At 35.0% G+C, this 72,089-nt stretch overlaps 6 protein-coding genes across 9 annotated transcripts in view; 3 read left to right on the forward strand and 3 right to left on the reverse strand.

Moving 5' to 3' along the window:
* The window catches only part of LOC115992501 (NADH-quinone oxidoreductase subunit B-like), a 5,516-nt gene extending 3,833 nt beyond the window's left edge, over nucleotides 1-1,683 (reverse strand). Inside the window, exon 1 of the mRNA XM_031116708.1 lies at nucleotides 1,196-1,683. Within this exon, the coding sequence (XP_030972568.1) occupies nucleotides 1,196-1,605 (410 nt within the window). The 5' untranslated portion in view covers nucleotides 1,606-1,683. The remainder of the gene's footprint in view (nucleotides 1-1,195) is intronic.
* A 9,233-nt stretch (nucleotides 1,684-10,916) lies between these two features.
* Nucleotides 10,917-34,040, reverse strand: LOC115989561 (serine/threonine protein phosphatase 2A 55 kDa regulatory subunit B beta isoform-like). 3 transcript variants are annotated; one of them, XM_031113323.1, is made up of 14 exons: nucleotides 33,651-34,040; nucleotides 30,052-30,155; nucleotides 29,843-29,941; nucleotides 29,598-29,717; nucleotides 28,507-28,713; nucleotides 27,677-27,768; nucleotides 25,112-25,230; nucleotides 22,096-22,219; nucleotides 21,651-21,774; nucleotides 12,329-12,397; nucleotides 12,148-12,239; nucleotides 11,979-12,056; nucleotides 11,822-11,892; nucleotides 10,917-11,675 (listed from the first exon to the last, which is right to left on the reverse strand). In XM_031113323.1, exons 1-14 carry the CDS (start codon nucleotides 33,760-33,762, stop codon nucleotides 11,539-11,541), a joined length of 1,548 nt encoding a protein of 515 aa, XP_030969183.1. In that variant the 5' UTR covers nucleotides 33,763-34,040; the 3' UTR covers nucleotides 10,917-11,538. The 3 variants fall into 3 exon arrangements, with proteins under 3 accessions (XP_030969183.1, XP_030969182.1, XP_030969181.1); XM_031113322.1 differs by having other exon boundaries at nucleotides 28,504-28,713; XM_031113321.1 differs by having other exon boundaries at nucleotides 28,501-28,713.
* Nucleotides 34,041-45,906: 11,866 nt separating this feature from the next.
* LOC115990039 lies at nucleotides 45,907-47,259 on the forward strand. Its single transcript, XM_031113899.1, has one exon. It carries the CDS (start codon nucleotides 45,907-45,909, stop codon nucleotides 47,257-47,259), a length of 1,353 nt encoding a protein of 450 aa, XP_030969759.1.
* A 6,040-nt stretch (nucleotides 47,260-53,299) lies between these two features.
* LOC115990040 (putative F-box/FBD/LRR-repeat protein At3g59240) lies at nucleotides 53,300-54,050 on the reverse strand. Its single transcript, XM_031113900.1, has 2 exons — nucleotides 53,664-54,050; nucleotides 53,300-53,581 (listed from the first exon to the last, which is right to left on the reverse strand). Exons 1-2 carry the CDS (start codon nucleotides 54,048-54,050, stop codon nucleotides 53,300-53,302), a joined length of 669 nt encoding a protein of 222 aa, XP_030969760.1.
* Nucleotides 54,051-63,099: 9,049 nt separating this feature from the next.
* Nucleotides 63,100-66,141, forward strand: LOC115990041. Its single transcript, XM_031113901.1, has 3 exons — nucleotides 63,100-63,351; nucleotides 64,478-66,086; nucleotides 66,134-66,141. The coding sequence occupies exons 1-3, from the start codon at nucleotides 63,100-63,102 to the stop codon at nucleotides 66,139-66,141; spliced, it is 1,869 nt and encodes a 622-aa protein (XP_030969761.1).
* A 17-nt stretch (nucleotides 66,142-66,158) lies between these two features.
* On the forward strand, nucleotides 66,159-68,093 carry LOC115992890. 2 transcript variants are annotated; one of them, XM_031117133.1, is made up of 5 exons: nucleotides 66,159-66,568; nucleotides 66,780-66,908; nucleotides 67,007-67,198; nucleotides 67,317-67,360; nucleotides 67,525-68,093. In XM_031117133.1, exons 1-5 carry the CDS (start codon nucleotides 66,167-66,169, stop codon nucleotides 67,748-67,750), a joined length of 993 nt encoding a protein of 330 aa, XP_030972993.1. In that variant the 5' UTR covers nucleotides 66,159-66,166; the 3' UTR covers nucleotides 67,751-68,093. The 2 variants fall into 2 exon arrangements, with proteins under 2 accessions (XP_030972993.1, XP_030972994.1); XM_031117134.1 differs by having other exon boundaries at nucleotides 67,007-67,183.
* Nucleotides 68,094-72,089: the final 3,996 nt, after the last annotated feature.

The raw sequence follows: 72,089 nt of genomic DNA on the forward strand, positions 1-72,089 counted from the left end.
ACTATTACAGTATGCAATTGCTATTCTTGTGAGATTTAAAAGTTAAGATGGTAAAAAGTTAAAAAGGTAAACAAAAGGTTTTAAAAAAACCATTTTAACTAGTATTCGACTTTATGGGTTGACATTAACCCGACATATTTATTAAATAGATTAAGATTCATCAACCTTAACATGTTATTAAACGAGTTAATCGTGTTGACCAGTTTATTTTTTTATTTTTTAAAGAAAAAAAATACAAATTTCAGTACTAATTCAATTGATTTGAATTATGAAAAAAAAAAATAGATTTTTTTAATATATAATTCAAAACTAATAGAGTAATTGCATCATAAATAAATATTCAAAAGTAAAACATATCTCAATATCACAAATAATCAATTATAATATGTTAAACAAAATAAACCACAACAGCTAATTTTAGATCCCAGCAATCAATTTCAAGAAAATAGATAAAAAGATAAAGGTACAAGTAAAGGATGACAATGACCTGAATTTCAAGTGATAGAGAGAAATGAAGGACGAGGGCAACGGCAAATTGGCACCGCAATGACAGATGTGTGACAGTGACTAAGAAAATAAGGTGAGATTGAGGTTGGAGAGTGATAGGTGGTCATGTGGCTTGGAGAAATGCAACTAGGAAAGAAAATAAGTTTATACACCTAAGGTTTTAAATGCTATATTGGTAAAATGATATTTAGTTAAACGAGTCAAATAGATTCCATAAGTTGGACACAAACCCTACACGCTAATTAAACGGGCTAGTTATGACAACATAAATAAGACACAAACCCATTAATCCTCAAAGCATAACCTATTAAGTTTGTGTTGTGCTATATCATGTTCGTAGATCATTTTGAATTTTGTCACTCCTACTTGGCAATAGTTTTGGCAACTAAGAGCATTTGCATTAACTCGTGTGAAAATTGTTGTCTATTTTAGTATAAGAACATAATTTTCCTATTTTACTTACTTTTCAAAACACATCACATTATATTATATATTTTACATTATATTTCATTAAAATATTAATACCTTAACATTGGACAATCATATTTTAAAATTTTTAATTTTTGTAAAATATTTAAAATTTAAAAAACCAAAAAATTCAATTTTTAAATCGAAGGATAAAACATATACAATTAAAAAAAAAAAAAAAAGAGCTGATAACAAAATAATCAATATCATCAAAACTTACTTCCGAAGTGCAGGAGCCATCTTATTGGTAAGAGTGCCAGCCACAACCATCAAATCGGCTTGTCGTGGAGAGGGCCTGAAGAAGGTGCCCATGCGGTCCATATCATACCTGGCGGCGCTGGCGTGCATCATCTCAACAGCGCAGCAGGCCAGCCCTAAAGTCACGGGCCATATGGACGCTGATTGGGCCCAGTTCGCGAGAGCATCCACCTTTAATACTAAGTACTCTCCCGTCTTGCTCAAGCCTGCAGTAGGGGATTTGGATGGAAGGGTAGTTCGTGGGCCATTTTGAGTAGCAGGAAAGTGAGAGGAGGACATGAGTGATGAAGGGGTTGTGTGGAGCAAGGTGGACCTTTGGGATGAGAGCAAGGCTAGCTTTGTAGCTGTATGTCTTGGTATAAGAGCAGCCATTTGATCACACCAATATGAGAGTTTGTAGTTTTTTTTTTTATCAGAGAAAGAGCTTGAAGCTTTGAGAAAGAGAGTTTTTTAGATACTTATATTTGAGAGAAAAAGAGAGAACTCAACTTTTATTTTTGTGTACGTGTGTGTGTGTGTGTGAGAGAGAGAGAGAGAGAGAGAGAGAGGGAGAGGGAGTCAAAGTTCTAACTTTGAGAGGGAGATTAAAGAAAAGCTTGTTTTAGAGAGAATATATTGTCAAAAGAAATGAATAAATCTATAAAATAGGAGCAAAAAGCTCGTTACGTTACAAATGAGACTCCCCTTATAACCAAAAAGGCTAGATCTAGATTAGCTACATAACTTTCTCTTCCCCTAACTAACAAGATTTTATATTTGAGAAAGAGAAGGAGAGGTTGACAACTCATTTTTGAAGCCGGAAAAAGTGCCCAAATGCATCTAATTGACCTCCTACATTTGAGGAGTTTCTTGGCCATGTGTGAACCAAGTGTGTGATTTATGTCCTACACTAGAGTGACAACTCCATTTATTGTCTTTATATTTAAGTAAAGTCTCTACTAACCATTGAGTTTTTTAGGTGTAACTAGTCACTTATGTGTAATCCATTTTATACATATTTAACTAAGGATTACGCTAAGGGTTCCTAAGAATGTCTCGAACAAAAGACATGGAGTCGAAAGTTTTATTATGTGTTGGGAATGTATTAGACACCCCACAATGCCAGATTGTACCTTGTTTTGGTTTAATCATAATTTCTATCATTTGAAATGTTTGGCATTTGGCTTTCAAGGACACCCATGGGGATGCATCTATATGTGAGTATATATGCATGGACATGTGAGCATCTAAAGATGTGTGTGCATGTGAGAATGCATGTCATGTTAAATACTATGTACTAAAATGCAATTTGTGCACAAAGGAGGCTACTTTTATATATATATATATAGAGAGAGAGAGAGAGAGAGAAAGAGAGAGAGAGAGAGAGAGAGAGAGAGAGAGAGAGAGAGTTTTAACCTGTAACGTCCACTTCTGATGATTGTACTTTTTATCATTAAATCAAGACACCAATCAATTTTGGTGTAGACAATAATTGAACTCTAGAAATTTCAACTAAATATATGGCCCACCTATACAGAAATATCTAGAATCCTATTTTTTTTTTTTTTTCCTTTTCTTTTTTTAGACAGAATTAGATTTATTACATGTAATTTATTTTTTAAATTTTAGAATTTTAAACATGCTTCATTTAAATCTTAAATTTTGAAAATGTTTTATTTAAATTTGAGGCTTATAAAAATGTTTCAGTTATTGTTGTTTATTCAATTATTGTTAAACCTTATATAGTCTGAGATGGTTTTATTTTAAACTTTAGTGTTTATGTTTCAATATAATCTCAAATTTTGAAATAAATTTCATTTAAATTAGTTAGTCATGTGATGTTAAACGGTGTTCACAGAAAACATGTGATAGAGATTTCATATAAAATATGTGCTTAATTTAACTAGATGAAACATTTTGAAAGTTAAAGATTTAATAAAAATGTACCCAAATTCAAAGGTTTAAGAAGTAACCTATTCATTGATTCTTAGTACAAAACATGTGAACGTTTGTTAATTCGAGACTGAATTTTTATTGGGCTAAAACTGCATATTGCTATACCTATACACTTTTTTTTCTTTTCTAATAATGAAATTTTAGTGTAATTTATGTCATTCAATATATTTTAAAAAAATTTAAAAATTTTATTGTAATTTAAAAAAGATATTTCATTGAATAATAAAACAAATTTTTAGCTTCAAATTGTGTGGAAAAAGGTAAAACTTATAAGATTAAATTTTTACTAAAACAAAAAATTATAATATATTTTTATGCAATGTAATAATGAAACATCTATATATATATATATATATATATATATTTATTTAGGAGTATGGTTTTATAGAGCCCAAATAATATCAAGCCATGGGCAAACATAAGCCCAATATCAACAAGTCCACTCTAAATATGGGCCTTCCCTGAAAGAACCAAATCTCGGATCACAAATCAAATAGTTCGTCATCTCAATTCCGAGGATCATTTAATCCAAGAATCCCATCCAAGAACAAGATCCACACAGAATTGGTAGAAGTTAAATATCTGTCGAGCTCCCGAGGAAGAATTCTAGAACACATGAGTTCATCTAAGGAAGTTTTTTGAAGCTTCCTAATGATTCTACAATAACCTCCACATTAATGAGAGTCACCTGCCCAGCACCACCACATGTAATGCAGAATGACAAGCTAGAATAGTATAAAAAGCCCCAAAAGTCTCATTTCATGATAAAAAAGTGAGAAAAGAAAAGCCCGATAGGACATGAAATTATCTAGCTAGATAAGGACAGCACACACTGAAGAAAGAGATAGGGCAAATATAAGGGCAAAGAAAAGAGACACAGAATACATGTGAGAAAGATAGAGATTTTCTAGAAGAATAGAGAATCTTTGTTCTTGAGAAAAACCCTTGTAACACAATCCAAGATATAAAATAATGAAATTTAGTTCTATATGATTAGGATGTAGTTGTTTCTTGTTCTTATTCAAATCTCTCACTGTGAATTAATATTAGCCCATAGCACAAATTAATTGCAATCCTAATCTTGCTCAATTAACGCCATAGCTAGAGTTGAGTTTTTGGGTTGCACTATATATATATAATAATTTGGATTTAGTTTTAACATGAGTAATCTTTAAAAAATTTTAATTATAATAATGGAGTTTTTCTTATTGTTAACTGCACTAGTAATTTTAATTTACCTACAATGGGTCATATGACGAAATTATGTCGCATAATAAATAATATTTACATTGAGCTACATAATGTAAGTTCAACTTGTAATATCTAACTTCTATTATTAAAATAGACAATTATGATAGATTATTAAAGAAAATAAAAATAAAAATTCTAGACAAAATTAATAGAAAATTGGAATCCTTGGAAAATATGGACAGATCTGCTATATATACTAAAGTTGAAAAGAAAAATGATAGTTTTTTGGACCTCTATGAAAGAATGAAAGCTTTAAATTCACATTTTAAAAAAGAAATAGAATTTGGACCCCATCAAAGATCATCTTTTACAAAAACCATGATAGATAATTGGTGTATAAATAATAGTTTAAAAGAAGATATAAATAAGAATTTATAGATGTTAAAAGCAACTGACAGAAGAGTTGATGAAAAAACTGACCCAATTAAGGAAAGAGTAACACATATAGAAGATAAAATAAAAGATCTCACAAAAGAAAGAAGTACTATAGAAAATGACAGACTAAAAGAAATGGTGGAAAAGCAAAATAATAGAAAAGTTTCTAGTTCAGTACAAATTATATGTAAAAAGCTAGACACAGATAGACAAAAGAGCCTAATAGAGACAAGCAAGAAAGAATCTCTACATGAGAAGTTAATAGATAATAATAAAGAAATAATAAAAAAAAGGAATGGTAAAAGACATGAAAGAAATGTATGAAAGAATAGAAAGTCAACAAACCAATTCAAAGGATGAAACTCTACATAAAGGATTAGATATAGGAAAAGACATAGTAAAACAAAGAAACATGACAAAGAAAGAGACAAAAGATGATAGTCCTAGAAATAATGATGATGGTTTGAAAGAATTGTATGAAAGACAAAAGACTGAAATAATACGTAGGAAGTTAGATACAAAAGAGATAGAAAAAGATAGTGTAGTAAAAGCAAAAGAGGAAATAGTGAAAGAAGAAGTCAATAGAAAAGACAAAAAGTGTAATAGTTTAAGGGAAAAAATTGAAGAAAGACTAGAATTAATTGAAAGATCTATAATAGATACCCAAAATGATAGTTTGACAGAATTAACTAGAAAAATGAAAATTCTAAATTTACCTTTAGAAATAGACAGAGAAAGAGACATAACAGTTTTAAATACTATTGAGATATCAGATAATGAGAAAACTGACAGACATGTTAACAATACTATTTGTCATAAATGCAAAAGATATGGACATACTAAAAAACAATGTGACAGACATAATAAAATTGTTAAACAAATTAGTAAATTAGAATTTGAGAAAGACATAACAAATGAATTAATGAAAATATTTAATGTTAGTCAAAAAGAAATAGATCAAGTAAAGAAAGAGTTAAAATCAACCAACCCACTTAAGATTAATATAAAAGGAAAAGAAAACAAAAAGACATAATAATAAAACTGATAGAAGAACTACCAGATCACCATACAGACAGAAAAGAATATTTATTAAAATTGAAAGAATCTATAGAAATACCTATTGCTTGTATTAGGTGTAGGAAATATGGACACCATGTTACAGAATGCCGAAAGAAAGAGAAAGAAAAAGACAAGAAAGAAAAAGTAAAAATGAAAATAAAACAAGATGGTGTAGAGATAAAACCAGTAGCTCCACAAGACTTAATGACAGAAGCAAAAATGGTAAAAAAGAAAATTAAAGAATTTTCTAACCCCACAAACAGAAAATTTGATGATGATGATAATGATGGCAATAGACAGAATTTCTTAAGTTTAATTGACAGAGTAATTGTCCAAAAATGGCATACAGAAATTAATTTTGTAATTAATAAAGAATTTTCTTTGACAGAAATCACTTTAGGAGTTGATATGAATTGTATACAAGAAAGATTAATACCCTTAAAGTATTATGATAAGTCATCTAAAAGATTAATTCAAGCCAATGGAGAAAAACTAATAATTAATTATAAAGTACCTATTGTTCATATATGCCATGATGGAATATATTTTGAGGCAGGCGTTGTTTTAATTAAAGATCTTCCTTCTAAAATTATTTTAGGAATTCCTTTTATGATTTTAATTTATCCCTTTTTAGTGACAGATAAAGGAATTAAAACTAATGTATTGAATGAAAAACGCTCTTCCAAAAAGGTTACTATTTTAACAGATATCAACGAAAGAGGAATCTATAGAACTGAAAGAAGTTTGTCATCTTCAAAGACAGAAATATTACTTGTTAATCAATTGACAGAAAATGACAAAAAGAAAGATAAACAAGACAAAGAGACAGAGATATGTTCTTGTTCTTATTCTCCTATTGCTTTTTTACATAAAGTCCAATCTACAGAAGAACTCAGTAGAAAAGGCATAAAAGACGGAAATATAGATACAATCTTTTGTAATCAATATGCATGGACTAATAGTATATGGACTGACAGATGGCAACTTGAGACTATTGCCCCCACACCAAATATAGAAAACAGTGAAACAGACTTCATAGCCCAAAATATAGATGGTATAGTTATTATTTCTTTTAATAATAATGACAGACATACTAATAGACTGATAGAAGTACTAAATGACATATTTACACCCTTTATAGTATTTTTAAATAGTCATATTACAGATATTTTAATAAAAGAAGCCTTGACAGATTCTCCTTTATTAATCATTAAAGAAAACATTAATTGTGGTAATTTCTTGAATAATGACAGATTTAATTTCCCAACAGGTAGAATTAATTATAATCCCATGAATTGTCCTATTAATGAAAGAATTTACGAAGATAGAATCATACTAGATTTAAGAAATATTCTGAATCTCACTTACCTTGACAGATTCCATCATGACTGTTCTAATACTCTTGCTACTCAGCAAGAGCACAAAAGTGTACAAAGAAAAGTTTGTTTTATAAATGTTGTTTGTTTTATAAATGCTTTTCTTGTTTTTCTTATAAAATATTTCAAAAGAATTTCACAGAAAGACATTGCCGAAAAAATTTCAAAAGAAGTTTTGCAAAATATTTGCTCCAAACATAACCCTCTTCCCAAAACCCAATTGCAGACTATGAGTAAAAGATTCTCTCAGAAAGATAAGGGCAAGGCACCAGCGGTGCAACCCAGAGGTATTCGAAAGCCTTCAGTAAAAATTTCGGATATGCATGAAGGCGTCTCGATAGAGACAATATCCCTTCAAGATACGTTGCTAGCAGAGGCAATGTATTCATGTGGTGATAAAAGTGTAATTCTGCAAAAAGTGCTCGACAGTGATCTTATGTTTCAAGACGAAGAAATTACAGACCTTCCTCTTCATATTAAACTACTTCTTGATAATTTACAAGCAGCATTCACCCTCAGACAGAAACCCTTATTCCAAATGACCCTTCAGGCTTTGGAATTACATCTTGTTAGCACCAGGGCATTTATTGAAGCACTCGGTTGTCAACTCCCTGGCAAGGAGGATGGAGATTCAAGCTCCACAAAGACAGAACTACAGTCTCTAAAAAGCTATCTTATGGGAATAAGCTTTTCAAAGCTCCGCCCTAAGATTCAGCAAAAAACGAGACTTGCTATTAGAACCTTACCCCCCGAAATCCAACAGAATATATTAACTCATAAAGCTATAACAAGTTCTTATGATAGATGGATGTATCTTTTTAAACTGATAGTCTCTACAGCATTTATCAGGACAGAAGACATGACAGGTAATATATGGTTATCTCATAAAGCTAAATGGTATGAGAGCTTTGGAAATTCAGACAGAGTTTATGAAAGAACAGGAGATATATTTAATCCTTACCCGGGATTACTTATCAACACAGAGACAAAGGATCCAGTAATCTGCGATCCCTTATGGTTATCTGAAATGCTAGAAGCAGAGTTTATCAGCAAATTAACCATTACTTCTGCAAATCAGATTAGTTTATTTCCCAGAGTCATCCAAGAAGCAACAGCACAGATTGGAGGACTTAATTATATGAAGATGGAAATCTGGAGTACTCTTCCAGTTTGGGACAGTAGCTATTATATGGAAGCTCAACCAGCACATATTTTAGTCCTTATCCATGATTGGTGTGGTATCCCTGAATATATAACTGGTATACAGGAGATACTTATTTATCACTTGATGATCCAGGTGCTCTGGCTCAAGAATGGTCTAATTTCATGAGTAATAAAATTTATGAAGTACAAAAAGAATTAGACAGAGGTTTCCATTTATATGGCTACACTGACAGGATAGCTGTGTATAGCCCAAGACCTTCAACAGGAAGGCTCATTGGGAAAAGAAGGATTGTTAAAGATCCCAGATTGATGACAGCCAAGGATCATGTTCCTGTTTTCGTTCCTATTTTATACTGTGCCCTATGTAATGATTATGGAGTGCTCCATGAGCATGAGCAGTATGAGGACAACTCTGATCCGCTAGATTATGATAACTATGCGGATACAGATTGATAGACAGATAGACAGAAGGCACAAACAGACAGAATACTCTTCCGAACAGACAACGGCGACAGATCACTATTCACTGATGACAGATCACGATTCACTGGAGACAGATCACTATTCACCGACATGCATGAATAGCTTCCAGACAGATCCATTATATTCCAGACAAATACAGACAGAACCAGAAAGATATTTTGAAAGATATTTTGACAGAATATTATTCACATGCAGATAGACTATTACTGTTCAAGATAGACTTTTACTGTTCAAGATTCTACCAACAGATTAACTTGAGTTCACTTTACTTAACTCAGGTTACTTTTGAAGACTTACCATGGTTCACTTTATCTATAAATAGACAGACCCCAAAGACAGAAGACAGGTCCAGAATTGAGATCCAGATTTTAGGTCCAGTTCTAAGGTCTAAGTTTCCATTTCAATTCCAAGGTCCAATAGATCCAAGATAGCTCTCTCCCTCAGAAAGACTTTGTAATAGCTTTCCCTTTCCCTCTCCGAAAGACTTTTGTACTCTACTTTCTTTTTGTAATCTTGTAACCTTCCCTTCAAACAGATAATCCTGTAACCCTTTACAGATTTTATTTTGTAATCTTGTAACTCTTCAGATAGTGTTTATTTTCAAAGCTTGTAAGAAAGACAGAAGTTTTCAGTTTTAATCAAAGACAGAAGTATTTTCAAGTAAGATTTTATTTGTTTCAGTTTTCATATTTCATACTCTGTTTTAATCTATTTTGCTATTTTCTTTTTTATCAACTTTTTTATCATTGTTTATGCTTCTATATTACTGTTGTGCTCTCTCCTGGGTAGTCAATGACCTGGGTAGTCAATGGGTAGTCAATGACCTGGGTAGTCAATGGTAGTCAATAGAAACTCTTGTTAATATAATTTCAATTGAAGTTGTGTTTTCTAAACTTATCGAAATTTTAGCTATAGGAACTTACTTAGAAAAATTATACCAATTACTTCAATGTAATTATAGTATATCACATGACATGAGAAGTAAAATGAAAATTGAAAAATAAAAATGAGAGGGCATCCATATGACCAAACATAATGTATAGGAAATAATTTTTATTATATGGTATATGATATGATATGATATGATATAATTTACACATAAATGTGCTAGGAACAATAGAGACATGATTTATTATTAATTTCATAACCCTCATATAGTACACTAGAGGTCTTATAATTTTATTTTAAATGATTATTTGTGTTTTTTTTTTTTTTAGAATGGATTATTTGTGTTTAGTTTAGTTATAAGTTATGTGAATTTTTTTTTATATTAATAATGAATCATTGAAGGCATGATTTAAACTGATTTTAATAGCTTCATGATTTTGATTCAAACATTTTATAATTTATAATTTAATTTGAAACCATCCAAAAATACAGAGAAATTATGTAATTTATTCAAATCTTAATAAAAAGTAACGCGATGCAAGAAGAATACAAGTACAACCATTTGTAAAGTAAAGAAGTTGGCCACTAAATACATCCACAACTTCTTGTACTCAACTTTTATTTTATATTATAGCATTTGATTTAGCCATTCAATGTATTAAACATCTTTTATATCCAAGATATTTTAGTAAAAATTATAAATCAGTATTTATTTTTAGTAGAAAACAAACATGTTATTCTTAATCCAATATAAATAACGATATAGATTATTTCTTCATTGATTTAGGCCAAATTTAAAAATACATTTTTCATTTGTTTTGAATAGTTTAGATATATGATTAATGTGATTATCATATACACACACAAGAAGGAAAAAAAAGAAAAGAAAAGGAAAGAGTTTGATACAATAGAAACCACAATATCATAGTTTGCCCCTTTTGTTTTAATCCACCTTTGAGTTTGGTTAAAGGTTCAGATTTATTTTTCATTTTCTCTTTTATTTTTCCCTTTTCGGGCACCCACCGGGGGAAGGGGGACATTGATTCAGAGAATTGAATTAGCTTCATAAGGAACTTTTAGCTGAAGTTCACAGCCTTGTCACCAAAATCTGGAGAGAAAAAAAAAAGACTCCAAAATACATTTGTATCAAAATCTAACACCATTATTGCTTTTTCTTTACTGATACTGAAATTGAAAGCTACAAATAAGTACTAGACTTAAACAGCCTCAATGAAATTTAAACCACGACAAAGAATCAATAAAAAAATTGACGCACTGCAAGTTTCAACATCTCCATCCCAGCAAGATTTCTGAGTAAAAGCTACATTTTTATCTTAAACCTAGTGGCAAATATTGAACATCCTTTAGTGTTTGTTGTAGGAGAGCTACAATCACATTTTTCTTTCTTGACTTCAACCCAACGCAAATTTAGAACATAACTGCATCTTCCCTTTCAGAAGAAGATACGGAAAAAAAGAAAAAGAAAAAAGATGGTGATAAAAGAAAAACAAAGAAATTTTGGAGGTTGGGAGGAGGAAGTAAAAAGAAACACTGCCCACCCGGGAACAAAATCAGGTTGCTTCCTCATGGATTCTGGCAGCCACTTCTGAACTTCGATGTTTAAAGCACATGCTACAGATTTTACGGGGCACTTGAATTTGTGAGAATTTGATGTAGCCTCCAACGGACTGGTCGTGGGAAAGGCGAGGAGCCTTCTCCAACAGCAACCAAAAAGCAGTTAATCAAGCAAATTACATTTCTTCTTGGACCATTTTTATGCATAGTACATGTACAAGCTGTTGGCAGCAGCACAGGCAATTGATTTTTCACTTGGGTGCCATGCTAGGTGCAGCAACTTAGTTGTAAAATCAAATGAATTTCCATTTGCATCAACCCCAGGGCTTTCTGCTCCTGTTATGGATATCCCATCATGGAAAATGACAAATTTTAAGTAAAATAACAATTAACTCAATGTTAAGAGGACGGGAAAAACTGCTCAGAAATAAATAGTCATAAACCAAGAAGGATGAGAAATAAACAAAAAAAGGATTGATGACCTCGTCTGACAACTCTTGTTAAACTACTGCTCAAGGATCTGGAAGGCCTTGAAGGGGTCTGAACTTGTCGCCTAAAAGGGCACATCAAATTTTTTATTATTAGACACATGAATGATTGCTAAAGCCATGCTTGTCAATATTTTCCGCTAAAATTTACCTCATAGGATTTTTGCTGGCTTCCAAAGTTGTTGCCTCAGTACTTCCAGGGGAGGAACCAAACACACGGAATAAATTGCTGGGAAAATCAACATAAACATGAGATGCACTCCAGAGATTCTGAATAATAATGAGACTACAAACAGAGATATGTGCATAAAAACACAGACCTGTAAGAACCTGTAGCTACTCGTAATCCATCGCCGCTCAGACAACACTCGAATTTATCAAAGATTGAATCATTTTCATATAAATCACACAGCTGGATTCATTCAATAATAGTGTGATCAGCATAGACCTAACATGGCAACACAAATCTTACATTAAGCATTGACAAAGTAGGAACCTCACCTTTGGTCTTAAATATTCATGAACCTGGAAGGTCGAAACTGGACCTGAATCCATATTAATGTCCCATAACTATACAAACAATTAATGCAGACTCAAGTTAGAGACCAGGAAGAAATACAAGCATAAAACAAAAACATCAAATATTATTATGTTTTTTTTTTTTAAATAAATCGGTAAGGTACACAAGCAACTGCTTGGTCTAAAACCCACGACCTTACCCTCCACCTTACTCTTACAAGGGAAGGAGCAAAGAAATTCCATTTGATCTAGAGCTCATTGCCAAAATCATATTCTAGAGCTCAATTAAAGGCAATAATTCATCAAAACATTAAATAAATAATATATAAAAAAAAAAAAAAAAAAAAAAAAAAAAGAGCAACAGCAGGACATTCACAAAAATCAACATTAAAAAAATATCATTAAAAAAAAAGGTGCAGAGATCAAAATACAGATGAGCAAATAGCAATCAAAAGTAGCTATTTTTAATTTTGAATTGTAGCAAGAGAGAGAGAGAGTCCTTTATGTTCATTAAGTCCAAAACTTCCCGTAAAATTGAAGCCTTCAACGACTTGAATAGCAATAGAAGGTATAGGAGAGTAATGTTAGCACTTTAAGAATTGTCTGTAAGATGGGGCTGCCAAGAGGAGAGGCTCAGAATGATGTAGCTAGAATATCCGACTGATCATCCCAAGCATAGGAGGCTCGGCTAACTCAAATTAGCCAGAAAATTTTGTTCTCTTCTTTCGTTTCTCTGATTAGTATGGGTGGTTCTCGAAGTTTTTTTATTGAATCAAAGCTTTTTCAGTTGGTGGTCGAGGAAGGGGGAAATTTTTTCTCTCTAAGGATTTTTGAAAGGGGTAAATATTTCATGCAATCCGTTTTTATGAGCAAGAATGCGGCACAATGGCTTATGAATAATATTGAACACTGTGATCAGAGTCAATCCCAAGCAGTTTTTTACACTCAGGGAAGGTAATACTGCTTACACGTTGCAATGTGGTTCCAACACCTATGGTCAATTCTTAGCAGTGACAGAACTCAAAGTAGGCGGGCAAAGGAGAGCTATCATTATCCCTGCAGGCAAAGCTCAACAAGGTTGGAGGGTTTCTGGGCTTGAATTAAGAAGGATGTTGGCACCCACACAATATGCTTCGGGTGGTTTGAAATTTATAGCTCAGCCACATAAACGAAATTCAGAGATTCAATCCTCTTGGTCTTTTGTAGAAGCAGTGAAAGGTCATGCGCCGGCGAGGGATATGAAGCAGATACAGCACCCTGTTACCAGTGATCATGAGAAGCCTTGAATAGTGGAGAAGATAGCGGAAACTCCGAGATTCGATCATACTAAGTCGTTAGCAATAGAATATCCGGTTGGCAAACCATGTGATCAGGTGGTGGAAGATGATTTTCAGGTCGGTAAAGCTTGGCCGACAGTCGTGGGTGCTGCGAAAGGGAGGTTTCGGAGCATTAATGTGGGGAAGAAATTAGAGGAGAAAATTCCAGCAATGAATAAAAGCAGATTTCCTTTAAGATTTAATTTGAATTCAAATGACATTAATGCTGGGAAGGGGCGAGAAATCAGGAACTCACGCTGGACAGGGGAAGGATTGGTTGTGGAATTGAAGGAGAATGGAAGAAGGCGTGTTTCATGGGATTGTGCCAGGGGCGGATTTCATAGCTTTAAATGGGTAGCACGGGGAATTAAAGCTCCATCTCCTGAGTATGTGAGTTTGGGCCAAAAGGATTTGGAAGCCCAAAACACCTTAGTTGGTAAGACTAAAGACTCTTTGGGCCCATGTGAGACTAGCCCGTTAGTGTTTGAAATCAGTGAATGCTCTGAGCCTGGTTTCAGCCAAAATCCTTCAAGCCCGAAAGTGATTGAGGCTGAAAATATATTGTGTCCTTCAGCCCCAAAGCCAGACATACCTGGAAAGTCTTTTACGGAACATGAGAGCTCTGTTTTTGGGTCAACGGCAACTGAAATGTCTACAACGGTAGCAGAGATGTCCATATCGGTGCCAGCGGAACTCAACAATAGCGACGGTGATGCTCAGGAGATGTCGATCAGCCAGGCCCAGCTTCCTGTTTTGCCGGTCTTGACAGTGGTGGAGTCCCGGTCTTCTCCGGTTGAGTCACAAGTGGGGTGTGAAGAAAAGGTGGCTTCGGAAATTGTTGAAATTGAGTCTCCAAAAGTCTTCTCCGAGGAGGGGACCCATAATTCTCGTCCTACGATTAGGGAGTTGGTTGGAGATTTGGATAAGTCATGGGGTAATTCTAAAGATTGGATGTTGGAATTGAGTGATGGTAGGCAGATAGTGATTCCATTGTCGCTTTATCGGTCTCCAGATAGTGGGTCTCCAGATAGCGAGTCAGAGTGCTCAATCATTGAAGGAGAAGTTGTACCAGGTAATAAATCTCTTGCCACTGAGGGCCAAATTGTTAGTTGGGCAGATGAGTGTGATGGTGTGATAGATTCTTTGTCTGTTGTTACTAGGTCAGAGGATGAGCTGTGGGAAGTTGATGTAAGGTCGATGACTTGGGAGAGAGGTGGGGAGCCTCTAGTTGTGGTACCTTTGGCCACTGAAATTCCGTTGGAGGATGAACACAATACAGTGAAGGAGTGTGGGTGTGAGGAGAAAGTTGATAGCAAACAGTTATCACAGTGGGTAACCAATCGGATTAAGGCGTTTAGGAAATCTGTGGGGACTTCATTGGAGGGCTTTGAGGAGCAAATTACGGGTCTGTTGTTAGCCTTAAAGGCCAGGAAAAAGGATAAACAACGGCATGAGGTAGATAGTCAGAGGAAGGTGGTTAAATCGGGGCAAAAGGGTCATCAGGAATTGAAAAACTTAATGACTTCTTTGAACGTTGAGTATGGGTCAGCTAAGAGAAGGAGTATTAGTAGTGAGCGGGCTGTGGTGTTGTATCAATGAATGTGAAGATTATTTCTTGGAATGTTGAGGGTTGAATGAGCAGGATAAAAGGCTTCGGGTCAGAAATTTGATTAGGAGTTGGAGGCCAGATATTGGATGTCTTCAAGAAACTAAAATGGAATTGATAACCAAAGTTGTGTTTCGAAGTCTGTGGGGTGGCCAACATGTTGATTGGTCATATTTAGGTTCTTGTGGAGCTTCTAGAGGGGTGTTACTGATGTGGGACACACGGGTTGTGGACAAAGTGGAGGAAGCAGTGGGACGTTTTTCAGTTTCTTGTAAGTTTAGAAGTGTGGTAGATCAATTTGTATGGGCATTTACTAGACTTTATGGTCCTAATTTAGCGGGTGACAGAAGGTTTTTACAGGAGGAATTATCTGGGTTGAGCAGTTGGTGGACTGTGCCATGGTGTGTGAGAGGTGATTTTAATGTGGTAAGATTCCCTTTTGAACGTGCCCGTGCTACTGCGTTTACTGCTGCTATGCGTGAGTTTTCTGAGTTTATTTCAGAGCAAGGTCTAATTGATATCCCGTTGGAAGGGGGAACTTTTACTTGGTCTAATTCTCGTGAAGTTGCATCGAAGGCTAGGCTAGACAGATTCTTATTCTCTCCAGATTGGGAGGATAAGTTCCCTACTGTTTGCCAGCGAAGAATGTCGAGGCTCTTATCAGATCATTTTCTGATTGTCTTGGAAGGTGGATCCTTTCATAGGGGCAGGAGGCCGTTTCAATTTGAAAATATGTGGCTTAAGGATGAGGGTTTTGTGGAAAGGGTGCGATCTTGGTGGGAATCTTATCATTTGCATGGGGCTCCGAGTTTTGTGTTGGCTAACAAACTAAAGCTTCTGAAACATGATTTGAAAAAATGGAATGTAGAGGTTTTTGGTAATGTAGAAGAACGGGGGAAACAATTGTGGAAGGATCTTAGTGTTCTAGAGACTATTGAGGATAGTCGTGGTCTAACAGAAAAGGAAAAGCTGGAGTTGGAAAGGATCTGAGGGGAGTTAGAGAAAGCTTCTCTTTTGGAAGAAATTTGTTGGAGACAGAAATCTAGAGTTCTTTGTATTAGAGAAGGTGACAGGAATACTAAGTTCTTTCATCGTGTAGCCAATTCTCACAGGAGATTTAACTCAATTGAAAGGCTTATGGTAGATGGAGAATTGTCTTCAGATCCGGAGGCCATAGCAGAGTGTATCTCTCGTTTTTATAGGCAGCTTTATTCTAAAAATGAGACCCATAGACCTGTCCTAGATGATGTGGAATTCTCTAGAATCTCGGAGGAAGATGCTCTTTGGTTAGATAGGCCTTTTGATGAGGATGAGGTGTTTGGAGTGATTAATGGGTTCAATGGTGATAAGGCTCCTGGTCCAGATGGTTTTTCCATGGCTTTTTTCCAGTCTTGCTGGAGTGTTTTGAAGAAAGAGATTATGGATGTGTTTCAGAACTTCCATACTCAAGCTGCGTTTGAAAAGAGTCTTAATGCCTCATTTCTTGCCCTTATTCCTAAAAAGGTTGATGCTATGGAGGTTAAGGATTTCCGGCCAATTAGTTTAGTTGGTGGGATTTACAAGATTATTTCAAAGGTGTTGGCTAATCGGTTTCGAAGGGTTGCACATGGGCTTATTTCAAATTCGCAGAATGCCTTCGTGAAAGGTCGACAAATTTTGGATTCCGTCCTAATTGCTGCTGAATGTATTGATAGTAGACTGAAGACAGGGATTCCAGGGGTGTTGTGTAAGTTGGATGTGGAGAAGGCGTATGACCATGTGAATTGGGGTTTTCTGATGTATATGCTCCAACGTTGTGGGTTTTCAGAGAAGTGGAGAAAATGGATAATGTGTTGCATTTCTACAGTTAAATTTTCCATTTTGATTAATGGTAGTCCTTCGGATTTCTTTGGCAGCTCTAGGGGGATTCGACAAGGGGACCCTTTATCCCCGTTTGCTATTTGATGTTGTCATGGAGGCTTTGAGCCGTGTGTTGGATGTGGCTGCAAATACTGGACAGTTGTCGGGATTTTATGTAGGTAATACGGCTGGTATTTCTATGATGGTGACCCACCTCTTATTCGCAAATGACACCCTTATTTTCTGTGATGCTGTCCCTAATCAGTTAGTTATTTTAAGGGAGATACTGACTAGATTTGAGGAGGTTTCAGGTTTAAGAATTAATTTGGGGAAATCAGAGATAGTTCCAGTTGGAGATGTGCACAATCTGGATGATCTAGTGGGATTATTAGGGTGTAGGCATTCTTCCCTTCCTTTTAAATATCTGGGCCTTCCTTTAGGTGCAAAATTCAAGGAGCTCTCAGTATGGAATCCTATTTTAAAGAAGATGGAGCGGAGACTAGTAGGTTGGAAGAGGCTTTATCTATCTAAAGGGGGTAAGGTAACTCTTATTAAAAGTACTCTTTCCTCCTTACCTACTTATTTCCTTTCCATTCTTCCTATTCCAAGGAAGGTGGCTAATCGCATTGAGAAATTACAAAGAGATTTTCTTTGGAGTGGTATTAGTGGTGATTCTAAATTACACCTGGTGAAATGGGCTGAGGTTTGTAGGCCTGTGCAGGTTGGGGGGCTAGGTATAAGACGTTTGAGAAATTTTAACTCTGCCTTGTTAGGCAAGTGGTTATGGAGGTATGGTATAGAGACAGATGCTTTATGGAGGAAGGTTATAGAGGCGAGATATGGGAATGTTTGGGGTGGTTGGTGCACGAAAAAGGTGACAAGTGCATAGGGTGTTAGCCTTTGGAGGTATATTAGAAATGGCTGGTTGATCTTTTCTAAACTCCTACGGTATGAGGTGGGGGATGGTACTAGAGTGAAGTTTTGGAAGGATGTGTGGTGTGGAGATTGTACCCTCAAAGAGGCTTTTCCAGAACTTTACTGTCTTAGTAGGGCAAGAGATGCTTCAGTGGCAGAGGTGATGGGTTGGTCTGGTGGGAGGATTCATTGGGATGTTAGATTTCGTCATCCACCTCAAGATTGGGAGCAAGAATCTTTTGATCGGTTTATGGGCATTGTCTACTCTTTGATTGTGAGGGGGGTTGGCCCTGACAAAGTTTGTTGGAAAACAACTAGGAGTAGAGGTTTTGAGGTTAGAGGATTCTATCTTCCTTTCTACCCTTCTACTCTTACTTCTTTCCCTTGGAGAATGGTGTGGCAATCGAAGGTTCCTCCAAGGATAGCTTTTTTCTCATGGTCTGCTTCCTTAGGTAAAATTCTTACAACAGATAACCTTTGCAAAAGGCGAATTATCGTTCTTGATTGGTGTTATATGTGTAAGAGGTGTGGGGAGTCAGTGGATCACCTTCTTCTTCATTGCCCCATAGCTTTTGAGTTGTGGTCTTTGGTGTTTTGTTTGTTTGGAATTCACTGGGTTATGCCACATAAGGTAATTGAGGTGTTTGAATCTTGGCAAGGTAAGTTTGGGCGTCACCGCAATATAGGCCTTTGGAGACTAGTGCCGCATTGTTTGATGTGGTGCATTTGGAGTGAAAGGAATGCTAGATGTTTTAAGGGATGTGAACGGTCCTTGCTAGAGATTAAATCTTTTTTCTGTCACACTCTCCTTGCTTGGAGTGTGGCTTTATCACATTTTACTTGTTCTTCCATTCCAATTTTATTTGATCATTGTAATTTTGTTTCTTGATTTTTGCACCCACAGTACATCCCCAATGTACTCGGGTTGGCTACTTTTTTAATAAAATTTTTCGTTATCTATAAAAAAAAAAATTTTGAATTGTCATTGCTATCGTATATAACAAAAGAAAGTCATGACTTAAGCCAATAAATTGAAGATATAATTTTTTTTTTCTTTTTTTTTAGGGGAATGTCTAGATAAGAACTACCACCCCTGACACAAGTTTTCCTCCTGTGTGGAGCTCTTTTTATTTTTGTTTTGAGGGAGATAGGGGACAACAGACCTAAGAATGAGAAGGCATAAAGAAACTTCAGTCATCTCTCTCTCTCTCTCTCTCTCTCTTTGATACCCTAATATATCGTGTACACTATGACATAGCTATCTAAGTAACTTTTATCACTCATTATTACGTTCATCTCCTTATCAACCACATCACTTTTATGTTTTCTCCCTGTTTTCAGAAAGGAAAGAATCACTATTGAGCTAAATCTCAGCAAAACACTAAAACTACCAGGGAGAGAGATTGCTGTGAAGGATGGTCACTACAAATTGAAACCATTAACATCAACTTGTCTTAAATATTATCCATAGAATGACAAAACTTGTTAAGGTTCAGTGACAGTTGCAACCCCTTGAAATAGGAGACAATGTAATTCGATTATCAAACCAATGTTAAAACCTAGAAATCAATTTGAGATATGAAGCCACAAGTAATGAACTAAGACTAGTTATTGAATCTACGGAATTATACTATGCTAGGCATTTATCTTGGTTTACTCATGGACTCATTTAAAACTTCTCCTTTATAATTACATCCATGTGAATGGGTCTTAACATTCTAATCCAACCAATATAAAGGTACGTACAGTAAGGCATGACTATGAAGTCTAAAGCTATCAAAGCATGTTTTAGTTCATAGAAGATGCTACCAACTCAAAGCTAGAGAACTAGATATTGCCATCTATCTAAATTGGTCAAATTTCTGTTATGACATTGAAGCCTAAAAAGAGAAATTTTCTGCTGACTACAGTATTATATTATTATCTTGATCCGTGTTTATCAAAAATTATCTTGTTTCTTATTGGTCTTCCTCCTGTCCTCTTAAAGTGTACCTTTGGTCTCCAATTGGAAATCATTTTTTAGAGAAATTATCCCCCAGTTTTGTCTGCAGTTTGGGCTAGCACTTAACATACATTTTTCCTGCTGCCTTGAACTCTCTGAACATGTTTCTAAACTACCTAACTTGTTGAACCATTTAGTATGGCTGGCCAAATTATTCATCAACATATATTTTTGAACATATCAAATATGTTAGACCTATTTCATCTCCTTTTTTTTTTAAATTGAACATATCAAATATGGTAGCCCTATTTCATCCCTTTTTTGTTAAATCACGTTATCCTATTCATTTACCCTATTCTTTTAGGTGGAACCTATTATCACACAGAACAGAGTGGATGCAGAAAGAAGAGTTATAGAACCTGGATACTATTTTATGTGTGTGTGTTAAGATTGTAGTAGGACATACTGAAAGTGAACCAGGTTGCTCTTTGTCGTCCTTTTGAAACCATGACCTCCACCCTCTAATAATATTATGGCCCACACATGAGAGGAAGTGTTCAAATTAAAGTAAAATGAGTAAATTCATTATTTTCTACTAGCCTAAGCTTTTGGGAGAATTGGTCATTTATCATGATATCAAAGCAAAAGATCCTGAATTCGATTCATGTCTTCACTCTACCTTTCATTTAAAATGTTAAAAATCCCACATGTTGGGCCCCACTTATTAAGGGGAAGTTTAAACCCACATGTGATGAGGAGTGTTAGAATTATGGTTAAATGATTAAATTCACAATTTTCTAGTAGCTTAAGTTTTTGTGAGAATTGGTAATTTATTACCCTCCACCTCCTTAGAAAGGAATGAAAAGGATCCTTAAATGATATTTCATCTATTCTCCTGTTTGGGAGTTTAGAGAAAAAGAATGGAATGGCTATAGGAAAGTATATTCCATTCCATTCTCTTCCCTCCCCCCCCCCCCCCCCAAAAAAAAAAACAAAAAGAGTTCCTTACAAAAGTTAGAGAAACGCTTATTCCTTTAATAAAAAGGAGGTAAAATTCAATTTTATCCATATCTAAAGAAAAGACAAATAAAACGTAAAAGGCATACTAGTAAAATTATATATTTCATTCTTTTCCCTTCTATTTTTTTATAAACTCTCATAGTGTTAGGTTGTTTCTCTTCAACAAAATCCCCTTCTATCTTGGTTAATGCAACCCATGTTTCTCCCTTTCTCTCCCCACCCCCACCCCCTCTTAACTGAGTGCAACATATTCCTACATAAACTCCTTCCGCATACAATCCAGCTCATTTTTGCTATATTAATACTAAAGTGGAGAATCCTTGGAGTAACATTTCAGTGGAACAAGGAATCCTATTTACATGCTTGCCATGCAAAGCATCAGGTTTCTGTTCTGGCATGGTTCTCTTCAGAAAGAATAAACAGGAAAATGTTATCTTCAAAATTTTATGCTTTCTCCATACTGCAGATCAAATTTATTGCAGTCATACCCTTTCAGCACCTCATGGATATACAGATACATGATTCTTTCATAAATCAAATGTAGCCAAATAAAACTTGTCATGGAGTGCTTAAAAAGAGCAAATTTCTGTGCATGTAACTTGATAAGATCATGAAATTCAATACCAAGCACAAAACAAAAATCGCAAGCAAGTACAGAAATCAAACCTTAAGAGTCATGTAATCACGACTAAGTATATATCTTCCATCCTTTCCAAATTTAATATCTGAGATTGAAGCAATTATCTCGGTGAAAAATGATCTAGTACCAGGTGGCTCTGGTTCCTCAAACCTGTATCAAAAGGATATTACTGGTTAGTCCATGAAGGGTATTAGAGTATTTTTAATCTATATGCTGAGCCCTAGAAGTACTTTTTCTCTATCCTTCTTTTTATTATTATCTGTAATTACACACACATCAGTGGGTCTTGAACCCATGACCTCACCCTCCACCTTACTCTTCCAAGGGGAGGAGATGCCATCTGAGCTAGAGCTCATAGGATTCTCTATCTCTTTCCCCCCATCTAACATTTTGCAAGCAAATCAGACCACATTTCCTTTTTAAGGCAGCTGCAGAATGACCAAATTAGAGCAAAAACAAGTTAACACTTACAATTTGGCATGAGAATCACATAAAGCTGATTGCCGCAAATCAATAAGGCGGATTGAACCTTTGGAGCTGCTATATCCTAACATATTGCAATGGCTAGGGTGGAATTCTGCTGAAGTTATCACCTCTGCAAGAATAAATAGAATACATATTCAAGGAGAGAACATATCAGAGAACAAAATCTTACGAAAAAGTAATCAAAAATGAAAACTGTTAGTAGTTTTTCATGTACTGCTTTTAAAATTCCCAAGGACAGCTCAAACTTACGAAAAAAAAAGAGACTGGCAGTGTAGTGAAAATGAACAACTCACAGGTTTACAAGAGATGTCACACAATGCAAGATATTCCAAAATGTATCTTTTTCTGCCACTAACCAAACTAAGCCAGGTGCAATTTCAAATGACCAATTGAGTCTTCTGACCAGCCACAGGCACATGCATGCACCACACATGCAAGTCTGTGACTCTCACATCATGAAATCAATTCTAGTGTGGAAACATGCATCAGAAAGCATACATTAAAAGAGAGTGGGGCGTTTGATGTTCGGTACTACTACATTGTTTTGCAAGCTCTAAGGGAGATATATTTTCCACAAAGAGGTATTTGACGTGCCAAAGCTCCAAAGCGGGTCACTTTCTTCACATGGACAGCAGCTTAAAGGAAGATTTTTGACTAATGATATTCTTAAGAAGAAAGGAATTGTGCTAGTAGATCAGTGTTGTATGTGTAGGTGGGATGGGGGAGATGGTGGATCACATGTTACTTCATTGTGAAATCGTTTATGCTATGTGCAGCTATGTCTTTTGTGTGTTTGAGGTTCAATGGGTGATATTGAGTAGTGATTTATTCTACTCGATGTCAGTGGTACTTTGGATGGTAAAAGGTCTGTACAAGTAGGCTTGTAGAAAAATATCAGAAAGGTCTGTATGAGACTATGAGTAAGCCTCTTAAAATCTCTTCTCTGCGGTACTTAGTTCCAATGGGCTTGTATTTGGGGTTTTACGCATTGTATTTCAATTTCTGAATTCTTACAATCCGTTAGCTTTAGTTCTTGAACTTGTTGTATTTGTTTCTTGTTCAGAGTGTTCACCATCGTGAACACAATGTTCAGTTTTTTAAATATAAGTAATATTACCTATCAAAATAAAAATTCCATCCTACACTCATTTTGAGGTGGGAGCTGGTTCCCAAGTGTTGTTTTGGAAGTACCATTGGGATAGGAATGGAACCATCCAGGATAGATACCTGAGCAGTTCAGCTTTGCTAGAGATAATGAGGCTTTGGTTTCAGACTATTTTGATTGGGTCAACAGCCAGGTGCATTGGAAACCTATCTTCATCCGAGAGGCACAAGACAGGGAGTAGATTCTATGGCCCATTTTTTGGATGATCTGTATGCAGTGAAGGTAACCCCTACAGGTCCTGATAGATTGATTTGGCTTCCATCACCTAAGACCAGATTCCAGGTTAAATCTTATAATAGAGTGTTTCGGTAAGGGCTGTAAATCCTATCCAATTTCCTTGGAAATGCAAATGGAAAACATTAACCCCGCCAAGAGCTGTGTTCTTTGTTTGGGTGGCGACACTTGCGCATATTTTGACAATGGATAATCTCTTAAAGAGGATTGTTATCATATCAGACTGGGGCTGCTGCATATCTGATGGTGAATCAGTGAGTCATCTCCTGCTCCATTTTCCTATTGCTTGTGACCTGTAGGCTTTCATCCTAGTTGGGATCACTTGGGTCATGCCAAGTTCTGTCATGACTATGTTGGAGTCTTGGAAAGGAGCCTTGAGTTCCTGTAGATTCAAGGAAATGTGGGTTGCCGCTCCTGCTTGTCTTATGTGGTGCTTGTAGAAGGAGAAGAATCGGCATACATATGAGGGAAAAGCGTACTTTGCCTAATCTTAAGTTCTGGTTTCTGAAGACCCTTTATGAATGGGGCTCAAAATCCTTTTATTTTTATTTTTATAAGTAATAAGTTTATTGATATCAAAAAAGGAACACCCTAGTACACAGGAAGTGTACAAGGGGTCAAAAAATCAAGAACAAAAGTTACAAGAATCTAGGAAATCAAGAAAGGAAAAAAATGATTGGTTCCGCAAGGCAGCCAACCAATCCATTAGAGTTCTAAAGAAAAATAGCTTCAGGTCTGATATGGATCTCTCCTTATCCTCAAAATCCTATACTTTCTCAGCATATTCTATGATGGAGTTTTTGGATTCTTCTTATTCACCAATAATTTCTAGGCTTCTAGCTTTCTCTCCTTCTCTTTTCCTATTTCTCCTAGTTGTTATTCTTTGTTTTTACTGCATACTTGCTGTATATCTGTTTTTAATGAATTGACATAACTTAATTTCTAGACTTCTAGCTTTCTCACCTTTTCTTTTCCTATTTCTCCTAGTTGTTATTCTTTGTTTTTACAGCATACTTCCTGTATATCAGTTTTTAATGAAGTGATATATATATATATATATATCCCCCTTATGTAAGGTGCAGGTATTATATAGGGAGCAGAATTATCTTACTTTTAAAGAAGTGGAAGTTTCAGATTTGCAGCTGAAGACCTTTTTCCCCTTTTTTTTTTATTAGTACAACTGAAGACCTTTTCCCTTATATTACTATGTGAATGGTCGACTGTTTTGGGTTTCAGTGATTGTAGTTCCATTTTTTTATTATAAGCAGTGATTGTAATTCCATTGAAGAGTTCATAGATAATTTTTCTTTTTAAATATTTATAATATAGGTGGAATCTCTTTCATTTGCTTATAATTCTTTGGATGTAATTCCTAAGACTATCTGGCGTATATCTTTTGTACGTCAGTTTATATATATATATATATATATAAGACATGGCATGAGGTAGTTTTTTATTATATAAATTCAATTAATAATAAAAAATTGTCATCCCAAAAGAAGAAAAAGAAAATATGATCTGCTAAAACAGTTTGCAACTCAAGAATGTAACTGACACTAAAATTCTTGATAAAGCCATGGATAGTAGAATTAAAAAGCTTACCAGTCAGATCTTCCATGTTTGCAGGCTTCACATCCACAATATTAAAACTCTGATTGCTAATTTCCAAGTTCCAAAGATTTATTCGAAGATCATCCGCAGATATAAAAGTTTCACCATCACTGGAAGTGAAGAACAAAATGATCAGTGAAGGCATCATGAAACCATTCTAAAGATGAAAGGCGAACAATAAACCATAATTGTGGGCATGATAGTTATAGCTCAATGCTTATAAGTTGATGATATGTAAAGAAAAATGTAAAGTTACAGTTCAATAACAAGCTGAAAACATGAATCATGAATCCCAGACATTCAGTGGCTAAATTTTGTTTTTGATAATTTAACAGTTACATTGGAGGGGGGGAGGGGGGTGGGGGGGCGATTTGAACCCTAGACGTCTCCATTGGAAACACTAGGAAGTGTCAATTGAGCTACAAGGCTATTGGCCATTCAGTGGATATAAAATAAATAAAGGATTCAGCAGAAATCATAATGGAAGCTAAAGATGGCTCTGAGCATGCACAATTAAAAGAATGAAACAGTCATGAGCAATTTATTAGTGAATTCCAATGACTGGGATGTCTCACACGTTCAGTGATTCTGCAGCTAGCACAACTATCAGAGCCAAACAAATGCTATCAAGATACAAAATAAATCTAGAGTAATAAAGGGACCAAATAGTAACAAATTTATATAAAGACCAGTCATAAAAGTTTAGCAACTAAATTTTAGGGGCACCAATGGCTCAAAATTTTAAGGCATTCTCAGTGATTTGTCTGTTTGGAATTTTATGGATTATGCCTAGAATAGGGGCTGAACTATTGGCATACTGGCAAGGAAACTTTGGCAAGCATTTTAGTAGTAATATTTGATATGTAATTCCTTTGTTCATTATGTGGAGTATTTTGAGGGAGAGAAATGATTGAAACTTTGAAGGATCTCAAGTCTCCCATTGCGGAACTGAAGCTTTGATTTTTATGGTCCTTGTACGATTGGATGGCTACTACTTCTTGTTTTCCTTTCTCTAATTTGTTGATGTTGATCGTTGGTGTTGATTACCACTTAAGTTTTTGAGGTCAGATTTCCTTTAGGTGCTTTTCTTATATACTTTTTGAGTAATAGGGTTGTGACCTTTATAAGGTTTCCAATATATTATTTACTTCCACACACCCCCCCCCCCACCCCCAACCCCCAAAAAAAAAAAAAAAAATCCAATCTCTCATCTATCCCTCATCCATAAACATCATCAAACAAAATGCTATATATAGATAACCAAATTTCATTGCTAGGTAATTGTAGAAGGTGGAAAAAGTATCAACATTTAATCCCCTATTTACCTTCTCTAGAAAGATTAACTAGATAACATCAAGGATGTGCATGTGCAGCTGAAGTGACAAATATGTTTCACCATCCATAGCAATTGTGAGAAGCAAGAGGGAAAAAAAAGGCAGCAGTTTCCTCTAAGTACCTCAAACGGTTCTTGATGAAAAATCTATGCTTAAATCAAAATATGAAATTCAATGTGCTTTTTCAATTGTGTGATGTGGGTGTGGAGGGGGGATGCTGGAACTCAATACTAGTTGATCCAGGTCTGTTTTAGCTTAAAATCCCAGTTGCTAGCTTATGTATAACCTTTTAAAACCTCATTTTTTCTAGCCACAACCATACGATTCTACATACCTTATTTTTTTTATAAGAAATAATAAGCTAATGAAAATAAGCTCATCCAAACATAGGGTTAAACCTAAAGGCCTTCATCATTGATCTTATTGAAATAATATCTCAGGCAAACATTTAAAAGTTTAACCCTTATCTTATTGATGTTTCAAAAAAATGGAAGTCAAATCAATTGATGTTCCATTCTTAAGATATAAGAAATCAGTAAAGCACAGATACATAGAAAGTCAGACACAATGCCTTATCTCATGGATGGTGACAAATATGTTTCACCATCCATTGCAATTGTGAGAAGAGGGAAAAAAAAGGCAGCAGTTTCCTCTAAGTACCTCAAACGGTTCTTGATGAAAAATCTATGCTTAAATCAAAATATGAAATTCAATGTGCTTTTTCAATTGTGTGACGTGGGTGTGGAGGGGGGATGCTGGAACTCAATACTAGTTGATCCAGGTCTGTTTTAGCTTAAAATCCCAGTTGCTAGCTTATGTATAAGCTTTTAAAACCTCATTTTTTTCTAGCCACAACCATACGATTCTACATACCTTATTTTTTTTTTATAAGAAATAATAAGCTAATGAAAATAAGCTCATCCAAACATAGGGTTAAACCTAAAGGCCTTCATCATTGATCTTATTGAAATAATATCTCAGGCAAACATTTAAAAGTTTAACCCTTATCTTATTGATGTTTCAAAAAAATGGAAGTCAAATCAATTGATGTTCCATTCTTAAGATATAAGAAATCAGTAAAGCACGGATACATAGAAAGTCAGACACAATGCCTTATTGCTTCTTAAGGTCCTAAGAACCCTAGTATAAACTAATAATACAAGAAGTAAAAAATAATTAACTAATAACACAAGTAGTAGTTTAGCAAAAGAAATGGAGGCACCTGTTATTTGAAATGGAATTGATATGATAATCATGAGCATGAGCATATACCCTTCGACATCTAGCTACAAGACTGGTTTCATGGCTAGCTACCTGCAATTTTCATAAGTTTAAGTGTTAGTGCTGCATAAGAGGAAAAACTTTCTCTTTCTAAACACAACCTCCCCCCCCCGAAAAAAAGAGATAGACATGGGCACACATTTAGACATGGCAACAACAAGAAAACCACATTGACCTTTAAGACTATGCTCCAGTTCTAAGAACCCTTTCATCCAATTAAAATGAGGAAAATATATTTTACACTTTCCACAGTGCAAATATATTCACATATAGACATGGCTGCACACTCATATATTTGGATAATTCAAATAGAAAAGGATAAAAATAAGTATTTAAATAAACAAATTAATACAAATTTGACCAATAAAACCAAACTTTATCCAAAGAGCTGTACTCATAATACAAAAGCCCCATATCCAAGTAGACGTGACAAGCACTTGCATGTAAATAAGGTTCGCGCTAAAGCCCAAATCTAAGACCCAGACAAAATCATTGCTCTCTGAAGAAGGAGAGGCTTCAAGGCATGCCTTGCTGCAGCTAGGGTTTTTCTTGCTCTTTCATCCATTTTTCTTGGTGCTCAGAGCTGGTTTAAGTTATAACCTAGTGAGTAGTGGCATCAATTGATGATGATTTTTTATTTATTTTTATATACAAATAAAATTCATAATAACGTAATTCATGCCCATTTTAAGAATGTATGCATCATAAAAAACCAAAAAATAAAAATTATACAGACCAAAAAAATCAATATACTGGATCACATACAACTACCATGGGTAAACGTAGTGAAGGAATGCCCCCAGGTGGGAATGAGAGCTCATTGCTCAGAGAACTGTATGATCTGTCTGGGCATCCTCCATTTGCAAGGTACGGTCTAGGGCTAATTGAATTGCTCGAACTAGCAACACTGCAATTTCCAACAGCTTTTGAAGAGTCCAAATTCATGTCAGAAATTTTCTTGATCTTCTTTTCTTGGACCTGCAACAGCAAAGAAATCCACAGTTTTCACATGAAGCCATCAATAATCAAAGTAAGAGAAAAATAAATAAAAAGTGGAAATCATTACATCTGTTTTGTCACTTTCTGAACCATCATACATCCATAAACCAAAAATTTAGATACATGGAAGTGAAGAACTCATAGAAAGCATTTACATGCACCAGTGTCACAATTCAATAAGATTTTTTGTACAGTATGCCTTTTTTATATACATAGTTCTTATTTCCCAGAAAAAACAACTCACCCACACACTCAGAATTCATCCAGTGACCTCTGCCCTCCACCTTTTTCCAATGGAGGAAGGAGATGCCATTTTGTTGAGATCTCCTTGGCTGATTGTTTATACTCATGCTTATATCTTTACAACATACAGTGACCATTTCTATGCCCCATCTAAAATAACCAATCAGCCAAAGAGATTGCAACCTTCAGTAAGTGAATCTTTACAAACCATTTAATACAGCAATTAATTCAAGTGACCTTGCATTTCTTTTTTTTCTTTTTACTGAACAAAGTCCAACATGCAACTTTTCAGTTTGTACAACATGCAACCTCATTGCATGCATGCATTTCTAGACAAGGCAAAAACCAGGATATGAAATTTGAGGGTGGAAAAAAATTATAACAGACGTATACCAAATACTGCATCCTCTGCACACAAGATTATGAACCAATACAACATAGAAATACAAACAAATTATAAATTCTGCCAGCTGGCAATCCTTCAATCTCCATTAATTCACTTCAATGAAAGAAAATACTTATATTCACTTCAATTGAAGTGCAGTAATTTGTGCAGAACAAATTAAAAGATAGAGACCTTGAAAAATAAAAAAAGCCATAAGATGACGTTCCTTTCTTACCTTCCAAAATTTAATTGTTTTGTCATTTGTGGAAAGAAGAAATAAAGCCCCGTTGGCTGTTTGACACCATCTAATTTTGTTGATTTTCTCCTCAATTTCCAAGCTCTTGAGATAGTCAAACTGACATGAAGAAATGCAGGCACAATTTTTAGTATAAAAAATTTAGATCCCAGCATGCAACAGCATAGAAATGATGCAGACATGAACCAGTAACTAATTGAAAAATAAAAAAATAAAAAAATCACCTCAGGTTCATGGCTCTGAAACTCTGTTTTATAACGGAACTCAGGATGCCTACCAATTGGATAATCCAACCTCTCCAAATCCCTTCTAGAGCCACCATGCTACACATCACAGTATACAAAGAAGTTATAATGTAACAACAAACCAGAAATGACGATTTAATATATCACTATTGCATGTAGTGAAACCTGTTAGGGCAGAAAGAACATACATCTTTTGTATCTGTCCTCTCAAAGAGTACCACCCGGCCCCCACGGTCACCAGTAGCAAGATGGTCACCCGTTTTGTCAAATTCGATTGCTGAAATTATATCAACTGCAGAGGGAAAAACAGACAAACTAACTAAGAAATTCCATTCTACCTGCTCATACTATTGAAGATTTAAATGCCTAGACTAGAAATCGCAAAGAAAACAACTTGACACTATTGTGTTTAATGTGGTGTATTTGGAGGGAACACAACATCCGTACGTTTGGGGATGTAGAGAGTTTGGGAGATCAACTCCTTGCCTCATTTGTTGGCACTTTGTTTGATTGGTCTCGGGCTTGGAATCCCACATCTAGTGATTCCCTCTCAATGTTTATTGACTCTCTTCTTTCTTGTACATAGCATTTAGTTTTCTTTGTATTTATTTGGCTGGTTCGTGCTTGTTTTGCATAAAGTAGACTTATCTAATAAAAATTTTGACTTATCAAAAAAAAAAAATTGCAAAGAAAACAAAAGGTAAATATAATATGCCACTGCTAGTCTGCCACCCCTTCTAGTATTGCAATATCTCTTCATTACAAGCAAAAATTTCCTACATAGAAACTGAAAAGGTCGTGTATAAATTTCAAATGAATTACCAGAAAACCAACAAGGTTTATACCTCAGAAGCAAATCACCCAGCCAAAATTTATGCATGAATGGATCAAAGTAATTTTTTTTTGATAAGTAAAAAGTTTATTAATATCAAAAAAAGTGGAACACCCTAGTACACAGGGAGTGTACAAGGGGGTCAAACAATCAAGAACAAAAATTGCAAGAATCTAAGAAATCAAGAAAGAATGAGAAAGATTGGTTCTGCAAGGCAATCAACCAATCCATTAAAGTTCTAAAGAAAAATAGCTTCAAGTCTGATATGGATCTCTCCTTATCTTCAAAGCACCGACTATTTCTCTCCCTCCAAAGGCACCACAATAAGCAATGGGGAACCATCAGCCATATATACCTATTTCAATGACGGCCAAAACTGCCTTTCCAACATGCTAGAAGCTCCACTACAGATTGCGGCATAACCCAGCTCACTCCAAACAACCCGAACCCCATAGCCCACATATCCATTGCAACCGGACAATGAAGAAAAAGATGATCAACCGATTCACCATTACACTTGCACATATAGCACCAGTCCAATATCCAAACCTTCCTTCTTCATAAATTGTCAATCGTTAAGCATTCCCTAAAGCAGCAATCCAAACAAAGAAAGCTACTCGAGAAGGAATCTTCTGTTTCCAAATGCTTTTCCAAGGAAAGCAATAGTCATTAGAGCCCACTAAGAGATTGTAATAATCCTTAACCGTGAAGCCCTTCTTTCTATCAAATTTCCAGCACATCTTATCCTTGCCAAGCCCTCCCACTGATGCACCATATATGGTATCCATGAAACCAGCCAGTGCCTCTAGTTCCCGAGCATGCACACCCCTAAAGAAATTTACATCCCAAAACAGGATTCCGTTATCAAACTTCATAACCTCAACCACACTAACCTCTTGATCTCGACAAAAACTAAACAATTCAGGATAGCTAATTGCAAGAGATGTTTCGCCACACCAATGGTCTTGCCAAAATTTCACCCTAGACCCATCCCCAATCTCATATAGAATGTGGTGAGAGAAAGAAGGCCATCCCGACTAATATTTTTCCACAAGCCAACACCATATGGACCATTAGTAGGCCTAGTACACCAACTACCCCATCCACAGCCATATTTCACAGCTATCACTTGCCTCCAAAGGGCAGCCCTCTCCATCCCAAATCTCCATAGCCAACCTGAGTACATTGGAGATGTACTGTGGGGGCAAAAATCAAGAACCAAAATTACAATGATTAAGTAAAAGAGGAAGAGAAAACAAGAAAAATGCGACAGGGCTACACTCCAAACAAGGAGTGTGTAAGAAAAGGACTTAATCTCCAGCAAGGACCATTCACATCCCTCAAAACAGCGAGCATTTCTTTCCCTCCAAATACACCACATCAAACAGTGCAACACAAGTCTGCAAAAATCTATATTGCGATGCTGCCCAAATTTACCTTGCCAAGATTCAAACAACTCAATAACCTTATGTGGCATAACCCAATGCAGCCCAAACAAACAAAACACCAACGACCACAACTCATAGGCTAAGGGACAATATAGCAGAAGATCCACCGACTCTCCACACCTCTTGCATATGTAACACCAATCAAGAACAACAATACGCCTTTTGCGAAGGTTAGCAGTTGTAAGAATCTTACCTAAAGAAGTTGACCATGAAAAGAAAGCCATGCTTGGAGGAACCTTCGATTGTAATATATAGCAAGCATACATATTAGTTTGAAATTTAATTAACAATTGGCATGTAAAGCTAATTTTGGCACTCTACTTCAAACATCCTAAACCTAAAACAGAAGCACATACTTCCGGGTATTTGTTTCATTTACAATGATGCACTAGAGTTCAAAACTTTTGTGTAGTTTAATGATTTAACTATTGGATTCTTATAGACCTTCAATTCTCTATTTTAAATGATCTAAATTTATTACATCAATGAAGAAGATAGGAGATCCATTACATCAATGAAACTGTCTCATCAGACATACTGACTTGACAATCCTTGTTTCTCAATCACCAAATGCATGACACCTCTTTCACCACGAGATTAGTCATCTCACCTACCCTCTCACATTCTCCTTTTAAACTGCCCTCTCCCATATCCCACATCATACTTGAGATCCAAATAACAAGGCTTACAATGACTCTGCAGTTTGGTTTTCACAAAGTGCACTCAATTATAAGAAAAAGGCAGAGCACCATTGCACATAACCCTGAATCTGGAAAAAAAGGCACTTTTTTATTTTTGATAAGTAAAAAAGATTCACTTAACATACTATCCATATTTACATGAACATTCTCAAGGCACCATTACTATCACTTTGGCTAATAAATTTTACAAAACTAAGTGATAGTCCCAGCTAGCTAGCAACTGCTGTTGAACAGCCAAATTCTGCTTGAAATTGAAGTAGCAAAATTATAACTTAATCCATGCACTAACAAACCAAAATCACAACTCCAAAACTAAAAGCATAATCAATAAGATCCCAGATTAAACACGCAAATTCACGCATTTACAACTAAAAAGGAACCAATTCCAACCCCACAACAAGTGCATGCACCAAAACCAAACCCACAAAACCAACTCAACCAAGCTCACTTCCAAACTCTCCATTCTCCCAATCCAATGAATACCCAATGCAAAACCCAATCATCACAATCACAATTCACATGCACAAACACTCAAACCCAACTATTTTGTCCCCAAATCACAAAACCCCCCACAACCCAACATCCAAGACAACATTTCCTCCGATACCCACATCCCAAAATCACAAATTCTCAACGACCCATGATCCAAAATGGATCCAAACCCCCAAAACAAACCCTAATCCCAATACTTTCCACAAAATATCACTTGGATCCAAATACAGGCACAAATAGCAACAATTCTCACAAATTGATAACATTACCAAAAAAAATTGAAAACATTATATAATAAATATATTTATATATACCTTCCTGAACTTCTTCACCTGCGGTGCGTTCTCCAAAAACCTGAGAGAATTTCCACTCCAGAGGCTGAGGTGGGTCCACCGGAGCTGCGACGACCTCATCACCACCGTTCATTGTGCTCTCCCCCACTAAATCAAACGGTCACCAATCAAATTCAAATCCAAACCAATCCAATAATCACTGCATCGAAGATCGATCGCTCTTTTGGGTTCGCAGAGATCATAGCTTCAATCAAAACCCCATCAATGAAAAAAAAAAGTAAAAAGAATTCACAAAATCATTTGGGTTTTCTTTCTATTCTAATTCAACCATTGAAGCATTGAGAAAATTAGTAAAAACCAAAAAAAATATAAAAAAATAAAAAGGCCCACTTTTTTCTCTCTCTAAATTTTTATTTCTCTCTCTACAATGAAAAATAAATAAATAAATAAAATTTGATTTTTTATTTTTTATTTTTTTTTGGGAGATTAAAATGTGGGTGACTGAGCAAACCGCTCTTCGGCTTTGGGCTTCGGAGAGAACCAAAAAGCACATATACAAACACAACCTCGTTCTTTGTCTAGTTCTCTCTCAATAATGGGCTTGTAATTTTTGATTTTTTTAATGTTTTTTTTTTGTTTGGGGGTTATGATAAATTTACCTGGCAAAGTGATTGGCGTTGGCGTGGCCGAATGTTATTGGGTTGGACAGAGGAAAAGTAGTGAGAACTTTGGGGTTTGATTGGTTGTTGAGATTTGGGTGTTTTTATGTGTGTGTGGGGTAAATGATTGGAAAATTTTTAGTAGCTGTTTTTTTAGGATTTTGTGGAAGGATGAATGATGCATATAAATATCTTATGGATAAGATAATTATTGTTGTTAGAGAAAAAAAATACTTTTATAAAGTAGTTAAGCTATTAAGAAGTCGTCACACAAATAAGTTACTTTTATATTAAAAAGAATGTGAGAAGGGATTTTTTTTTTTTTTTTTTTCATTATGACATGAATGTCTTTGCATTTTCTTTTTTATTTTTTAGAAATTTTTTGTTTAAATTATTTTATTTTATTTTATTTTATTTTGGGGTTTAATTTTGTAATGAAGTGCAATTAAGTTGAGAAGTCATTTGATCCAATGGTTGTGGAAGAAGGGGGAACTAGAATACTAACATGGATATGGTGCATTGGATTGTTGATAAAAACATAAATGATGAAGATATGTCTTTCATAGTAACATCTCACAAATATGACCAATTGCTAATTGATTTTGACCTTGTTGATTGGTCATTGGATAAACGAAGCATAGTTGGCTTCTATGAGGCTTTGGAGTTTTCCAAGCCAATCCTCATCATGGATTTCGACAAATTCATGATCAGTTATATTCTTTTCATGTCATAAATCAAATATCCATCACTTTATCACATAGACATTATGACCAATCCTAAAATGATTTCGATTGTTATAGTAGACTGAATTTTTTTTTTCTTATACCTTTCAAGATTTTGAAATATTTTTGTTCAATTCTGATTTAATTATATCTGGCCTTGAAGTTTTTTGGACCATTGTAACATGGTGACATGGCCTTGAATTGATTTCTCGCAATTATATGGCATTATTGGATTCATGGTGATAGTGTAAAGAGTGAAGTCGCTCTCGCACTAGCTTTACAATAATGTCAATAAATGAAGGTCAGAAAAAGCAATACTTGTCATAGGCTCTCAAAACCCTCTCTAATTCATAGGGTATGGCACAAATCACAATTCGATTGGTTGGACATCAAGAGAGGGAGGCACTAGATGCACCACCAAACAAATAGAAAATATAAAACTAGCAGGACAATGAGGTTGAGCAAACAATTTTTTCTTTTTTCTTTTTGAGAGAGAACAATGTAATTGCCTTCATAATTTTTTTAAAATTTATCTATTAAAGATTTATTGCATTTATGGCTTACTTACTGATAGGTAGCCGTATATGCAGGATTTAATTATAGATATTTTGAATAATGATAAGAAATTATACCATTAAACAAAAAAGAATGATTTGTTTAAACATTTAATAAAAAATGTGCACATAAAGGCTAATTTATCTTCTAATTGGGCTTATCATGAATACATTTCATTATTACACGAGAGAATCTACCCAATCTAAGTTCCTAATGTCTAGGATAAGGCCCAAACCCTAGTGCAAATCTAATCAACCCAATACTTGAAATCACAATCAAATTAGAGTAATTGATCTTTTACACTTTTTTTTTTAATTGAATGAAAAAGGGGATCTTTAGTGTGAACTTATCTTTAGTGTGAACTTATCAATCTCAAGTAAAATAAGGGTAATGAATAATACCACGTAAACTACCGGAGTCTTGATGGGATTATAATTGCGGGTTTTGATCTTTCACATTTGTTGATATACAAGTGTACACATTACACCCATAATTTCATACATATGATATTCACATTTTTTTATTATTGAGATCTGCTTTTAAATATGAAAAGTGTGATGTGTACGACTAATGTATGATAAGGAGTGTGTGAGAATTAATATCTATTTTATATGGACCGACCCAAGAACCGCTCTCTTTTCAGTTTTATAATCGATCCAATTTTTAAAAACATATCAATGTAATTTTTACCTATATCAAATTGACTTTAATATATATATACTCTCCAAACTTATTTATTGATGTATGATGACTCCCCACCAATTAACATTAAGATCAATTAATGCATTAGTTATTAAGAGCTGAGATTGTTTTTTTTTTTTTTTTTTTTTAAATACAACTTTTAATTTCAATTCTTGAATAATAATAAAAAAAAAGTAAAAGAATTAAAGTTAAAATAGTGAAAAGGCTTGTGAGAGGTGGAGGGGGTGGAAAGTCAAAGTGCAATACCCCGGATCCTAATCCAAAAATTTCAACATTTCTACCCAAAAAGTCAACCTTGTATTAATGTTAAAAAAATAAAAATAAACCCACTTTATCACCTTGAAGTTTAACAGTTTTTGGGGAGGTTTGGGTCCAGTGCTTTTAGTGCATTGGATCTAGTCGGATGATGACACATGTCCAAAAATAGACACGTGTTATAATCTCAATTTGTCTAGTGTCACTAAAAACTGAACCTAATCTGGACCCAACATTTATTTTTTTTCGTGTTGTAGGCCTTAGAAATAAAAATTACAAGAGAAAGTACATGACATCCAACTTTGAAGATGTAATGTCATTCATCCAAAAGATATTAAAAACATATACTACCATTTATATTAAATTATTTTAATGTATTAACAAAAAAAATTATTTTAATGTTATTTTTTTCTTATTTTTATTCTAAAAGTCTAAAAAAATATTTTTTTTTCCAATGTAAGCTAGATTTAAACATAAATCTTTCATTTGAAAAAAAAATTATCAAATAAGCTATTAAGATCCATAAGTTAATATTAATATATAATTTCTAATTAATCTGCACATCATATGGACACATTTTTTTTTATACAAAATAAAAATTATACTCTAGTATAATCTAAGTGTATATGTGTGTAAAATTTCCTTCTAGAGATTTGAACCCCGGCTTTTCTCCCTCCCTTCCAAATACCCCTTAAACATTTGTAAAGTAACCATTGCATCAAATGTGTATGGTAGTATATGGACACATTTTAGTTTAACATAATAAATTGAAATTCCAACTAAAATTAATGATGATAAGGTGTGGTTGTTTTTATATAAATAAATAAATAAATAAATATATATATATACATATATTTATATATATAACTTTAGATTGTTTTTGTTGGGCTTTCCTTAGTTAAAGAATTTTAGTCAAAATAGTGAAAGGTATGTGAGTGGTGTAGGGGGTGCAAACTGCAATACCCCGGATCCTAATCCAAAAAATTCAACGTTTCTATCCAAAAAGTCAACCTCGTATTAATGTAAAAAAAAAATTTAAAAAAAAAAAAAAAAACCCACTTTATCACCTTGAAGTTCAACAATTTTTTTGTCTTGTAGGCCAGAATTAAAAATTACAAGAGAAAGTACAAGATATCCTACTTTTTGACTTGAAGATGCAGCATTGTTTGACATTAATCATTTTTACTAGTTTATTTTATTATTTAATTTATTTTTACTATTATTTATAAATTTTACTGTATTTTTTGGTACTATTTATAGATCTCATTATATTATTTCAGTTAATTTTTACCTTTATTTATGATACTTTCAGTAAATTTCAGTTTTAACTAAATAAACAGTTCTTCAACAAATACGTAATGTCATATCATTTGCAAGATATTAAAAATATAAACCATTTATATTAAATTATTTTAATGTTATTTTTTACTTATTTTTATTCTAAAAATCTAAAAAAAAATAATAGATTTTTTTTCCAATGTAAGCTAGATTTAAACATAAATCTTTTATTTGAGAAAAAAAAAAGATCAGATAAGCTATTGAAATCCATTAGTTAATATATAATTTCTAATTAATCTGCATCATTAATTTATTTTTTGAGAATCCAATTAATCTGCATCATATGGACACATTTTAGTTCAACTTAATAAATTGAAATTCCTACAAAAATTAGTGATGATAAGGTGTGGTTGTTTATATATATAGTTCTAGAATAATTTTTGTTGGGCTTTGATTAGTCCAAGCCCAATAGTTATAATGAACGAAACTACAACGCAATGGGCCTCTAAGTTTGATGGGCATCACAACACATGTTGGACTTAAAGCCGAATATAGATCACATACCCCACCACACAGTAATGAACCACAAAAACTAACAGAGTAGAAAAAAATCACTTGCCCCGCTTGGTACACAAATTTAAATACATGTTTTTAGTTTTGAAATAACATTATACGTATTTCTACGTATTTTTTTTTAAATTGAAAACTATTTAAATACATGTACTAAATAGGTCCTCTATCACACGATCTTTGACTTTTTCAAGTCCAATAGATTGAAAAACACCAATGAGTGAGACTAAAGAACACCCTTCTTAATATATAGGGCATTCCAACAAAGGGCCTTAAGCCAAATTTTTTCTCTTTTCTATCCGATTTAAAATGTTTTAGCGCAACCCACTCAACTTCTAGAGGTAGCAACAACTTGAAATTCATGTCAAAAGCCTTGTAATTTGATGATTTCAACAAATTAACACCTTTTTGATATTTTTAACAGAGATATTCAGATTCAAATCTTTCCTCTCTTGTTGTAACAATCAAATTAATTTAAAAAAGAAAAAAATCATGATTATTAGACTATTCTAAAGTTGTTGATATTACCAATATTTATAAATGAAAACAAATATTTTGTATCACTTTATAAATTTGCATGATTGAAACTTGAATTTTAAAGTAATCTTTTGAATATTTATAATTTTTATTGCTATTTAAGGGGCACATATCTCTAATTTTTAATGTCTATTTTGTTTGTATATTTTAGACTAAAATTAAAGATTTGGACCATTTAGAACCGAATGGATTAAAGTGGATTGAATGGATCGAATGGACTTAAATGGACCTAAGTAGACCAAAATGGATCAAATTGACTGCAGTGGACCGAATTGGACCTTATGGACCAACTTATACTAAAATGGACCGAAATTAAACGAATGGACCAAAATAAACTGAGTGGACTGAAGTGTATCGAATAGACCAAAGTGGACCAAAATTAATGATCGAAGTGGACAAAATGGACCAAATTGACTGAAGTAGATCATGGACCAAATTAATGATTGAAATATTTTGCTAATTTGACTCATAAGTAGACTGTGAACAATAAATTATATACTTCAACTTTTACATATTATATAGATTTGTAAGATTTATATGTAACTACAGTATCACTAAAAAATATTTACGAATTTTTTTTATTATGTTGTCGATGTGAAACTAACCAATTATGTCACATTGTAAAAATTTTAGTTAGTAAATGATATTGTTTAAATGAAAACATTTATAAGATGCATTATTTAAATGATATTATTATTTAATTAATATTAATTAAAATAAAGCTTAAATGACTTCATGTACTAATAGATTTGGACAAAATGACCCAAAGTCAACTGATTAGATTGAAATTGACCGAAGTGCTACACTATTATAACTCAATAAAAGCATAACAACAATAAATCTTATACTTTAGTTTTTAGATATTATATATATTTGGATCAAATTTTTTTTTTTTTTAACTTTTTATCTTTTTACAATTTTATATTTTTAAAACTTTTATCTCTTACATTAAAGGTGCAATTGCATGATGCAATAGCTTTAACTGTAGAATTATGATGAAAAAATGATCATAATAATTTTGAGCAAGCCCAAGATAGTAAGAAGTTAAAACCAAAATTTCAATTGTATCAAACATTCTGACTGCCAAGTTTCCATACTTGTTTATTTATTTTTTAACCTGTATTGAAATCACATAATTTCCAATTGGTTTATTTGCTATTTACCTATTTAAACACTCTCTATTGGGAAATTACATTCTTTAAAACATAAATCTCACTCACTATTTCCATTTACCGCCAAAACCCACCAAAGCAAAGAGAACAAGAAAGAAAGAAAGAATGGCCTCTTCCTCACTGTATGATGAAAGCGGTCGCGTTGTCGAATTTCTTGCTGCCAATGACTTCATGAAGGCACTGGAAGTCGCCAAGTCCCTAGTTTCCGGCCACCCCGACTCCGCCTTCGCCAACGCCCTCACCGCTCTCACCCTTATGAAAATCTCACTCAGAGACTCTAACGTCGTCCGAAGACGCGAATACATTGCCTCCGCCCTTGACTTCAGCAAAACAGCCTTCGCGCTTTCCCCAAAATCCATTGCTTTTGGTTTCTTGAACGCCAAAATCCACTTAGCCAATGCCCAGATTGACGCTGCCATCCAAGAATGTGAGTCTGCTATGTCCATTGAGGATCCTCGGGACCCCTGGCTAGATTACTTGGGCATCATCAACGAGGGATATGATCCCCATGAGTCCAGCAAAGAGTCGCGAATTGAGAGAGTGAGAACGGAGCTCAGAAAGCTGTTAGTGAAAGCTAAGAGGTACAAGTTCAAGAGGCTCGTTGAGGACCATTCACTGGCAGAGATAAGTAAGGAATTTCAAGCTTTGCAAGATAGAAAGGAAGAGATACAAACAAGATTTGATAGGGAGAGGCAGAGTTTTGAAAAGATCGAAACGCCATCACCGTGTAGGGAATTTAACCAAAAATTCCTAACCTGTGAGAAACAAAACAAATAGAGAAAACACACGTCAAAGAAAATAATCACACGCACAAGACAATATTTACGTGGTTCGGCAATTTGCCTACGTCCACGGAGTTGCAGGGATTTCACTATTATCAGGGAAAATACAATAGTGCACAAGAACACTCTCAAGAAACCCAAATCCCAATTACACCCTAGCACTCTCTCACATAAAAAAATAAGAATAGAAGCTGACTGCCTCTCTTTTCTCTATTTTCTCTCATGCGGCTTGCTCACTAGGTTAATTGGAATTTGTCTTGAATCTCTCACAGCTACACTACAAATATAATATATATATATATATATGTCAAAGTCGGCTAAAGTTGTGGGTTACTATTCCAAATAGGAGTTGGTCAAATAGTGACCGACTTAGGCAATGAGGATGTGGGCTTGTGGCAATTCAAGCCACACACGGCCCATTCCAACAAATCTCCACCTTGGCTTGAATTGATCAAGCTACACGAGCAAACTCCTCCATCAGCTCCACCTTAGCCCTTAAGGGCTCACAAGCTGCAAACATTAGCCACAATCCTCCATAACACAGTCCTTCATCCCTGCAACTCATCCTCCTGTCCTCAAGCTAGAAGACCAATTGAAGCTGCGCACAGCTTCAACTTCTCAATAGTGACACCCTTAGTCAACATGTCTGCCGGATTCTTAGATCCACAAATCTTCTCAAGCATTACCAGCTTATCTTCAACAAGGTAACGGATAAAGTGGTATTTTGTCTGTATGTGCTTCGACTTTGAATGAAAAGCCGAATTCTTGGCAAGAAAGATTGCACTCTGACTGTCACTGTGTAGAATGCCCATCTCCTGCTTCTTACCCAATTCATCTAAGAAACCATGTAGCCAAATCATCTCCTTTCCAGCTTCAGTTGCTGCAACATACTCAGCTTCTGTACTAGACAAAGTAACAATCTTCTGTAGATTTGAAGCCCATGATATAGCTGTACCACCCAGAGTAAAAACAAACCCAGTAGTACTCTTTCTACTATCAATATCACCAGCAAAATCAGCATCTACATAACCCTGCAGTTTCAAACTTGCACCTGTGAAGCAAAGACATGTATCTGATGAACCCTTCAGATATCTCAGAATCCACTTGACTGCCTCCCAATGCTGCTTTCCAGGCCTACTCATGAATCTGCTCACAACTCCCACTGCATGTGCAATGTCTGGCCTTGTACATACCATAGCATACATCAAGCTGCCAATAGCTGAGGCATAGGGCACCTTGCTCATATGATCCCTTTCTACTTCTGTCTTCGGTGACTGTTCTTTGCTTAGTTTGAAATGACTACCCAAGGGTGTGCTCACTGGTTTAGCTTCATTCATGTTGAACCTGCTGAGAACTTTCTTCACATACTCTGACTGTGAAAGCTTCAATGTACCATTAGCCTTGTCTTTAATGATTCTCATACCAAGGATTTGCTTTGCAGCTCCCAAATCCTTCATTGCAAACTGTTTGGACAATTGCTTCTTCAGATTATTAATCTCCTCAATGCTAGACCCTGCAATAAGCATATCATCCACATACAACAGTAATATGATGTAAGAATTGTCAAAAAACTTAACATAGCAACAGTGATCAGCTTCACATCTCTTGAACCCAATTCTATGCATAAAACTGTCAAATTTCTTGTACCACTGTCTTGGAGCTTGTTTTAGGCCATACAAGCTCTTTTTCAGTTTGCAGACTAAATTCTCTTGTCCTTGAGCAATGAACCCTTCTGGCTGAATCATGTAAAGGTCTTCCTCCAAGTCACCATGAAGGAATGCTGTCTTCACATCTAACTGCTCAAGATGTAGGTTTTCTGCAGCCACCATTCCCAGTACTAGTCTGATTGTTGACATCTTCACAACTGGAGAAAATATTTCTGTGTAGTCAATGCCTTCCTTCTGCTGGAACCCTTTAACAACTAATCTGGCCTTGTAACGTTTGCTACCATCATGCTCAATTTTTATTCTGTATACCCACTTGTTGTGCAAAGCCTTCTTTCCTACTGGCAATTCAGTTAGTTCCCATGTTTGATTCCCCAACAAGGAATCCATCTCATCCTTCATGGCTAACTCCCACTTGCTTGAATTCTCATCTTGCAAGGCTTCATCATAACACTCTGGCTCACCACCATCAGTCAACAGGAGATAATTTAAAGTGGGTGAATAACGCTGTGGAGGTCTAATGTTCCTGGAAGATCTGCGGGCTTCAGCTACAGGTGTACTCAGATCTACCTGTGAATTTACATTCTCCTTATCTTCTTCACCCCTTTTCTGGACAGTACCTTCAGTCAATTCATCTAAGTTGACAAACTCAGATTTCTTTTGATCTATCTCTGTAACATCTGACACTACAGTTGACCTGTCCTTGTACATAACCTGTTCATTAAATATCACATTTCTACTTCTGATGATTTTCCTGTTTTGTTCATCCCAAAACCTATAGCCAAATTTCTCATCACCATAGCCAATGAAAAAACATATTTTAGACTTTGCATCAAGTTTACTACGAACATCAGAATCAATATGAACATAGGAAACACAACCAAAAACTTTTAAGTGTGAAAACTTTACCTCTTTACCGCTCCAAACCTCCTCAGGAAGTCTGAACTCCATGGGAACTGAAGGTCCTCGGTTTATCAAGTAAGCTGCAGTGTTAACAGCATCAGCCCAAAAAGTTTTTGGTAGTCCAGCATGCAACCTCATACTCCTAGCACGCTCATTGAGAGTTCTGTTCATGCGCTCAGCCACACCATTCTGCTGTGGTGTCCCAGGAATGGTCTTCTCCATCCTAATTCCCTGTGCAGCACAATACTCACTGAACCCTCCATCTATGTACTCTCCTCCATTATCTGACCTCAAACATTTTACTTTTAAACCTGTTTCTGTCTCAACCATGGCCTTCCACTTCTTAAAGGTTTCAAATACATCAGATTTATTTTTCAGAAAATAAACCCATACCTTTCTGCTTGAGTCATCAATAAAAGTGATGTAGTACCTTGAACCTCCAAGGGATGCAACCGGAGAAGGCCCCCACAAATCAGTGTGTACTAACTCCAATTTTTCAGCCTTCGGTGTCCTGCCAGTTTTCAAGAAGCTCACCTTTTTCTGCTTTCCTAAGATGCAACTTTCACACATGTCAAAATCAATGGACTTCAATTCTGGTAGTTTTCCTTTTGACAGCAGCATCTTCATCCCTTTCTCACTCATATGACCAAGTCTGCGGTGCCATAGGCTTGTATCAATACTTGCATCAGCAACTGCAATTGTGTCTCTTGGACTTGAGGTCATGTACAGAGTACCAGTCTTCTTTCCACGAGCCAATACCCTAGCTCCCTTTGTAACCTTCCAAGTACCACCAACAAATAGTATTGCATGTCCTTCATCATCAAGTTGTCCAACAGAAATCAGATTCCTCCTCAGGTCAGGAATATGTCGAATCTTCTCCAGTAACCAAACAGACCCATTGGGCAACAATATTCGAACATCTCCCATACCCACAACATCCAAGGCTGAACCATCAGCCAAATACACCTTACCAAAATCACCTGCAACATAATTCTGTATGATTTCTCGGTGTGGAGTGGTATGAAACGAAGCTCCTGAATCCAAGACCCAATCATCAAGTGGACTGTCTACTGCAAGAAGTAATGCATCCTGTACCTCTTCTGTTACAGCATTAGCAGAATCATCTTCATTCTTCTTCTTAGGACTTTTGCATTGATTCCTAAAGTGACCTGTTTTCCCACAATTCCAGCATTGTACTTGTTGGCCTGATCTAGATTTACTTCTGTTCCGATTAGAATTTCTGGATTTTGATCTGCCCCGATTTGAATTTCTGTTATTACCTCTGCCTCTTGTCTCAAGGTTTAGAGCAGAACCAGATCCTGAGGTTTCGCCTGCATCTCTTCGGCGAATCTCCTCAGCCAGAATTAAATCTCGTATATCATTGTACTTGAGCTTTTCTTTTCCTGTAGAATTGCTTACTGCCATCCTCATTGCCTCCCAACTGTTTGGCAAAGAAGCCAAGACGATCAAAGCACGAATCTCATCATCAAAATCAATTTCTACAGACGACAATTGATTTGTGATAGTGTTAAATTCATTCAGATGTTGTGCTACTGATGCATTCTCTGCCATCTTCAGATTGAACAGTTTCTTCATCAAGTGCACTTTATTGTTTGCTGACGGCTTTTCATACATACCAGACAAAGCCTTCATCAGATCTGCTGTGGTCTTCTCCTTTACAACATTGTGTGCAACAGACCTAGACAGAGTTAACCTAATAACTCCCAATACCTGTCTGTCAAGAAGAGCCCATTCCTCAGCCTTCATAGCCTCAGGTTTTGTCCCCAAAAGAGGCAGATGCAATTTCCTCCCATAGAGATAATCTTCAATCTGCATCCTCCAATACGCGAAGTCTGTGCCATCAAACTTTTCTATTCCAGACGCCTTTCCTGCTTCCTCTGCCATTGTTCCCACTCAAACCTAACCCTAGGCTCTGATACCAGTTGTAGGGAATTTAACCAAAAATTCCTAACCTGTGAGAAACAAAACAAATAGAGAAAACACACGTCAAAGAAAATAATCACACGCACAAGACAATATTTACGTGGTTCGGCAATTTGCCTACGTCCACGGAGTTGCAGGGATTTCACTATTATCAGGGAAAATACAATAGTGCACAAGAACACTCTCAAGAAACCCAAATCCCAATTACACCCTAGCACTCTCTCACATAAAAAAAATAAGAATAGAAGCTGACTGCCTCTCTTTTCTCTATTTTCTCTCATGCGGCTTGCTCACTAGGTTAATTGGAATTTGTCTTGAATCTCTCACAGCTACACTATAAATATAATATATATATATATATATGTCAAAGTCGGCTAAAGTTGTGGGTTACTATTCCAAATAGGAGTTGGTCAAATAGTGACCGACTTAGGCAATGAGGATGTGGGCTTGTGGCAATTCAAGCCACACACGGCCCATTCCAACACACCGTCTACTTCAACAAGACAACTCAAGAAAGTCTTGTCCAATATCGACATGATAACACGTGCCAGGGATTATTGGAACAACGTGATGAGCTTGGAGGCAAAGAAGGATTTTCTGAGTGTCAAGATTGAAAAATTCTGCCATAAGAATAAATCGATGGGGGTGAAGGCAAAAGTGGTGTTGGCAGAGGCTGTGGAGTACGCGAAGGAGACGAAGAGTTGGAAGTTTTCAACGTGTTGTTGTTGTGGCCAGAGGTTTTCAGATGAAGAATTGAATTTAGAGCATATAAAAAGTGCCCATTTAGGGACTTTGTCAGAGGAGTTACAGTCTGTTGTGCCGAAAACTGTACCAATTTCGGAAATTGAAATCGGTGATTGGAGTCCAGTGAACGTGGTTGCCGCTGCAAAATTGATTGAAGATTTGTCAAGAAATGACTCTGGAAATAAAGGCCAAGATGAAGGCAAGTCACAAGATTTGAAGTTGGAGAACTTACCTCATTGCAATGATACCAACCGCGGCATGTTAATCAAGAGCATTTGGGTTCTTTTGCAATTGTTTATAGAGATTGAGTGTTTTGCTCCGAGTCATTTCTATATGCTGCTGGACTTGATATTGGAAATGCTGAAGAACCAAATCCCAGAAATGCTGCTTAATCAGCGTTGGATGAAGACAACGCTGGTCTCAGTTTGGTTTCTTGATGAACCGGAGCTTGAAAGTGTCCAAGAATTCTTGATAGAAGAACTCGGGATTTCTTGTGGATTACAAGGTCTCTACACCAGTTGCCATAGGGACAAAGCTAGACGTGGTCTTACTATTCCTCATGAGAGTATCGTCTTCAGAGACGATGACTTGTCTCATCTAATTCCGCTGCTTGATGAAACTAATGAACTAGCTTCTAGAAGTGTTGATGATATCAAGAGTGTTGGACAGGAATATAGAGATAATATTGTTCAGTGGTTATTCACTGGTGGTGAACCTATTGGGGAGAAATTGAAGGAGTGGGAAAAATATAGAGAAGCTAGCAAAAGTCTAGGAATGGAACTTTTCAAGATCATTGAGTCTGAATTTCACCGGCTGCAGAATATGTGTGAGACGAAATGCAAGTATTTGAGACACGAGAAGCTATGGCTGGATATGGAGGGAATATGTATGGAAGAAGATAAGAGAAGAAAAGAGATTTCTGGCAATCAACAGAGTTTCAGGTCACTCTTGTTAAAGCGGCAAAAAGATATTGAGAAGGAGAAAAGTATTGATGAGATGGGTAGCCTGGAGTTGGATATCATAGAGAGTATTTTGAAAAAAGCACAAGCTGACAATGACATAAAAATGTTATTCCAGATGCACATTGATCAGATGGGTGGGAAGGTATGGTACCAAATTTTAGATGTTTCCAAACTCAGATGAAATACTATGAAAATGTGAAATGATAGTTTTTACTCTTAAATCTGTCCTCCCATGTCCCTTCTAAAGAGGGAGCCATTCTGAAATTTAACTAATTAATGAGATACTGTTATGTGTAATGTTTGCAGTGTTTCAAATCCGATGCTACAATCCTGGCTACTAATGCTGCCATGCAGCAGACATGGAATAAACTTAAGATGGTAACTTCTTATGACTATAGATCAATTGTGGTGCCATTGTTAAAGACATTCATGCGGGTTTGTGTTTGATCCTCTGGACTGTTCTATTGAATGTTTTTTGTTACCTTCTTGTTGGCTTATGATTTAATGTTTTTCGGATAATCCTCTCCTCTATAGGCACAACTAGAAGATATGGTTGACAAATATGCTACAGAAAAGTCTAATGCTGAAATAGAAGTGTTGTTATCAGAGCTTAATCTTAATGCCAAGAACAACACTGGAAGAGGAGGAGTTGATGCAAGACAAGGACAGGGGAAATCAAAAAATAAAAAGAAGAAAAAGGATCACAGAAAGGCTAAGGAATTTCAGGTCTTAATTACTGCCACTAGTTATTGTTCTGTTTCCTTTTATTGTGATTTGGTTATCTTATGTAGAGTCTGTCATGCAAAGTAATTCCCTAATAATATGCAATTCCCTTATTTCAGGCAACTGGTGGTAGTGAGGATCAACAGGAACAAACGTCAGTCTTTATTTTATTCATTCTATTATACTTGGTTCTGGAACCCTCTTGTTTTGTTTTGTTTTGTTTTTTTTTTTTTTTTGGTTGGCAAATATGCATGTAAATTATCTAAATTTGTGCCAATATGTCATACCAATCTCTAGGCTTAAACTAAGTTCAATGTCTTTTCACTTGTGTTCTGCTTCAGTTCGGTACCAGCTGCACATGGCAAAGATCATCCTCTTAATCCTGAGGTTGTTGGTCCTGTAACCCCTGATGAATTAGAGCAAGAGGAAAGGGAACTTACAAGTAAGGCTGAGGAAGAGTGTAGGGTTGAGGAGCATCGAAGAATGCTTGCAAGGCATTTGGAGTACCAAAGGCAGATTGAGAATGAGGCCAAACAAAAACGCCTTGCTGAGATAGATAAGGCTTAAACCAGAGCAGGGAATGTGGCAGAGGATGTGCCTTTCAGTGGGATCAACTTTGGTATTCTTAACTTGATAAATTTTACTGTCTGTGAACTTGATACATTTTACTGCCTGTAATGATGATTGTTGCTTCATTTAGCGCATTATTGATGACAAACTGATGAGAAATTGTTAGCTAGCAACAGATGTTCTAATGTAATTGTTAGCTAGAATATAGAAGTTTCGACACATGTCATTGTCAAAAGGCATGTGATGATTACATGCAATCTCAAGTTCTGGGAATCGAACTTATAATATTATAATATATATAATATATGATATAATTAGATATTAATTAGATTAGCTATGCACCATATTGGTTGAATGAAATAAGTCTATAACTTCAAGGGGTTGGCTTAATGATTCATAAAGTCTTATGATATTTATGAGATCCTGAATTTGAAACCTTTTGTCAATATCTCGGGCCTACCCCCTAGGGATTCTCCTATAATTACCCAAGTGAATAGTGAGATATTCGAAGAAGTCTCGACATCCTTAATATCAAAAAAAAAAAAAAGAAAAAAAAAAGAATAAGTCTCTGTACAAATAATTTCATAAAAAAAATTGACACCCGATGTTAAATTATGAGTTCAAATTTTTCATCCCACTCTTCTTGCTCCACTATATACTTCACAAATAAAAACATGTCACATGTCTATCTATTTTATTAAATGCTAAATTTATGCTTTTTATTATTCAATTTCCTAAAATAAATAAATAAATAACCCATCATATTTAGAAAATTAAAATAATAGAATGCATAAATTTAGCATTTAATAAATTAGATAGACATGTGACATGTTTTTATTTGTAGGTATATAGTGGAGTAGGAAGAGTGCGATAGAAGATTTGAACTCGTAAACTATTAATGGTGGGTAAAAATGTAGGAGTAATGTTACAAATACAAACTATACGATAATATTTTCACACTATTGATGTAACAAATTTTTACTAGTCCTCATCTAGACCCATTATTAAATTTTTACTTACCACTAATCATCAATCATGTCATTAGTTTATAAAAAAGTTTGTAAAATAGTTTATAGTTTTAGCATTTTCTAAAAAGTTACGTCAGTGGTTGGCCTAAAGCCTAAATGATAAAAAGTAAAATCTTGTTAACTCAATTGTAGCATTGCTTTGGCTAAATTGACCAATTCTGCACAAAAAAATATTATCTTCTCATAAGGAAAATTAAATTAAATTAAATAATTAATACGAATAACACTTCCTTCTCTTCCTCCACTATTTATCTATCAAAATTACGTGATTTGTTAGCTAATGCGACCAAATGATTGTTGAGAGCTTTTAGTCCAACTGGTTGGCACATTTTGATTTTTCCATGACATCTAGAGTTTAAATCCATTCTCCTCTATTGTAACTATCTAATTATTAAAAAAAAAAAATTATTGAATTTTATTAGAGAACCTCACAAACAATGTAAAAGAAACTGGGCCTAAGCTTTATTCTTAAAACAAAAGGAAATCAAAATAGAAAATTTAAAAAAATAAGGATGTCTCTAGCCTAAGGAACAAAAAGAAACTGAGACTAAGCTTTATCCTTAAAACAAATGGAAATCAAAATATAAAACTTCAAAAAGATAAATTTCAAAAATAAGGATGATAAAATGTCATAATTTTAAATAGAAACTAACTATTGATCTAGTAATTTTAAATAAGTGTGAGTTTTTTAGTGGAATAGTGGACATGTGACATGGTCCACCATAATAACAATATAATTTCTTGTAAAGTGGGTTGCTGAAAGAGTTAAAAGAGTGGTAAAATGGGAATAAATGATGTTTTGATGTGGCATGTTTTTAACCTTTAGATGTCGTAAGTGTCACATGTCCTTCATCTAGATAAGAAAGAGGGAAAACTTGAGAATTTTGAAGGGAGGGGAGCCGGTCCCATTAGTAAAAAAACCGTTATAATATCAAATTTCATATTTATATATACAATTTTTTTTTTTTGGGTCTAGTGTACATGAGATTAGGAATTAAGAAAGCCATAATTTTTTTTTTTTAAATTAATAAAAGAAACCGGCGAGTCTTGATAAAGTAAAAAAAAAAAAATCGAAACATGGCCTTGAGGAAAATATCAAAGTGGACTGAAATTTTCCTTTTTTTATTTTATTTTTTTTATTTTTTTTTATTTTTAAAAAAATAAATTTTGAATAAGTTTGTTTTGAAAATATGGATTAGTAGAAGAATGTCTTATTTTGTAGACATTTTAAATGGAATTAGAAATATATTTTTACAGGGTTATCTTCAAGTTTTTTTCCCATTAAACCTAAGGTTTAAGGGTATTTTGAACCACATAAAAGTCCAATTCAAAAAAGAAAATCTCCTATAAGTGTTGATCAAACAGGTAATCCAATTTTTACTAGCATTTATTTCACAAGACTATATTACTTCATATTCTAATGCTCCCTTCCATTTCCCAATCCCAGATGAATTGAATCTTTTCATCTATTGGAAGAGTGGGCAACCAAAATAACAAAGCTCTGTGATCAATATGCCTTTTATCTTCAATCCTCGCAACACTATTGATCTTTGCACCTTTAAAATGATGTCGCCAACATTTGCGATGACAAGAACAAGAGCAGTCTACCTCCTCATCTAGCACCTAGAGTTCAAGTAAATTAGAGACAAAATAATTAGTAATAGAAAGAATAATTTTTTTAAGACAAATTTGACATTTTCTTAATCAACATCATTGCTTTTCATAATCAAATACTAGCTTGTACATGGAAAAAATTAAGGACAATCACAATTGCACATTCTATATGTACAAGTAACGGATTGTACGCAATTATAGTATTACATAAAATACTAATAAACTTGAATTATACATTTATATATATATATATATATATATATATATTAATATAAGGTTTAGATAATTGAATTTCCGTGTAAATATAACTATAACAAAATTGTAGTATAATTGAAAGTGCACTTAACAAGAAATAGGAATGAGTAGTGTTGGAGTCAATTTAGAATCTAATTTGACTCTTGACTCATAAGCAAATGAGTAGTAATAGGATGAATCTCTGTTCTTGGACTTAGGCATGTTTTTCTTGATATTACTGATCACCAACAAACACAGTAAACATCAACATTCTCTCTCTCTCTCTCTCTCTCTCTCTCTCTCTCTCTCTCTCTCACACACACTCTCATAGATCAAAAGCCTAAGAAATTTCCAAATAAACGTAAAATATAGACGAATTGAATAACAAATAAATAATGTATTCGAATTGTTTTGTTTTTAAAAATAATTATGGGGCCATAGGTTTAAATAAAATTAATTGGAAGAAAGAAGAATATCGACAACATCAAAAGAAAATCAATGACAAACTACCCAAATTGCACGGGGAAAACCAAAGAATATCAAATTTAAAAAAGAAAGAAAAATCTTTGCACTTTTTGATTCCACTTTATTTATTTGTTTGCCTTTCTCCGTCTCAGTTGTTCTCCAACTTCCCAATCTCTTAACTGTCAATCAACACTTGTATATAAGCTGTTTGTTAATTTTCGCTTTCTTTCTGTTTGCTTTACTCTATCGTCACTTTTTCTTTAGTAATTGAAAATGTTTGGGGTAGAGTTTCTGGAACAAAAGATGCTGGGAGAGAGAGAGGAACTGGGAGGTTTTCTAAGATTATGGGGGCAAAGGGTAATGGACATAGACAATGATGATTTGATTTTCTTAAGGTTATTAATTTTGGATTCTTTGGATTTTGCAATCAATTAACTCATTCGACACAAAAATTAAAAAAACTCAAAATATGACACATGACACAAAATTAAGCTCTAATTTAAAATATAATTAGATTTTCTCAAATCCTCAGGCTTTGGCTTGTCATGTTGTGGCAAATAAGGAAAGGTTCAAACTACAAAAGAATTAACCAAAAAAGAAAAAGAAAAAAATCTACATGTTCCATCCTATTTGTGCACTACCAAACCACTGCTAGCTAGTCTATAGCTTATTGCCTTCTACTAAAAAAGAAGATCATATTTGACTTTATTATTTGACTGAAATGCAAATGATGTTGTGAATCCTAATTGTTCGATATCAGGATGGATAGGATTTTAAAATCAGACACCACATTTCCCCCATATTTAAAATCAGATGATAACCCACTTAAATCTAATTAATTAGACGCACTCTAGAATCTAGTAGAAAAAAAAAATCATACCTTTATTCACTTCTTCTGGGAATCCCAATCTGTTTGGCAATAACAATTTTTTTGGACGAAAACTCGAAAGCAAGCCCTCTACAAGACTTCTGTAATCCATTGACAGTGTCAAGCATCTTACATCTATCGTCATAACTTCAAGTTGAAATGATGAAGTGTAAGTGTAACTCGTTTCAATACTTCAAGATCTTCAAGATTAAATGTATCCTTTAAAACAAGCAAAGTAAAAAGGTTTCAGAAAACAAAAGAAGAAACTACAAAAATAAAGACAATAAAGAAATAACTAGTTGAAATCGATGAACTTGCATTAGTAGACATACCTCCTCCCATATAGTGATTGTTAGGTTCAAAACTTTTTTTTGATTTGACATTTCTAGAAGTTCACTCAACTGAAGGAGCCAAAAACTGAACCAAAGAGTGTCATTGAAGTGAACTATAAAAGTGAGTTCAAAAGGGCATGGAGCATTCTTTGAAAAAATCTTAGGAATTGAATCCTCGAAGCTGCAAAATACGAACGATGACAAATTCAGACTATCAATTTCAAGCTCCTCCAGCTTTTGGCAAGCATTGATTTTTAACATCCTAAGTCTCTGTGCAGAAATTTTGACCCTTTTCAACATGTTGCAGCCAATAACATGCAAAGTTTCAAGGTGGGGAAATCGAAAAATATTGAAGTTAAGATACTGGTCTGTAATGCTCAAATCTCTCTAGTATAATTCTTTCAAATTTTGACATGCAGTGATGTCCAGTAGACGTTGGTGTGATTTAATAAATCTGAAATGTTGAATATTTGCAGCTTCAACTTTGATACTCTCAACTTCTTGCTCAAGAGAAGCCACCTCAACCCTACTTAGTTTAGAGAGCTTGGAGATGTCGAGAGTTTTAAATCCCTGACATCTCACAATTCCAAAATCACTGATAAAAGGGCAAGTTCTGATGATCTCTTGGATAATCTCTTCGTTCACACAAATTTGCTCAAGCCATAACTTCTGTAGGGAATAAAATTTCACAGCACTGCAAGTAAATGGTTGCTCTAACTTACCACCATTAGTTATAGAATGAATTATTTACAGTTTGAACTCGAAGACTTGCCTCTTTGGAATCATATTCAAAGGCCCACTCTATCCATTTATCCACCAATGCGGCCAACCTGAAGTTAACAAGGGTCGTGTGAAGTTTAAATTTCTGCATCTGCAAATCACGCTCGATAAATCTTCTTAAAGATTTATGCACACTCTTCATGAAGTCTATATGTCCATATGGATAACACATATCTGGCTTGACAAATTCGTCTCGATCAAAATCCAAAATGGGAAATGAAGCCCATACACAATTCCATTCCTTGGACAAGAGACAAGTCTTAGACACCTCTTTTCGGGGTAGGAAGGACAAGATGTGATGCAAGATCAATTCAGGCAAATCGGATATCCGGTCCATCATATCAATTTTTTCATCCATCATGTGTCTCTCTATGCTCATCAATTTTCGACCCTTGATTCTGTGTCATTTTATCAAATTTTTCAAAAAGAAAATATAATTAAAACGAAGTACAAGGGTACAAGCTTCAGCAAAATATTGATAGTTTATCTAAAACAAAGGTTTCAGAATTGTTATTTTTATGTTAATTATAATTATAAAAGGTTAGTGAACTCAAGTAGAATTTCTTAATAAATTTGTTACTAGCAGTATCAAAATATATAGAAAAGTTTAAGATGTAAACCTCACAAATGAACAAGATATTCATCAAAAAGAGTTACAAGATGATGAAATAATACAACAAAAAAATAACAATGAAAATAAATAGAATGATGTTCAAACATGTAATATAAAAATTCTTAATTATTATAAAAAAAACTATTATACTTGTTATTGTTGTTCCAATAGAAAGAAACTAAAATTCACAAAATTCTATTGAAGATTGATTCTGTCACAAGAAGATTAGATGGATTAATGCATATTGTAAATTGAAATTGTAAATGAGACGTTAGCATACTTTTTTTTAAAAAATTTTTTTACTCCAGAAAAAAGAGTATCGTTTTGGCTTTGTTGGGTCCTAAACATCATTAAAAAAAAAAAAAAAAAAAATACTAAACTTTTATGGGCTAAAATAATTTGGCTGCTCAAACAAAACAAGACTCGTTTAATCATATACCTTTCCCACAAACGTTCACTGTTTCACAAAAATCAAATCTTTTTTCTCCGTAAAGCTTCAAGGGAACAACAATAATATGAAAGAAGACCTGATGCCTTAAACATGAAAAGTTCATATAAAAAAGTCTTTTTTTTTTTTTTTTTTAACCTTGAAGGAGACAAAAACATTTTTTTGGGTTATCATGAATCATGATAGATGATGATGAAATATTGACTTAAAAAAAAGAAAAAAGAAAAGAAGAAGAAGAAGAAAAACCAAGTAAATACCTATTTTGGCAACGTTGCAGAAAATCTTTCTCACTCTGTCTGTGTGTCGAGTTGAAGGAGGCTGCGTCGTAAAAAAAGGTACCAGAGAAAGAGACGAGTACAAGTACAGGTTTAGTACGGACTCAACTATGTAGTACCACTTTGATATATATATGAGTGAAAAAGTGTAATATTGTTTAAATTAAATGTAAAAATGTGTGTTAGAACTAAACTACCAAACAGGGTCTCAGTCTAGTAATTGTATTTGTGAAAAGACCTTTTATCAAAAAAAAAAAAAGAAAAGAAAAGAAAAGACCAAAAACTTTGGGTATGTTTGGATACCGCTTATTTGCTGAAAACTGAAAACTTATTGTTGAAAACACTATAACAAAATAATTTTTAAATGTGTGAATAGTGCCGTGAGACCCAAATTTTATTAGAAATTTGTGTTTGGATAACTTTTGTGCGTCTGTGAACAGTACCCATGGAATCCACAAACAAAACACAGAACGCAAGATTGGGCAAAATGCCCAAATCAAATGCATGCTTAATATAATTAGATATTTTAAAATTTTAACTGTTTGAACTACATTTTTAACATGAGTATCAAAATTTGTTTACCATTGCACACCCTTGGTTCGATGGTCATTCCATAAGTATAAGTATTTGTGGGGTGTGGAGAGTAAGGGCCAGAGTTCAAATCTAAAAAAAAATATATATATAAATATTGTTCAAATTGAATGCTATTTATTACTTTTCATAAATTTAATTTTTATGTATAATTTAAAACTACAAAAATATAAAATATAAATATTTGATTAATAATAAAGCTATTGATTTTTTACTTTTTTTTTTTTTTTTTGAAATTTTGCAAACATAGAGGGATACAATATAAAAAGAGGGGTAAATATATACCTTATAATAAACGATCACAAAAAAAGTTTAAATTTAACATAATTAAATTATAAAGGGATTTAAAAAAAAATTTAATTAGTTGACTTTCCAAGTATTTTAGAAGGTCTCTCTAAGTGGAATTCTAGTCCTCAACGACTTCTAATTTTTTTATTAGAAAGAAACGACTTCTACTTCAAAAGAAAGAAGGAAAAGCAAAAGCCGAAACCTATGATTCTGTTCTATTTGTCTCAATATATATATATATATATATATATATATTAATATTTTGAGAAGGCAATAAAACTGTTAATCCTTCATTACATAAAATAAATAATTTGGGCGAAAGAGGGTCACCCTGGTATATTTACCTCTAGAGGGTGAAATATAACAATTAGGGGCTCCATTAATTATAATTGAATAGGATAATTAAAGTGGCAATACACACCATAATTAATCCAACCCTGTAGAGTCGAATCCCATCCTCTCCATTAATTTCTAATGATAACTCTATTTCGGCAACTATATATTTTACTTCATAGCCATATCGTTTCTTAAAAAAATTTGGGTAAATTTCAAATTACACTTTTAAAGTCTGAGAGTGATTAGATTTTACACAATGAAGTTTCAGAATTTGGATTTTATCTCCTAACATTTTGGATTGTTTTAGAATTTGAATTTTACCCCCCATATTTTAACGGTGTTTGGATTTTACTCCTTGAAATTTGGGGTGTTTGAATTTTATACCGTAAAGTTTCATAATTTCGGGTGTAAAGTCTAAACACTCCTAAACTTTAGAAGATAAAATCCAAAATTTGAAACATTAGGGTGTAAAATCTAAATACCCTAAACTTTAGGGGGTAAAATTTAAATTATGAAATTTCAGGGTGCAAAATCTAAGCACCCCCAAAAAACTTCATAGCCATTTTTCCCACTTTCCCTTGTTTGAATTATTATTATTATTATATAATGCAAAGTTTCATATGCCATAAGAGAATTCCTTTAGACTAGTTAAACTAGTTTTATGCTAAAAATATAGCAAAAGGCCTACAAAAACTCCTCAAACTACCCAAAATTTTGACATTGACTCTCTCCTCGTCTCTTCTGGTGACATGACCTTCTCGACAAAACTATAAATTCATATTTTTGTCATGTCCATAGTTCATGTTCATTTACCGTGGCCTCTTTTTCTTTTTTCATTTTCCCCCTCACCATGAGGCATCCAAGTTTGTACCCATAGCCTTCCTCCTTTGTCGTTGACTCTTGGTTTATCCACTGTTGATTTCGAGTTTGAGAAAGAAATTGGGGTTTGATTTGAGTTTGGTTTATGGATTTAAGATGGTGGGTTTGTTGTGAAATTTCTTTGTATTTTTGGGTTTGGCTTGTGATTGGGTTTGGTGGTTGAAGGTGGATTTAGCCGGTGATGGGTTTGGCTTTAGTTGTGCCAGTGGCCGCTCCAGAATTTTTTTTGAGGGTACTCATTAAAAAACTTAAATAACGAAACTACATTGTTGGTCCTTCAAGTTTATCCAATGAGCACAATTAGTCCCTCAAGTTTCAAGTGAGTGCTATTAGTCCTTCAACTTTCAAAAATAAGCACTATTAGTCATTTATTAATTGTCGTTAGTGTAACTGTCTGTGTGGCTAACAGAATAGTGATGTGGCATCTTTTTAAGTGATGTGGTTATTTTTTTTTATTAAAATATTATAAAACACACTTAACACATCAAAAACACATGAACTCAGTTACCTGGCTCGTTTCCTAATTGGTATTATGCCAATTCAAGGGTCATCCTACCTCCACACAACCACTGATGCCCCAGTGCTCATCCTCCTCTCTCCGGCCAACCCTCTCAGCTATTAAAATGACTAATAGTGCTTATCTTTAAAACCTGAGGGACTGATAGCACTTACTTGAAACTTAAGGGACTAATTGTGCTCACAGGATAAACTTGAGGAACTGATAGTGTAGTTTCGCCAAACTTAAATTATACAAAATCTAATAAAAAGAAAACTCCATACATTGACAAAAAACACACTCACACAAATACATAAAATATTACAATTTCCTTCTACAATTTTTTATTTTATTTTGAATTCATTACATGATAGTCTCATTATCAATGTTGCAAGCTACATCTCTTCAAAAGTTTAGTTAAATAAAATTTTTCTTAGACTTTTTCTTTTTATTTGTAAGGACCTAATATATTGTTAAGGGGACTAAAGTTTAAGAACAAAATTGGATACAAACCTTTTTTTTTTTTGAGAAGGAAATTGGCTACAAACTTAGTTGTAGTCACTCTCACTAAATGAATTAACATTGTTACATATTTTGAAAATCTAATCAATGAATTGCATGTTCTTTATGTTCTTAAAACACGTCAAAATTTGCCAATCAGATGTTATTTATCATTCGATCCATAAAATTATTTTTTATGCATAATTTTAGACTACAAAAACTTGAAATTTAAATATTTGATTGATGATATAGTTATTGATCTTTTATCTTCTTGAAATTTTGTAAGCATGGAGTGTTTAAGAAGAAAATGTAATTAAATGGTGGATTTGTTAAAATTCACATTCAATAAAAAAATATTAAATAGAGCTTTAGCCTTAGTCTACAACCAAGTTTGTTGCTAAATTTTGTCCAAAATTTAATTTTGTTGGACCTAAAAGAAATTTAGGGTGGTCACAAAGTTTTTTTAAGGATAAAAAAAATCATAATTTTTAAAATTTATACATAATAATTGTTTTTATTTCCAGGTCAGGGTGGTCCTGTGACCACCCTAGACTCTATGTAGAGCTGCCCCTAGGTTGTGCTTGATTTATGATTGGTGGGCTTCACCTCTAATTGGTGGTGCTTAATGGGTTTGATCTTTGGTGGTTGCCAACGATTTGGTTGTGTTAATGTATAACTTAGATTAGATTGGCCCATTGAGCTTGGCCCAGTATATTGTACTTGTAGTTTACTTATATTGCTTGTACTGCACACATACCTAGCCTATATAAAACTCTCTATTGTACATTATTGTTTCATACACAATATACAAACTATTCAGTCTTTTTCTCTCTCACTTTATATTGTTAACATGGTATCAGAGCCATTGCTTTGACCTAGTGGTATATTTCGGCGTTCTTTCGCTACCCTCGCCTTCATCGGTACCCACCATCAGGAGTGAGTCACCGCCGTGACACCCAACCACTACCTCTTAGATCTAGTCTATTCATTAATCACATTGTCAAACCACAGTTACGACCTGATAGATCAGACTTCTCCGATCCAAACCCAGCCAGAAACAATCCCAAAGGAGCTCCCAAGCGCCCTCACGCGCCGACCTAAGTTTTTGCCTGCCATAATACATGCCTACACGTGCCACCGCCCAATATCACGTGGTCCACATGCCTCACGCGCCCACGCGCTCCATGTGCCCACACGCCATTCACTGCCACGTTGCCACACCAGCCCTAGTGACGTCAGCACATGTCATCCTGTGACGTCAGCCCTAGTGATGTCAGCATACGTTGACTTTGATCGCCGCCGTTAACTGAGGTCAAAATTTTTCAAAAGGGTTTGTCTTGCTTAGTTTTTCGTGTAGATTCCAATTTTAAGCTCCATTTCTTCATTTGAGGTCTCTAAATCCCACTTTTTGGTCATTTTCTTCATTATGGCTCAACAAAATGAACGAGATATCATTCGTCCTATCACCATTATGTTGGATGGTCCTACTAGCTATCATGCATGGTCTCAGAATATGACTGTCTTTCTCAAGGGTCGTAAACTGTGGAGATATGTGACAGGTTCAATTCCTAAGCTAGTATCAAACTCTAAGTCCAAAGCCACAGCTGCTGAAGATGCCTCCAAGACTGCTGTTACAACGGATGATTATGAAGAACGCCTAGAGGAATGGGAGAGTATTCAGAGTAAGATCTTGTCTTGGTTTATCAATATCTCTATTCCCTCCATTCATAATCTTCTTCCTCGTCATGAGACTGCTGAGGCTGCTTGGAAATTTCTGGCCGATCACTATAATTGTACTAATGATTCAAGCCTGGAGTTCCACATTGAATCAAAACTTTATCAAATGTGCCAAGAGATAAATCAGTCTAGTTCTGATTTTTATTCTCAGACTTCTACTATTTGGGAATAACTCTCTACTGCAGATCCTTCACTAGTGTGTTCTAAGGACATTGAGCTCTTTGTTAAATATTGGGATCGCTGTAAATTTATGCACTTCATGATGAGTTTACATGAGGATTTTGAGCCTACTAGGGCTTCTTTGCTTAGTCGATCTCCTACTCGTTCTCTTGATGTTGCAGTCAAGGAGCTCATTTCTGAGGAGAACAGTCAGCCTACTCATCACATGTCATCATTTGATCATGTATTGGCTACACCATCTCCACAGCCTCCTATTGTTGCATTCACTGCTCCTCCACGAATAAACTCTGGGCATCCTACCTCTCAACCTTCCAAAGGTACTTACTATGAGTTTTGTCGTGCCAAAGGCCATGACATCTCAGTTTGTCACAAACTGCAAAAATTTATGCAAGAGCAGTATAAAGCTTTTCTTCCTCAGGTAGCTGCTGTATGTCCTTCAGATTCATCGGTTCCTACAGGTCCATCTTTGCTTCCTCACTTACTACGGTTGATATTGAGGCAGTAGTTCAATAGGTTTTATCTCGCACTTCCACTGCCCTTTCTATCACCTCAGGTAAACAACCTTGGTTTTTTGATACTACATGTTGTAACCATATGACTCCTGATGAATCCTAATTTTCTGATAAGGCACCCTTAGAACATCAAATCACCATTTACACTGCTGATGGAACTCCTATGCTTGTTAGTTATAAATGAATAATCTATTCTCCTTGTTTATCCTTTAATGACAATTTTCATATCCCAAAGTTATCCCTCAATTTACTTTCTGTTGGTCAACTTTGTGAATTAGGCATAGATCTTCTATTTACTAATCAGCAGGATTCCCGGACGGGTCAAGTGCTTGGGATAGGCCGTAAGGTTGGTCGCATGTTTGAGGTTCATGACTTGAAGATTCCTTCATAAGTTGTTACTACAGTTACTACCACTGCCACCCCTCACCTGATCTTTGGCATACTCGTTTTGTTCATCCATCTTTATTTCGTCTTCAGTTGTTAGCTTCTCAAGGTCATTTAGGTTCAATTTCGTTTCAAAAATTTAATTGTACTTCCTGTCATTTTGGAAAACAAACAAAATTGCCCTTTAATAATAGTGACTCATTTTCTTCTGCACCTTTTGATCTTATACATTCTGATATTTGGGGTCTTGCACCTGTTCCCACTGAGGGGGGATCTAGATATTTTATCATATTTGTGGATGATTTTTCTCGATATACTTGGATTTATCTGCTTCACCATAGGTCTGAACTTGTGTTTATTTACCAAACATTTCATAAAATGATTGAAACATGGTTCAATTGCACAGTCAAAGTCTTTCGATCAGATAATGCTCAAGAATATAATGATAAATCTTTCCTATCCTTTTTAGAAAGTCATGGTACCCTTCTTCAGTGGTCTTATCCTTACACCTCTTAACAAAATGGTCATGCAGAACGAAAACATCGTCACATTCTTGATGTTATCCGCACCCTTTTCATTTCTACCTCTCTTCCTAAGCGCTTTTGGGGTGAGGCTGCACTCACTGCTGTGTATACCATTAATCATATTCCTTCACCAACTACACATAACAAATCTCCATTCGAGCTTCTCTATGGTCAAACTCCTGACTACTCCTCTCTTTGGATTTTTGGTTGTGCTTGTTTTATCTCTCATCCTCTTCATGAACGAACAAAGCTCCAGCCTTATGCTCGCCTCTGTTGTTTCCTTGGTCATGGTGTATCTCAAAAGGGGTTTCACTGCTATGATCCCATTTCTCATCGCCTTCGTGTCTCCCGTTATGTTGAGTTTTGGGAACATCGTCTTTTCACGAGTCTTCAGCAGTTTCCTGTGTCCTCTTCCTCAGAGTCTCCTATTTTTATTGATCTTTTCCTCCCTCTCTATCCTAAACTTGTGGAGGATTCTTCAACATCGGTTGCCTCTCCAGACAACTCATCTCTAGTTCTGTCCCCGGCATATGACTTGCCTATCTTGGATCCTGTGGCACCACTCTCTCTTAAGCCTCCTGTTGGTCTTGAACTTTGTCGTTCCACTCGGGTAAGCATTCCTCCCCTTTATTTCACTGATTATCACTGCTCTTTTGCTTTTGCGGCCCTCTATGAACCTCACACCTATCGTGAAGCCCATATTAACCCTCTTTGGCAGCAAGTTATGAACGAAGAACTAGATGCCCTTTATAAGAATCACATTTGGGATATGGTTGATTTGCTTCCTAGTCAGTTTGTAGTAGGTAGTAGGTGGGTTTACAAGATCAAGACTAAAACTGATGGATCTATTGAATGGTGCAAGGCTCACTTAGTTGCCAAGGGCTTTACTCAGGAGTATGGCATTGACTATAAGGAAACACTTGCTCCTGTTGCTCACCTTACATCTGTCAGATGTCTCATTGCTATGGCTGCTGTTCTCCGTTGGCCTCTTTATCAAATGGATGTGAAGAATGCTTTCTTTAATGGAGACCTCTAAGAAGAAGTGTACATGCAGCCATCCCCTGCCTATCCACACTAAGGTAGTCAAGTTTGTCGCCTTTGTCGTGCTCTTTATGGCCTTAAGTAGGCTCCTCAAGCTTGGTTTGAAAAATTTAGCTCAGTTGTTGCTCAGTAGGGTTTCACTTCGAGTCCTCATTGTACTGTTCTCTTTGTCTGAAGATCCTCTGCTGGTATCACTCTTATTCTTCTTTATGTTAATGATATGATTATTACTGTAGATGATTCTACAAGTATCCACTCTCTTTAGCACTTCCTTAGTCAACATTTTGAGATGAAAGATCTGGGCACTCTCAGCTATTTTCTTGGGCTTGAAGTTACCTCATCCTCTGATGGCTACTATCTTTCCCAAGATAAATATGCTTCTGATCTTCTCTCCAAAGCCGGTATTACTGACAACAAGACTATTTCCACTCCCTTGAAATACAATGAAAAGCTCACATCCTTGGATGGTGAACCTATATCTAACGCTACTCGCTATCGTCAGTTGATTGGTAGTTTGATTTATCTTATTGTTACTCGTTCGGATATTTCACATGCCGTGGGTATGGTTAGTAAATTCATGGATGCCCTTCTTTCTGTCCACTATGTTGTCGTTCTTTGGATTCTCCGATATGTCAAGGGCACACTTTATCATGGACTCCACTACTTCTCTCGAGCTTCATGCTTATTCAGATGCAGACTGGGCAGGTGATACGACTGATCGATGCTCTATCACAGGTTTCTATTTCCTGTTGGGTACTTCTCTTGTCTCATGGCGTAGTAAGAAGCAGGATGTGGTTTCCTGTTCCAGTACTGAGGCTAAGTATCGTGCCCTTGCCGACACCACCTGCAAGCTTGTCTGGCTTCGTTGGCTCTTGGCTGACATGGATTCTCCACAGCCCACTGCCACTCCTCTTTATTGTGACAATCGTAGTGCTATTTACATTGCTCATAATGATATCTTTCATGATTGCACCAAGCACATTGAGATTGATTGCCACATCACTTGCCAGCATCTCAAGAAAGGCAATCTCAAGTTGTTCTCCATCTCCTCTGTTAACCAGCCTGCTGATATCTTCACCAAGACTCACCCACTGGTCGTTTTCGAGATCTTATATCCAAACTCTAGTTGGCTTCCTCCTTACCACCTTGAGTTTGAGGGGGGATGTTAGTGTATAGCTTAGATTAGATTAGCCCATTGGGCTTGGCCCAGTATACTGTACTTATAGTTTACTCATATTGCTTGTATTGCACACATACCTAGCCTATATAAGGTTCTTTATTGTACATTATTGTTTCATACACAATATACAGACTATTTAATCTTTCTCTCTCTCACTTTATATTGTTAACAGGTTGTATGAGTTGTTCGAATTTGTAATTGTATTTGTTGTGATCGGTGGTACTTGGTGGTGATTGGTAGTGGTGGTGTTGACGACTTGAAGGTGGGTACCGTGGGTCTGTGTATTGCTATGGGATGGAGAAGAGGAAAAAAATTATACTATTTTTTGATAAACATTTTTTTTTATTTGTTGTAAAAGAGAGAAAAATAATATTTAATTGAAGTAGATATATAAATATTGAGACTAATCAATGTCTATTTGTTAAAATAGCAGAAGATGAGTTTTTATGGTCGGTTTAACTAAAATTCTGAAGATACTGGCGTGAATACTGTAATAACATTATAAATAAATAATCAAATACATTTTTTCTCATAATAATAATAATAATAATTGACCAGTTTTAGTCTATTGACCAATATGTTGGACATAATCTTATGCACGACATTACTGAGATTGATAGCTCAGAACTGATTGACTACGGTGGGGGGATTAAACCAAAGTAATTTCTGTACCAAATATATGCCTGAATTTAAAAAAAAAAAGAAAAAGAAAAAAAGAAAAAGACGTCAGAGCTAGGAGTTTTAATAGGAGGCATTTGGAATATTAACTATATAAGGCTTGTTTCACTTCATTTGAAAAGCCAGAATTCCCATCCTCTCTGCCCATTTACCGCCAAAATCAAGAAGAAAGAATGACCGGCAAGAAGAAACGCTCCTCTGCCCCGCTCCCCCCACCCTCTTCCTCCGAACCCGAACCCGCCTCGTCCTCTTCCTCTTCCTCTTCTCCACTGTCCAATGAATGCAATCGAGTTTTCGGAATTCTTCATAATGGGACCTACAGCGAAGCACTGGAAGCCGCTAAGTCCCTAGTCTCCCGCCACCCTGACTCCGCCCTTGCCAACGCCCTCATCGCCCTCGTCCATAAGGATATCGCGATATCAATCAGCGACACATCCAGTGTCGTCATAAGACACGAACACATTGTCTCCGCCCTCTACTTCAGCAATGCAGCCCTGGTGCTTTCCCCGGATTCCATCTCTTTCCCAATGTTGCGTGCTGTGGTGCTGTTAACCAATGAGCAATATGATTCCGCCATCCAAGAATGCGAGTCGGCTTTGTCCATCAAGAATCCATTGGACCCCATGCAAGATAACTTGGGCATCGTCCAATACACTCCCCTAGATTCAACCCTGGAGTCTCGAGTTGGGAAAGTGAGAACGAAACTCAGGGAGCTAATAGCGAAAGCCAAGAAGTACAAGTTCAAGAAGCTCGTGGAGGACAATTCACTTGCATTTCGAGCTTTACAAGCGATAAAGGTAGAGATAAACACAAGACTTGAAAATGTGTGGCAGCGTTTAGTGGAACTGCCATCACCGTCTACTTCAAGAAAACTACTCAAGAAAGTCTTGTTGAATGTGGACGCTATAACACGAGCCAGGGCTTATTGGAACAACGAGATGAGCTTGGAGGCGAAGAAGGAATTGTTGAGTGTCAGTGTCGATGTGAATTTCGATAAGAATAAATCGATGGGGGTGAAGGCAAAAGAGGTGTTGGCAGAGGCTGTGGAGTATGCGAAGGAGACGAAGAATTGGAAGTTTTCGACGTGTTGTTGTTGTGGCGAGAGGTTTTTTGATGAAGAATTGAATATGGAGCATATAAAGATTGACCATTTAGGGACTTTGTCCGAGGAGTTACAGTCTGTTGTGCCAAGAATTTTACTGAAGTCAGAAATTGAAATCTGCGATTGGAAGCCAGTGGACGTGGACGCTGCTGTGAAATTGATCGAAGATTTGTCAAGAAATGAGTCTGGAGATCAAGGCCAAGATAAAGGCAAGTCACAAGATTTGACGTTGGAGAACTGGCCTTATTGCAACGATACCAACCGCGAGGAGATGATCAAGAGAATTTGGACGATTTTACAAGTGTTAATAGGGGTCAAATGTTTTGCTCCGAGTCATCTCTATATGCTGCTGGACTTAATATTGGAAATGCTGAAGAATCGAATCCCCGAAACACTGCTTAAGCAGCATTGGATGAATAGGACGCTGGTCTCAGTGTTGTTTCTCGATGAACCAGAGCTTAAAAGCGTCCGTGAATTCATCGAGGAAGAGCTTGAGATTTCTTGTGGATTAGGTGATGTCTACTCTAGTTTCACGATGGACAATGCTATGGATGATCTTACTATTAGTCATGAGAGGATAATTTTTAGCAATGACTTGTCTCATCTAATTCTGCTGCTTGATGAAACAAGTGCAAAAGCTTCTAGAAGTGTTGATGAAAGCAGGAATGCTTGTCAGGAATATAGAGATGATACTGTTCAGTGGTTATATATGGGTAGTGAGCCTATTGGGGAGAAATTGGAGGAGTGGGCAAATTATAGAAAAGCTAGCAAAAATCTAGGAATGGATCTTTTCAAGATCATTGAGTCTGAATTTCGCCGGCTACAGAAAATTTGTGAGAGGAAATACAAGTATTTGAGAGAGGAGAAGCTGTGGCTGGATATGGAGGGAATATGTTTGGAAGAAGATAAGAGAAGAGAAGAGATTTCCGGCAATCCACAGAGTTACAAGTCACTCTTGCTAAAGCGGCAAAAAGAGATTCAGATGGAGGAATGTAATGATGAGACGGGTAGCATGGAGTTGGATATCATAGGGAGTATTTTGAAAAAAGCACAAGCTGACAATGACATAAATATGTTAATCCAGATGCACATTGATCAATTGTTTGGAAAGGTATGGTATATCTATTTTCTCTACTTAGATGGTTCCTAAGTTAGATGAGATAGTATGATACATGCAAAATGTTAGGTGAGATACATTAATAGCTTTTGCTCTTAAATCTATCCTCCCTTGTCCCTTCTAAAGAGGGAATCATTCTGAAATATAACTAATGAGATACTGTATTTTTGTTGCCATTGGCTCTTACCATGTTTAATGTTTGCAGTGTTTCAAATCCGATGCTTTAATCCTGGGTGCTAATGCTTCCATTCAGCTGACATGGAAGAAACTTAAGATGGTAACTTCTTATGACTATCGATCGATTGTGGTGCCATTGTTAAAGACATTCATGCGGGTTTGTGTTTGATCCTCTGGGCTGTTCTACTGAATGTTTTAGTTACCTTCTTGTTGGCTTATGATTTAATGTTTTTGGTATAAACCTATTCTTTATAGGCACAATTAGAAGAAATGGTTGACGAAGATGCTACAAAGAAGTCTAATGCTGCACTAGAAGATTTGTTATCTGGGCTTAATCTTGATGCCAAGAAGAACACTGAAAAAGGAGGTGATGATGCAAGGCATGGACAGGGGAAATCAAAGAATAAAAAGAAGAAAAAGGATCACAGAAAGGTTAAGGAATTTAAGGTCTTAATTACTGCCACTAGTTATTGTTCTGTTTCCTTTTATTGTGATTTGGTTATCTTATATACAGAGTCTGTCATGCAAAGTAATTCCCTAATAATATGCAATTCCCTTATTATAGGCAACCGGTGGTAGTGAGGATCAACAGGAAAATGTGGAGCAAAAGTAAGTCTTTATTTTATTCATACTATTATACTTGGTTCGGGAATCCTTTTTCTTATTTTGGTTGGAAAATATGCATGTAAATTATGTAAATATGTGGCAATATGTCATACCAATCTCTAGGCTCAAAGTAAGTTCAATATCTTTTCACTTGTGTTCTGCTTCAGTTTGGTTCCAGCTGCACATGGCACAGATCATCCTCTTAATTCTGAGGTTGTTGGTTCAGTAACCACTGATGAATTAGAGCAAGAGGAAAGGGAAATTACATGTACGGCTGAGGAAGAGAGTAGGATTGAGGAGCATCAAAGAATGCTTGCAAGGCATTTGGAGTACCAAAGGCAGATTGAGAATGAGGCCAAACAAAAGCGCCTTGCTGAGATTGATGAGGCTTAACCAGTACAGGGAATGTGACAGAGGATGTGCCTTTCAATGGCATCAACTTTAATATGTTTTTGACTTGATAGATTTTATTTCTCATCAGATAGGATGAGAAATCATGTGAACTTTAATTTTCGTTTTTTGAGAAGACTTCAGTGAACTTGAACATGATATATTTTACTGCCTGTGATGCTGACTGTCGCTTCATTAAGCGCATTATTGATGACAAACTGAAATGAACTTGTTAGCTAGCAACTGAGGTAGATGTTCTAATGCAATGATTTACTGCTTTCGTTTATGAAGCTGTTTTCAAGATATCTTCAAACTGAGAGTGTAGTCTGTTGTGCTTCTCATTGGCAAATATGCGAAGTCTTTTTTTTTTTATGGGAATACAAAGCCTGTTTTGGTTCTTGAGAGGATGGTGAAAACTATAACTTAAGATCCCTGTCACACCAATAAAAAAGTTCTCAAAAAAGAAATAATTTAACCATAGTTTTAAAAAAGGTAAATCTTGAGCAGCTGATGCAGGAGCATCTACATTATGAAGTTTTAATTGTAATCAAAATCAGCAGCTAGAAGTAATTTCAATTTTCATGTATGCAGTAGTAGCCGGATGGAAAATACAGCAACAACAGTGGATATTTTCTGGGCAGCAGCTGAATTGAGTCATGTGTTTCAGTGTCATGTTATTGTTTTCATTGTAGTTTAGTTGACAATTAGTGCACATGAATATATTAGGTGATCTGTTAGTTAGTTAGAAACAGTTAAGCATGTGCTAGTTATAACTGTAACTAATTCCATTACAGTAGGAGCCACTAAGCAAAGCTTTGGTTGCTTTTGTAGCTAGTATTATAAGTAGCTGTAATTCTAATTGTAATGGATAAGAATTTCCCTGAGCCTTTACAATTTTCAGAGATGGTTCTCTGTGTAGAGGTTTGTCCACCTATAGGCTATAAGCTACTCTAACCAATTCTCAACTCTTTCTAAACCCCAATCCTAAACACATATCCCTTATGTACTTGCATCACCAGCTCTCATGAGAAATTTTGCTCCACAATTTGACCAAGTCTTACAATATTATTACAAATATTAGTCAATCTAAATCTAGCATATCGATAGAATCAAAATATTTAAAAAATGGCCTAAAATTAGACCACTTTAATCTATATATACTACATCTAAATTGATCACTTTAGTAAATGGTCCAGAATTAGACCACTTGAGTTAATTTTTCTTTGGGGACCAAGATAAAATAAATCCATAATTTTTAAATACACAAAATAAACCCCCCCCCCTCCCCCCCAACACAGAATTTATTATATAAATATATATTATTTTCTTGTATATAAGAAAATTTCATGGTTAGTTTTATATAATTCAAGACTACTTTTACTTTCATTTTTACAGTTTTCTTGTATATAAGAAAATTTCAGCATCAGCTACCAACATATAATTCAAGACAAATATTTACATTTCATTTTTATTCAGGAATTTTTTTTTTTTTTTAATGTCAAAATTAAAGATTACATGTTAGAGTAAAATTATAGTTTTTAGAAAATATATCATGTATAAAATTCAATTAATTTTAGATAAATTAAATAATTGATGTCACTTTAATATGTTTTAGCATATAAAATTTAATATAAGAGAAATATAATAATAACATCAATAATGAAAAAAAAAAAGTTCTTTTGTTTATGGATATAAAAGTAAAACAAATCCCAAACTAGTTACCATAAATTTTGCTTCAAAAAAAAAGGAACCCATAAAAATCATAGGATATTTTCTTCAAATGGAAAAAGAATAAATCTTTTATGCATTCCAAAATCTCTAAATACAAAATTCAAAAGATTTTATTTTGTGAAAAAAATGGCTTTTAAGTTTTAATGAAGAGATTTACATAATTAATAATCTGATGGTCCTATGTATTCTCAACTCTCAAGATTGTAATTGTTGGAAAAATAATCAAGATGAATATATAGCTAAAATTCATCAACATGGAGAACACTTTTTATTTTACTGTTATCTTATTAATCTTTCATTAATTGTCTGAGCTTACACCTAAAATTTTCTCTTCTTTGTGACTTTTAGCAAACCCACCGTATTAGTATTAAAAACAAAAGCAAAAAGCAATAATTTTAAAACAAAATATGCTTATGGAGAAATATTAGAGAAAATATTAATATATGTTGTTGTACTGTTGCCTTTTCTTTCCTATGTGGTTTGTCTCTCTATTTTTAATCATTAACTCGTTGTGATAAAGAAAACTCATTATATAGTTTGAGTAGGTTGATCTTTGTGATACGTTACTATTAATTTAATTTCTAATATCTCGAAAATGTATATGTATCTTTACTCTAATTATTAAATTAGTTTGCTTTTTTCTTTGTAATATATGTACAACATTCTCTAAAACTGTCTTACAGAAGACATCACAATATTATCCATGTATCGTACAAGCAACTTACTAGCTGTTTTAATTGCTCAATTGTAGGCATTTTAGATCAAGGAGAAAGAATAATTGAAATTTGTAGTCTTTTTCCTTGGTCATATATTCATGATGCAATTCTTAGCTGGTAAATACCTATTGACCGATTTAAATCATACAACAATAACAATTAAGTCTTGTTTTCAAATTTTTTGAATAAACAATTGAATTAAATAAAAAAAATTTATTTTTACATTAAAACGAATGAGGTGCCACCTAATCTTGTAGCTTGATTAGTTGTCAACTTATAGTGTTTTCAATAGAAACATCCATGTTCAAATCCCCATCCTCAACTTCTGAATTGTGAAAGAAAAAAAAAAAATTGTGCAAGCCCAAGATAGTAAATAAATTAAGAGCCTAATTAACAGTGCAAGCTCAATATTTGTTAATGGACTATTTTAGAAAACCCTTGATACCACTTTCATGCAAAATAAAAAAAAAAAAAAAATGTATTGTCAAAAAAATCAAACGATGTGGACTATGCGGTAATGTCAAAAGATGTTGATTGGAAGTTTATAATGTGTTGTTGTTACGGAACGACGTTCTTGGATAGTAGAAAATATACAGAGCATATGACGTCCGAGCATATGAGTGGAATTATGTGGCTCCAATACCTGTTCCTAACTCAGAAATTGAAATCGGTGATTGGAGGCCAGTGGATGTGACTGCCGCTGCAAAATTGGTGGAAGATTGGTCAAGAAATGAGTCCGGAGATCAAGACGAGTCACAAGATTTGAAGTTGAAGCCCTGGCCTTATTGTAACAATATTGGAAGTGCTTATTAAGACTGAATGTTTTGCTCCGAGTCATCTCTATATGCTGCAGGGCTTGACATTGGAAATGCTGAAGAATCGAATCCCAGAAATGCTGCTTAAGCACTGCTAAAGCGGCAACAAGAGATTGAGAAGGAGAAAAGTGATGATGAGATGTGAAAACTCGAGTTAAAAATCATTAGGATCATTTTAGAAGCAAAAGCAGAAAAGGACATTAAAATGTTTATCCAGATGCACAAAGATCAGCTAATGGGGAAGGTACGGTACCAAATTTTAAATGGTATATCTATTTTCTCTCCTTAGATGGTTCCAAATTTAGATGAAATAGTTTGAAACATGTGAAATGTTAGGTGAGATGCACTGTAGTTTTACTCTTGAATCTGTCCTGCCTAAAGAAGGAATGATTCTGAAATATAAGAAATTAGATAATTTTTTGTTGCCGTTGGATCTCACTATGTTTATTTTTTTTCAGTTTTTCACACTTGATGCTATAATCCTGGGTACTTATGCTGCCAAGTGGAATACATGGAAGAAACTTTTGATGATATCTTCTTTTGACTATCAATCAATTGTTGTGCCATTGTTGAAGTCATTCATGCGGGTTTGTGTTTTATCCTCTGGGCTGTTCTATTGAATGTTTTTAGTAACTTGTCATCTTAGGATTTAATGTTTTTTGGTATAAATCTCTCCTTTATAGGCACAACTAGAGAATATGGTTGACAAAGATGCTACAGAGAAGTCTAATGTTGCAATAGAAGCTCCGTTGTCCAAGTTTGATCTTGATGACAAGAACACTGAAAAAGGAGGTGATGGTACAAGACAAGGACTGGGGAAATCGAAAAATAAAAAGAAGAAAAATAGATCACAGAAACGCTAAGGAATTTAAGGTCTTATACACTGGTTATTGTTTTCTTTCTTTTTATTGTAATTTCATTTATATAGTATACAGAATCTATCATGCAAATGAATGTCCTAACAATATGCAATTCCCTTATTGTAGGCAACTGGAGGCAGTGAGGAGCAGCAGAAATTTATGGAACCTCTTTTCTTTTGCTTGGCTAAAACATGTCAATTGTGGAGATTCGAGGCAAAAT

The sequence above is a fragment of the Quercus lobata genome, chromosome 5 (genome assembly GCF_001633185.2).
Source record: "Quercus lobata isolate SW786 chromosome 5, ValleyOak3.0 Primary Assembly, whole genome shotgun sequence".
Classification (NCBI taxonomy): Eukaryota; Viridiplantae; Streptophyta; class Magnoliopsida; order Fagales; family Fagaceae; genus Quercus; species Quercus lobata.

Excerpts from the sequence above, each read along its gene's own strand:
- LOC115992890 (XM_031117133.1), top strand. The coding sequence starts at position 66,167 with ATGGGTAGTGAGCCTATTGGGGAGAAATTGGAGGAGTGGGCAAATTAT. Across the intron at positions 66,569-66,779 it reads TTGATCAATTGTTTGGAAAG|TGTTTCAAATCCGATGCTTT; the intron begins GTATGGTATATC and ends TAATGTTTGCAG. Across the intron at positions 66,909-67,006 it reads TGTTAAAGACATTCATGCGG|GCACAATTAGAAGAAATGGT; the intron begins GTTTGTGTTTGA and ends TATTCTTTATAG.
- LOC115990039 (XM_031113899.1), top strand. The coding sequence starts at position 45,907 with ATGATAACACGTGCCAGGGATTATTGGAACAACGTGATGAGCTTGGAG.
- LOC115989561 (XM_031113321.1), bottom strand. The coding sequence starts at position 33,762 with ATGAACGGTGGTGATGAGGTCGTCGCAGCTCCGGTGGACCCACCTCAG. Across the intron at positions 22,220-25,111 it reads AAACATGGAAGATCTGACTG|AGGTGATAACTTCAGCAGAA; the intron begins GTAAGCTTTTTA and ends TTATTCTTGCAG. Across the intron at positions 11,893-11,978 it reads GCCAGCAAAAATCCTATGAG|GCGACAAGTTCAGACCCCTT; the intron begins GTAAATTTTAGC and ends GTGCCCTTTTAG.
- LOC115990041 (XM_031113901.1), top strand. The coding sequence starts at position 63,100 with ATGTTGTCGTTCTTTGGATTCTCCGATATGTCAAGGGCACACTTTATC. Across the intron at positions 63,352-64,477 it reads CCGACACCACCTGCAAGCTT|CCAGAATTCCCATCCTCTCT; the intron begins GTCTGGCTTCGT and ends TCATTTGAAAAG.
- LOC115990040 (XM_031113900.1), bottom strand. The coding sequence starts at position 54,050 with ATGGATGAAAAAATTGATATGATGGACCGGATATCCGATTTGCCTGAA. Across the intron at positions 53,582-53,663 it reads CAAGTCTTCGAGTTCAAACT|AAGTTATGGCTTGAGCAAAT; the intron begins GTAAATAATTCA and ends TATTCCCTACAG.